Source organism: Anas acuta, chromosome 7, assembly GCF_963932015.1.
Source record: "Anas acuta chromosome 7, bAnaAcu1.1, whole genome shotgun sequence".
In the NCBI taxonomy this organism is placed as follows: Eukaryota; Metazoa; Chordata; class Aves; order Anseriformes; family Anatidae; genus Anas; species Anas acuta.
Genome location: NC_088985.1, coordinates 34,447,483 through 34,519,571, shown reverse-complemented (window position 1 = coordinate 34,519,571; position 72,089 = coordinate 34,447,483). Strand labels below are relative to the sequence as shown.

The 72,089-nt window shown below is 40.7% G+C and overlaps 1 protein-coding gene across 2 annotated transcripts; it reads left to right on the top strand.

Annotated features, from left to right (window-relative positions):
* The first annotated feature begins 17,590 nt into the window (after window positions 1–17,590).
* On the top strand, window positions 17,591–62,849 carry CHST15 (carbohydrate sulfotransferase 15). Of its 2 annotated transcripts, none has more exons than XM_068689087.1 (8): window positions 17,591–17,761; window positions 44,752–45,821; window positions 46,603–46,942; window positions 50,712–50,858; window positions 54,684–54,840; window positions 57,962–58,118; window positions 60,774–60,921; window positions 62,219–62,849. In XM_068689087.1, exons 2-8 carry the CDS (start codon window positions 45,279–45,281, stop codon window positions 62,407–62,409), a joined length of 1,683 nt encoding a protein of 560 aa, XP_068545188.1. In that variant the 5' UTR covers window positions 17,591–17,761; window positions 44,752–45,278; the 3' UTR covers window positions 62,410–62,849. The 2 variants fall into 2 exon arrangements, with proteins under 2 accessions (XP_068545188.1, XP_068545189.1); XM_068689088.1 differs by lacking the exon at window positions 17,591–17,761 and adding an exon at window positions 21,734–21,782.
* The last annotated feature ends 9,240 nt before the right edge of the window (window positions 62,850–72,089 follow it).

The following is a 72,089-nucleotide window of genomic DNA, read 5'->3' as shown; positions in this document are numbered from 1 at the left end:
CAAAACAACACATCATTACATGCCTACAGACTTTTCTGTGCAGGAGGATGTGGTAATGCCAACTCTGCTCATTAAAATATCTATTGATTTATTTAACAGATATACTAAAAGCACTGGCTATAACAGAGCATCTACAGATTCCTTGGCAGACAGTGCTCCCAAGCATTTACCTTCCTTGGCACCAGAAGGCATGTTCAGAAACTTCCTATGTTCAAGATTTTATGATCACAAAACCCTCTGCAGATATCTCTGAGTGATGAACTGCTTGCATGTATCTGCTGTACAAAGGCATGCTTTTAAATGCAGTGATAAGCTGGAGAACTGTCCAAGCCATACACTGCATAGCCAGGAGCCCCACTTAGAAGATATTTTTGCTTTATTGGAGATTTCTCCTTGGCCTTCTGATGTGTACAAGAAAGTAATTCTCCTGGTTGGGAAAATAGGTAGTTCTTTGGCAGTTCACCCTATGTGTAGCTTTCCAAATTTTAGATTAGAGTGTAACTAAGCATTCGCTTGAAATGAAAAGTCTCATCTGGGCTCACACTTCATCAAAAAAAAGGAGCTAGTCCAATGGGATTTTTAATTTCAACTCCACCTGTAATTTTATCTGCAAATCTAAAACTCATGAGTAATGAAATGGGAAAATCATAAAATGCCTACAGCTTTTCAAGCTTCAGCCTGTGATTTTCCAGCACCATCTGACTTTTGTTTATTCTCACATCACTTTTCGTGAGAGCTACTTGAACCCTCAAAGAATTTCCAGAAGTGTCAGAAAAAGTCTCGTGCTTGAGTGAGGGTTCATATTGAAGGAGACACAGGGGCAAGAGCTCTAATGGAAACTTCAAATCTGAGACACCTCCTACAAGTATCACCTCCAACTGGACTTTCCCTGTAGCTTCTGTCCCTCCACCACTTGAATGCAGGCTGCAGCCAACTGGAGAACCTGAAATGAAGACTACAGCCAGTTTATATGATAGAGCTATTACATTTCTCATCATTCTGTATAAAGTTAGTCCTCTTCAGTTAAACAGATTCTCTTCTTGTCTTGGTCATCATCTTTGTAGTTAGCTATGGTATTTTATAACAATGATCATCTAGGGTTGAAGTCAGGCAATAGCTTTTAGAAGGAGAAAGTTTATCTCCTATTGGATCACTGTAAAAGAACAAATAAGCACCCAGGCATGCAAGGCCAAATGTTCAGAAAGGAACTGTTTGTTTGAAAGCTTGCCCTTTTTCTCCTGCTTGGTCAGTTTGTCTAAGGGAAGTACTTTTCCTTGCCAGACTTGCCTTAGCCACCCCTGAAATTCTGCACAGAAGTCACAGACCAGCAGTTTGGATTCCCTGTCAGGAAGTGCTCATAGACAATTTTTGAAGAGCTGGAATGCCAGCCATAAACATGAATTATCTGTAGGTCTCGTGGACTTGGATGGGAGCTGATCTGGGTGTTTTGGCTACAGACACTCAAGGCCATTTCTTGGCAGTGTTACAGGAACAATATTTATACAAGGATGAAGCACGACTTTGTCAAAGCATTTGCACAAATTAAAAACTTTGTTTTTCTTTGCTCTTATTTATAATAGTACTCTAAAACAAAACAAAACAAAACAAAGCCACAACAACCCATAGTTGTTTTCCCAATGAAGGAATTTTAATTGGTTTTCATGGCAGGACTCGGTGACACTGTAGGTCCTTTCTCATGAGCACTGGGCCTGCGTTTCCTTCTTCTTCAGGCCCAGGGGAAGTAACCTGTTGCAATTTTTATCAGAGGAAAAGCAGCACTAAAGAGAGGTCAATCCTGAGACCTAGAATGCTTCATTGCTTTGCTCTAGCTACTTAGACAGCTTCCTTTTCATCTCCGTGTTAGTGCAGTCCTTTGTACAATTTTTCAGAGCCATGGCTGAAGATACTCCATGGATAGACACCAAAGATAAGCTCTTTGGCATCACCCTCTCAGTGGCTAGGTCAACTCACTGAAGATCTTACTCAAATATTTATACAGCTCTGATGGGCAGGATGTGAATATATCCGAGTGTAATTAAGTAGTGTGGTTCTAGTCCAGCCTTTTCACCACTACAGGAGCCTGCTGCAATAGCTATTCATTTAATCTTTCCTCTTGAATATTGAAATAGAAATGCTTTTAAATGCTTAGGCATCACCTCTTGTGAAATGTGGGAATGAGGAGGAAGAGGAAAAAATGTTTTCCTCTTATTGAGAATTCTGTACCGGTAGCAAGAAACAGAGGCTTTAATATAGGGAATTTATGCTGAGCAATCTGTCTTAGCTGAGCTGTAGAACAAGCTGTTTTTCACCCATAATATGAAACAAATTCATTTTTGGCTTCAGGCTGCTTCTTGAATGCATGATAATGCAGACAAGGATTTCTTGAATTTTAACTTCAACTTTAAAAGAAAAAGGAAATGTCTGTATTTAAAATCTGTGGTCACATATGGACCCCGGTAAGGTCTGTTGTTGTTGAATACTTTGCTGGCAGCTGCTCAATACCTGGGAGATACACTCTATGCACCGAAGAACAGAAGAATAACAATGAACTGCTAAGTTAACTCTCATGATTGTGCTAGAAATGAGCACAAGAGAGAGATATTACATAGCTCTCTGAAATGAATGATCTCAAAGATCTCTCACTCTGAGAAATGGATTTGTATACCTGCATAGACTCATAATGGGTGAAAATAAGATTTTGTTTTCAGATGTCTTGGTAGCTGATTAGAGCTATTTAGAAAATAGCAGTTTCATTTTGTAGGCAAACGTTGGAATTCCGTTATTTCTTCTCACTTCAAACTGGAATAAAAAGTTAACATTTTCTGATGGAAACTAGTAAGTGTACTAAAAATTGATATGTCATATTGGCTTGCTGCTGCAAAACTGCAGTTCTCCATGCCTGTCTTAGCAAGGGCTGTAACTGCTGCATTACACACAGCTGTAACTGTGTCCTGCAGCTTGCTTTTCTCATACATTAACAGCATTTTAAGAGAATTTTCCATGAATACTGTTGAGTCTGCTGGTATTTAAAGCCCTTGTGCCATGGTATCCCGTGCAAGAACAAGCTGTTTGGTAAAGCAGGCAGATGTTCCTTGTTTCTGCCCCAGCAGTGTCTGTGGGATATGATATGCAGTCAGCTTCATGCTGATGTTTTATTAGTGAAAAAGCATATTTCTAGGAGCCTCGGGTGTCTACTTTCTAATCCCAGCCTCATTCCCTTGTTCAAAAGACAGCTCTCTCTGCATTTGCAAGCAAGTGATCTCACCGCTTAAATTCTACCTTGCTCTTGCAATGAAGCAGTAGCAGAAATGGTGAGAAATGTTAGGGAATAATGTCTGATAAAGACAAGGGTGAAACAGGTCCCAGAAAGCCCATTTTGCTTCGGAGCCCTTTTACGTGAAAAGCTTCATGCATTTGTTCTTGCTGACAGAGTTAGAAATGTATGAGGCTGTCAAAAACAAACTCAGAAGCAATGTTATGTCTGTCACCATGTTGGTGGAGTTTAGATATGACTGAGAAAAAGAATTTGTTTCCTTGGTAGCAGAAAATTGCTTATTTTACAAGGTGCCATGGAGAGTGTTATCTACTTGGGATTTATGGAGTAGAGGCTTTAATAATGCATTTCAGCAGGAAAGGAATATTTGTTTTATGACACACTTTCCAGTGTGGTGGTTGGCTTTTAGACATACTGTGTCTTGAAAATTGATAATGCACGTATCAGAGAGCTGGGAAGTCACTTGCCACAAGGGCAGGCAGGATTCATGGAGCCAGAGCTCAAACTGACTGGGTAGATCCCAAAGCTTAGGGCGCCCTGGTTGGTGGACATCCTGGTGGGACAACATCAGAAGTGGAGCACGAGCACATGCATCAAATGCAGTTCATTATTTTGGACAGCATCTCCTGGTGTGGAAATGCCATTAGCAAGAGTGGTGGTGTTTAAGCCATTAAAAGATATTCTTGTATGGTAATATCAGGATCTGGTCCTGTGGAACATTGCTTGTTGACATCTGAAAATAATGATGAGATAGCAAAAGACTGAACCAAATTCAACGAGGATAAGAACAGGGCTACTGCTTTCTTATTAAAGTCAGAAGATTGGAAAACATGATATAATTTACAGTTATTTGGCATGCAGCAGCTCTGTCAGCTGAGTGGAACTGACACACCAGGCTGGGCAGGGAGGAAGGCACATCGCGTGACAAACAGCTAACAGGAGGATAATATCAAGTAGGTGCTGAGAGTTATTTGTTGCTTAATGAAGAGCCTCTTGAGGTTGAAAATTTACAGTCCTTTCACAGTTCAATTTTGTCAGAGTACAGAATAAAAATAACCATTGACTAGACCGTGGAGATGTTTCAATGCACAGAGGAAGTAGAGCAGACCTTGCAGACCCAAGGCACAAAATTATATTGACAAGGGAAGGCAGACCCAGAGAACGAGCCAGCAAAGGCCAGCTAGGGCATAAAATGGGGTGGTAATTAGGCCACTAATTAGATTCTTAAGGAAGGAAGAATGTTTTTCAGTAGAAAAAGGAAGAAAAAATTTCCCAGCACACTGTCAGTCAGGCATGCCATTTTCCCCTGGACCAATCTGCCTCATGATTTCTACCACAAGCCAAGTGTTGGTGGAGATGAGAAGAGGTCTGAGAAGCTGGCACTGAGGTGTGTGGACTTTGTGCCAGCAATAGGCACATATTCACTGCAGAAAATATGAAGTTCAGATCAAAAACTGCTGTGACTCCTCCACCCTCCTTGAGGGAAGGGGCCTGGTCAAACTGTCAGAAACAAAACTAGGTTTTGGTGAGCAAGGGCTATGGATGGAGGTGTTCAAGGTAGGAATTCCCCTTGGCAAGCCAGAATGCAATGCTATCTTGTAGGTGATCTCAGTGAGGTAAATTACAAATGCTGAGAATGTTCCCTGTAGAAAAGCAGGTCTCCAGTGAGTTCAAGAAGCTGAATTTATGTCCTACAAACACCTGAACTTGATTTTCTGAGATAGTAGGAGTCCCTGCAGAATCACACAATATTTGACCTGTGCTTGGAGTCATCCTGACCCCCTTCCACTTGGTCAAGTTTATAAATCACACTCATTTCATTATATTTTTCATTTTCTAAGCTGGGAGATCAATAGTCTAGTCACACACAAATATAATCCAAATCCTCTCTCCATACTATTTTAGTTCTTATCACAAAAATGGCTCACTCTGAAAAGAACTTTTACAAAAGATTGTTGATTCTGCCAGAACGGATGAAAGCTAAATCTGTAATATGAAGAGAAGAGAGAATTCAAATAGTAAGGAAAAAGTGAAGGCACCTGGGACACAAAATAAATGTGTCATTTTAGCTGTGGCTCTTTCACCTCTGTTTTATTGTGTTCATGTTCTTATTATATGAAATAACATTTCAGATTTAAAATAAGCATAATACCTGAAATGGCAGAAGGACAAGAAAAGCTATTCAGAACCTTAAAAGTAAAGTTAATATTATTTAGAAAATACGTAGTGGAGCAGTGTTTTCAAGGTACATATGCAAATGGTGTGGGTGGCGGTGCTGGAAATGCAGTTATGATCAACCGGTTGGGCTGAGCCTCTCCCTGTGTCTGGGACCATCTCATCATGTCCCATATCAAGTGCAACCTTAGGAGTGTTTACCATCCCATCTCCTCCCAGCTCTATATCCCACCCACGGGGTGTCACTGGGGTTTGCTCGTCTCAGGGCAGGAAGCGGCAGAAAGGAGTATTTTGGTGAACACTTGCCAAAATACCCTCTGTGAACAATGGGAGCAATGATATTATGGATGTCCACTGGAAAGCGGAGACAACCTTCAACTCCATGGAAAAAGGTTCCCTACAGAAAAGTTGAAGACTGATCAGTGGAGCTTGTTTCTTCCTGACAATTTGGCTACTTTGGTCAGAGACTGTATCCAAATACTCTAAGATCATATTAAGGCCAATTAGGGCCACTAATACTTGTCCTCATGCCTTTTTTTTTTCTTTCTTTTTTTTTTTTTTTTTTCCTAGTATAAGAGCCCTTTTCTGGCCTTTTCTGGGAAACTCTGATAGAGAGAGGTGGCATCTGGAGCAGCTAATAACCAAGCTGCATCCCCCAGCTGCATCTCCCAGTTGCAGCGTGTGTAAGATGGTGTTGGCCCAAAAAGTTGACCAGAGGTCACGTTTTCTTCTTGTCTAGAGCAGAAAGCACCAGGAGCTGTGGCTCAGCCGGTGGCCGGTTGGAGAGGAAACCAACTCACCGCGTGTCCCGCAGCAGCAGCTGCCGAGACCGACAGCAGCCCGGCGGTGGGAAGTCTCCAGCCGTGCTGTGGGGACATGGTGTGCGCTCGCTTCTTTGGACAGCCCCAGCGGAAAGGACAGGACGGCTCTTTGTGTTGCTTTGTGTTGGCAACACCGCGCTTTTGTGTGGCTGCAGGCTCTGGAGGCTGGGTAAACAGCTGAGCACACAGCTAGCCACTTCTGAAAAAAAAAAAAACAAACAAACAGGGATAAACCCAGATTCTGCTGCAAAAGTGGAAATGAGGAAGAGGAGCGCCTGATCTTGGCAGGACGTGCCCAGGGCACTGCTCCAGCCGTGGGTGGAACTCCCCATCTCCGACAGCCCGGTGCGAGCAGGCAGCATCCTGCTGCAGCCCCGGAGGAAGCCCTCGCTATGACAACAGGAAAGGGCTGACAAACATGAACTGTTGGAGAGGAAAGCAAATATTGCAACTCGGGACGGAAATGGCGATATTTCAATCAATGCTGTCACATCAGCGACGGATCGGTGTTGTTTCCTTGAAAGAAGTGAAAGATAGAGCGGAGCGGAGAGTTTTATCTTGCAGCACAACTCCCTCCTTCAAGAAATGTGCACAGAGTGCAGAGCGAGTTCGCAATGCCCTGGTGACTGCAGAGTGCCCCGCGAAGTTCAGCGTCAATACTTCTCGGCTACTTGCAGGTTGTAATTGACAGTGGCAGTTTAATTAAACAAAAACAGCAAGGCACTTTCTTGCTAAAAGGGCAGGCCATAATCATTTTCTAGAAATGGACTCCTAGAGCTTTCGCTGAGGATAAGCACTTGCAGCACTTGCAAATTCTGATAAGTGAGTTCAAGCCTTCATTGTTACCTTGCCTTTTTTTATACTGCAAAATTGTTGGGAGGAATAAAAAGATCCAGAAATATTTATTACTCTACCTAGGGGTTTCATTGCTTTCTACTTTGCGGTGCTTTGTCATATTACCAGTAGTCACTGTGCACACATTTAATAAATACTTAGTGTTACAAAGATAACACTCTCATCACTTTAATGACTTTGCACTAGTGCAAATGCAAATGAATATTAATAAAGTTAGCTGTAACCATGGCACAGTAAAAAATGATTATTTTCTTTTACAGATCAGCATAGTCTGTTTTACTAAAAATATCTGCTCAGCCCCAGTTCTTCCCCGAGGTGGTTCTGCTGCCTATCAGCACTGCTGTGACTGAATGAAGACACCATATGTGCATTTCTCTGCCAGCAGGTATATGGGTCTTCGGGGGTTCTGCAGGAATCCCAGCATACGGGTCAGACTGACATTTCTTTTTTGATCCAGAAGAGAAATAACAATGGTTCTACAGCAGCCAACGGTGCTAAAGCAGCCTTTCTAGACGGTTCTGCATCGTCTCACCCAAGCAGCTTTCCATATCCTTTCTGATTGTTCTTCCCTACTGTTTGCATGCCAGCAGAGCTGCCTGACCTACCTGAGCTGCTGCCAGGACATGGCACAGCAGCTTCATCACGGCTTGGCCAGGGCTGCACACGATTTTGGTCTTGCACTGTAAGATAAAGAAAAGCCGGGGTCATGTCTGGGGACAGCCTCACACCCAGGGAGCCGCGAGCTTCCAGGAAGGCTCAGACATCCTGTCTGCGGGTGATCTGTGAGGGCACAGCCAGTTCAGGCGGCGTGGGATGTGTCCGACCGGCCGCACGTCTCCGGCCCAGCTGCACAAGGCACGAGCAGTTGGTCTGGCATGGCCCAGAGGCACTGGGCTGGCTCTAAAGGGTCTGTTCATTTGATCTCTGTTACTGCAGGAGACACATCTATGATTTTTAGAGGTCTCCATGCTTGGTATGAATCACTGTAAGCTGTGGACAAGGGGAAAAAAATCCTGCAGTTGCAACCTACCAGAAAATAAATCTTTGTGGAAGCAAATGTATTGTAGCACTCATTTATTAAATGAGTAAAATGAGAGTTTGCTCCTTCTTACATTACGCAATTTCAATTTTATTTTTTATTTTTTAATAGTCACCACCAAATGATCAAATACAGAGATTTTTGCATCCCTCCATATTTCCCAAACCTTTTTCTTTGTTCATATGAAGGTTGAATTTGAGATTGAGAGCACATGGAACTGAGAACCAAATTTTTTTTTTTTTTTTTTAATTTTTCTCCAGTATATGCTGTGCTGACCTAAAAACAGCTATAGAAGCAATTAATACCAAGTAGTAGTATCTTCCACAACAGAGAGAATAATCTATTCTGAACAAAGAGCTCTCAAGCACATGGTGCTTTCTTAGTCTAAAATGAGAGTTAAGCCAAAGTGCTGAAAGTGCAGTCAGAAGGAATAAAGATATTGCAATTTTTCAAATACTAAGAATGAATATCTTAAATTCAAAAACCAAGAGCTTATGTAAGCTTAAGCCTTGCGATTTTTATGTCTACAAAATTGATAATTCTAAGTTATTGTCCTTACTACACAGAACTCTCACATTGCTCATTTGCTTTTATGGTCGGTGGATGTTTTTACACACTAAGGCATAAATTTAATAGAATAAACAGTAGTGTAAAATACTACAAATAGCAACTGTACAGCAGCCAAGCATTGGATCTCATAGTGAACTTAACTTTAGAGTTTTCTGGTTGAACAGATGGCAAATGTCAAGCATGATGTTGCATTAATGTAGCTTCCTTCAGTGCAGTCTTTTGATGGAGGGAAGCTTGAGGTCAGATTCTGAGAAAATCTGCATTGACTGTGCCACTACATTATCCAAAACACTCACTGTGATAATAATACCTTGACAAAGACCATATTCACGTGGATATGCAACTCATCTCAGATATTTGGGCTTGGCTTTCCAGTTTGGTGTAGTGTGTCTGGGATTTACAATGGGATGGAGAATATCAGCAAACTGCTGGTGCCAGATGTTATGAGAGATTCAAAATGAAGGAGACTTGATTGAACTTGTTCGCCTAGAATAATATAGTTCTCTATTTTCACTCATAGATATAAAGAAATTAGTAAGAAAATGTGGTGTATCATTGTGGGCTCTTGTACTAATTTAATGACCTCTGAAGCATTTAATGAATAGTGCAAGAGTTTTACCTAGCTCTCAACATAGCCTTGTTTTGGCACCATTATGACGGTGTTACTAGCCTTGGGTATAAAGGAAATGTAGTTGTATTTTACAGGACAATGTAGGTTCCAGAATGTTCGTTCACCTCTCTACATTGGCATTACTAATCTGTCTTTCTGCACCACTCTGATTTACCACAGTCCATAAAATGCACACTAAGACCTCTCACTACTATTTATGTCACTGTCATTTTTCTTTATTTTGTCCTGCTGTTATGCTTTCAAGCAGTCAGAAGCTGGCAGCCACTGTCTTAAGGATAAAAATGAATTGACTAAATTAATAATGGCCACAGGGTACTGAGACAACCAGAGGTGTGGAGAAAGGTGGCCAGGTTCCCAAACAGTGTTATTAAATATAGCAATATAACCTTGGTGAGTCAATACAGCATCAATTGCCCACAACTAACACAATAATTTTACCATCCAGAAACACTCCAGGGAAATAAACATATCTCAAGATTGCCAGGAAAGCCAAATCATTAATGAACAGAATGATGATGAAATGCAGAAAGTCTTGGTTCTTGAGCAAAGCACATTAGTTTCGGGGACATGAAGCTCATTTGTAATGTGAATTTAATTCATATAATCAACACAAAGACTCTGAACAGCAAAGAGGAGATTTTCTGAAATGAAGATTGATTTCTTTGCCAGTACTTTTATGTGAAACACGCTCACAAATTGTATTTCTGTGGCCAGGAGTGGATATTTAGATGCCTAAATATCCATTTGTGTATACCAATGGGCAGTTTGCCTCTGCAACTAGAAGAACAGCAGTAGAGTTGCAGGTTTTCCAAGTCTGAGTTCCCCAGTGGTGTTTCTCGACTCTCACTTTGAATAGAACTGGCTCGGCTTTTCTGCCCTCAATATTTCTGGATATGATTCAGAGGACATTGAAGTGCTCCATAGCACTGGTCCTAGCTCTTTGTAGAGGAGTGAGACTGTCCCTCAGTCTCATCTGCTGTGTAGTTATGCTTGACATTAATATTTCACTGCTCACTAGAAGTTCTCAAAGCTCTTTTCAAACCTAATTAAGGTTCACGTTACATTTAAGAATGAGGCAGATATCCTAATGACAGGAAAAATGAGGACAAGAGAAGAAAAGTGACTTATTCAATATCACACAGTTGCAGTCTTGAGACTGAAACACAAAGATCTCGATTCTTGGTAGTTTGCTCTAACCACTAATGAATAATAATGACTGACCATATTGAAAATTAATAGCACTTTCACCGTGCTTAGCACGTTTAAAGTGCTGTTGAAATACTAATTCATTCACCCTCGCTGATCACTGGGGGGTATGCAAGAGTTTCTTCCTGCAACTTGATCAGCTTTGCACTCGTGGAAAACCACTGAATTAATCAGATTGCTCACCAGTGGAAAGCAGAGCATGGAGATGATTGCAGGATGAGGAGTGAGAGAGGATGCTCACACTCTCTGGCTTTGTGTGTAAAACTGAAGTGTCTGATGTAGGGGTGCTTGAGCTGAGAACTTACCTCTCTTAGCATCAGCAGAGAGAAGCAGGCTCCATTAGAAGGCATTCAAAGCATCTGAGTTAGAAGCTATTTCTCTGTGCTGAGCCTCTGGAGAGCCTAACATTAGAGGTCTCAAGCTAGACATGTGAATCCTCTCCCTTAAGTGCTTATTATTATTCCCATTTTGCAGGTGGGTGAACTGGAAAAGACAGGACTGTGCTAAATTAGGTGAGATGCCTGCAGAGGAAAGGCTCCCTCCCTGCCCCCTCCCGTAAAACCCCTGGAAGTGTGTATGTGAAAAGGAATGCAAAGATGAATAAATCTCTGGAGAATATGTTTAGGCTGTAAAATACAGAGACAGTATCAAGATATCTGAAAGTGCTCTTAGAATATACGGTGAGTCACGGGCATGGCACTGTGTATTAAATGGTCAACGCTTATTCAACAAAAGTAATTTCTCATGCGAGACCACAGGAGTCACAGAAATTGGCTTTGCACCAAAGTGCCTGATTCAGCAAGATATTACCAGTGTGCAGAAGCTCTGCTGCTATGCTTCAGCTTTTAGGCACTGGGAGACAAGAAGTAACCAGTGTGAGGAGAAACCAAGAGACTCCTTACAGATCTGAGCACGGCAGTGTTTTAACTATGTGAATAGAAACTTATCGCTGAAAAATATGTAATAAGAATAGATAATATATGTATGAAATTCAGCCCTCCCATGCTATTTCTTTAGCTTGTATGAGGCAGATTGAATTTTACTTCTCTGTCTTCTGCCACCTTTAGCATTCCTCTTGAAGTCAGAATTCAGTTGCAACTACGGCAGACATTAAAAATGATAACATAAGAAAGTGTTTACCAGTTCTACCGCCGCAGGTGTACTGGAAGAAGGACTACAAATTGAAATGACTCCATAACAAAGTCTCACATGGAGTAAAAAAATAAAATAAAATAAAATAAAAAAAAAACAGGCGAGGGGAAGGGAGAAGGAAAAAAGGAATATTCATTTTTTTCCCTGAAATTAACATAAAGAATAGCACTTGAAGAAAACATTTATCAGTATGTCAGCAAGGAGGTATGTGATTTATCTTTGTAATAATGGTTTTTGTAACTTAGAAGGTAAAGAGTTGATCCAGCTTGTTATTTTTCATATGACATCTAGGAAGTCAAATGATTTTATTTGTGTTTCTAAAACGAAAGCTAATCTAGCATAAGTGTGCCTGGCAATGCATCACCCCACAGCTGGACAAGGTCAGGGCCCATCGTCTGGTCCTGAGGGAAGGAAGCCTGGCAAGAGCCATCGTTGCACAACTGAACTCTCTTCTCCTAAAAGAGGGCTGATCTCATGCGTTGACCTCATCAGTGACTTCATGCCTATGGGAACAGCCCCTGACCTTGTTGTTCCCTGAAGCAGGCACCCTCAGGGAATGCTAGCTCCCGAGGCTAAAAGCAGAGCCTGCAAAAGCTTGAGTGCAAGTCTGGCTTCAGATTTTGGCCCCTCTACCCTCAGAGTGGCTGGGTAACAACTCCTTAAAAGGTTAAAGGGACCCCTGGAGAACCTCTTGGATCCTCTCTTATACAGGTATGGGGTTTTCTCCTCATACGTAGGATTTCTGTTTCAACAAAAGGCCAGTCCATACAGCAAACATTCACCCCATGTACTTTATATTAACAAACCAGCATTGGTAATTGAAATATTTACACATAATGGCTGAAAGAAACATCCCTTCCCTTCCCTTCCCTTCCCTTCCCTTCCCTTCCCTTCCCTTCCCTTCCCTTCCCTTCCCTTCCCTTCCCTTCCCTTCCCTTCCCTTCCCTTCCCTTCCCTTCCCTTCCCTTCCCTTCCCTTCCCTTCCCTTCCCTTCCCTTCCCTTCCCTTCCCTTCCCTTCCCTTCCCTTCCCTTCCCTTCCCTTCCCTTCCCTTCCCTTCCCTTCCCTTCCCTTCCCTTCCCTTCCCTTCCCTTCCCTTCCCTTCCCTTCCCTTCCCTTCCCTTCCCTTCCCTTCCCTTCCCTTCCCTTCCCTTCCCTTCCCTTCCCTTCCCTTCCCTTCCCTTCCCTTCCCTTCCCTTCCCTTCCCTTCCCTGTTAGAGCGCATTCTTGATCTTCTTTATCAGATAAAGGAAGAAGAATAAATGACATGAAAAGAGAAACCCTGTGCAGGGGAGTGCACACAAAATGTCCCAGTGACCTACAACCCCTTACCACAGGCACAGCGTTGAAATAAGTGACCATACAGCATATATCCAGAAAAGTGACTTTTTAAATGTATGACACAGAGGGGTGAAGATTGCTCAGTAGCAGAAATTAAACACCTCCGAGGGCAACACTCTTCCATCCTTTTTCAGAGGAGCAGAGCTGCCATTAACTTCAGAGGCAGCAGTGTGTCCTTTGAACCAGGAGCTACATGCAACTGGTGCCAGAGAAGCCACCGGAGAGTTTTAGTAGAGATCTGCGGTGTCTTGGAGCATCTTTCCCCGTATAGTCTGGCTTAATTTCCCGAAGTTAATTCCAAAGTTAATATAATCAAAGCTCATGATGTGTTACAGATTGCCAAAGATTTTTTTTCTCTGCGTTAATACAAATAATTCAAATAAGAGACTGAACCAACCTAACGCCAAGCCCCTTGGTTGCTGGCTCGCGTGGTTGTTCCACAGCTGCAAAGAGCCCTTGGTTGGTGTTGAGAGAGTTATTGGAGGAGCAGTGTGAAACCCCCTGGCCATCAGCACACGTGAGCTATTTCTGCTGCCAATCTGAACCCATCTTCATTTGTCTTTTAACTCATAACTCCTCATTCGGATTCCTTTAGGGAATCACAGAGCTGTGCATGCACCAGGCTGAAAAGCGGTGCCTGCCCTAGGAGTTAAACACACGTATTTCCAAAAGCAGCAGGCTTCAGTCAGCTCCGAGCCTCCTTGTTGCATGTGGTGCCACGAAAGCATTATGGTAATTCTGAGCACTGAACCATTTAAAATCTATTTTAATTGATTCCTGGCTATTTTGCGATTCCAGCATATTGTTAAATGGGTGGTAGATAAAAGTAGCAGGAGGTAACATCTTCTTTTGTATTGCTGCAGGGAGAGCATGCCTAAAATACAGCATTAAATTCTGGGTACCTCATTGCCAGAGAGATGCAGACAAATTGGAAGGAATTCATAGAAGAGCAATAAAAATGATTAAGGGTCTGAAGAGACTGAGTTATGAGCGAAGATTAAAGGGACTTAATATGTATCACTTGGCTAAATGATGACTAAGAGGGAAATGATACCCTTCAACAAGTACTTGGAGGGCATAAATATCACAAATAAAAAGGAATAATTTAGGGTGCTGAAGGACATACAGCTTGGGATAAAAGGATGGTGTTAGGCAAAGGGAAACTGGCTCTGAGTACACATCATTAAATCTAACAGACCATTTGTGGGAAAACGAATTCTGACACATTTATCTAATCCTGTTTCAGTATCAATTATTGCCTGTTCTTGGAAAAATCCCGTTGTCTTCAATTAAAGACTGAGAAAGGACTCCCAGATGCAATCCAGGGATTTATGAGCCAAGAAGCAGTGGCAAGTTGGGGAAAGTGTAAAAAAAATAAATGTTCGGAGTTATTTGAAGGTTGATATACCCTTTCCCCAGCACCAAAGGATGTATAAAGACATGAAATCAGTGATCTGAATTTTAAGAATGTGTCTGTTGCCAGGATACCACGGGGAAAATAAAAGTAATAATGCATTTCTTTACAACGTACACATTCCATTAATTCCAGCGAGAACTGTACCAACACTTTAATGGGAAAACAGTCCACGAAGAAGAATAAATCCTTCTCTAATTTTCTACTAGCACCAACTTAGAGCTCCGAACCTGGCCTCAGAGCTGGAAGAAGTGCTGGAAGAGTCTCCACAAGCCTGACAGCGCTGCAGCCCTAACCCCAGTCTGTCTTAGAAAGCAGCCGTGCATTCAACAGGACTGAATGTCTGCGTGAAATTAGGTTTTGCCGTGCCTCTGCCCAGCAAAGCGGATCAGCGGCATAGCAGTGTAATGCCTAAAAGTGCTACACACGCTGTATATAGCACCTTGTGGTTTTTTGGACTTACTGCATGGAAAGTCCCTGGAACCATTCAGAGGTCCCCACGCAGGACATGATTTGCTTCCAGCTCCCCCTTTGCTTCCCTGTGCTGAACCTGCTGCTTCGGAGGGACTGAGCTTTTCTGTTTGCTCCTCGCAGCTCACAGCACAAGGGGGACAGAAGCTCTTTGGGGACGTTATTCTCTTTTCCAGTCATATCCAAAATCATGGTTCTGGTGAGATAAGATTTAATCTGAGAGCATTAGTTTATGCTGGTACCCTGTGGAAAAATCCCTTGAGAAAGCTTTTGGAAAGCTGGGCCTGGGTCATGGGAAAAGGACACCCCAAAAGCAGGAGGAGTGGAAGCAAAGGTCTCCAGGGTTGTTGTGGGGAATGGACTTCTTCCTCCAGTGTTTGAGGGTGGGAGAGAGTGAACGCCAAGCAGACACATCAGCATTTCTGCCCTCGTTGTGAGAATAGCCTCAAGATGCTGATGCTGTAGCAGGCGCACAGAGGAAGAGCAGTCCATTTCCCCGGATTAGCATCCCATTACAGCTGTGCTCTCAGGACACAATCTGATTTGTTTATCCCGGAGTTAACTCTGGCTGTAAATGTGCTGTTCTGCTCCTGTCAAACCCAGCCACTAGACCTCTTCAGCAGGGGTCTGCCCCAAACAGTGATCAGTAGCAATAAAGCAGGACTCTCATGCATTAAAAAATCACCTTCTGTATTCATGCATCTGTGCTCCCAGGTTTCTTTTTTCTTTTTTTTTTTTCTTTTCACTTGATGACTTGATAAGCCTGTTTAGAGCTTACAAATATGTTCAAACATGTTTTAAAAGCAAGATGATCCTTTCTATGTTGCAGAGTGAACAGAAATCGTATCTACAGAGGTGGGGGTGAGAAGCTTTTTTTTTTTCTGAAAGACAATATAGTCAGGGAAAAATTTCCTATGATTTCTGTATTTAATTCCTTCATTTCTTCCCTCTTTAAACATCTTGAATCATGAGAATTAAATCCCAACCTTAGTTTTGAAGATTATTTGTTTTGACTGCTTTTTTTTTTTTTCTTTTTTTTTTTTTTTTTCTGACTGTAATTGTCCACAATAACACAATTCATTGCTGGAGAGTGATTTAATATATCAAAACATTTTGGATTTCCCTCCCCGTCTCACTGGGTAATGTTGAAGACAGTTTGCAAGTGCCTGTGAGATGAGAAGGCAGAAACTTTATGGACTGTCTGGAAGCTACTGCTTGTGGATACTGCATGAAGATATTTGCTCCAGCTGATGGTTGGTGGGGAGTGGGGTGAGCAGCTCATTCCCCAGGGAATGAAGATCTTGTTTTCATGACAGTTTCTTTGATTCTTTTTCTTAAATATGTAGAAAGGAAGGAAGGGATTATAATTATGCAGAAATCTGGCTAAGCGTAATTGCTATTCAGAGCATCCCATGAGGCCTAAAAAGGCTTTGGAGGGCAGCATATTTAACCCAGAGCAGAAACACTGAATATGTGTGAATATTTCAGAAGTCCCAGGTTTCACCCAGTCAGCTGTTTTATTCCGAGAGGATTTTAAGGTGAGAAATTGGTGAGGTTCAGACAGGACCTTAGCTGAGGCTCTCTGATCCATCCAGAGCTCACATACACTACGATGTAGGAAACTTGTGGATGCGTGTTTTTAAGTCAGTCTCTGAGTTATCTGTATGTGATCTTGCAGGTGTATTTGAATTCTGTTTGGCTCCCGGTCACAGCTGTAGTTTGGAAGCTGTTTTGCATTCTACTTTTAAGTTATATATGGTTTCACTTCAAAAGGGATTCCCATGATTTTTTCTTTGAGATGCTGCCGAAAGCTATAACTAAAGTTGGATTTAGGAAGGGAAAATCTTCTAAAACCCAGCATTTTCATACTTAGCTCGTGCTTTGTTACCTCGACATGTTAGCAATGAAGTCTCTGAGCACTACCCACGCAGACTGAAACCCGACAGTGGCTTCCCTTAGTGGTAAGAAAGGGGTACAGAGAGCTTTCCTCCTGCGGTGTGCTAACACCCAGACCTTGGCGAGGGCAGGCACAGCTGCACAACTTCAGATAAGGCGAGCCCTGCGAGCGTGGCACCCAGCTCTGCCGTGGCACCGCAGGAGCGAGCAGATGTTGTGCGGATGGTTTACCAAAGCAGACTGCACGTTCAGATAAACACATCTACTTATGTCTACACGGTGGGGTCCTCTTGTCGGAGGATGAACCGTGCGCTATCGGAGCGGTGGATTTTGCCTTCCTAGCCAGCGTTTGTGCTCTTGCTGTTACAAACCTGAAGCTGGGCTGCGGGACCCGCTCGGGATCCTCGGGTCTCGCTCCTCCTGCCCCCACTCCGCGGTTGGGGCCGCCGCCTTCCTCGGTGGGACACCCTTGCTGCCGGTGGGACAGGCGGGATCCCCGCAGCATCCCCCGGGAGAGGCCTTGCCGGGAGCTCCCAGCGAGCCGAGGCTGCAGCCGATGCTGCGCCGCTCCCGGCGGGGGCGATGCCCAGCGGGACCCGGAGCCGGCTGGCTGCGGGTGTGTGCGGTGCTTTTGGGGGTGTGTGCGGTGCTCCTGGGGGGGTGTGCGCTGGGGGGGCACAGCCGGAGCCCCCCCCCCCACCCCAGCGGAGCCGAGCACGCCTCCTCCCGGGCTGCGCAGCGCGGCCGGGGAGCGGCGCGGGGCTGCTCCCTCCCTCCCTTCCCCTTCCTCCCCTTCCTCCTCCTCCTCCTTCTCCTCCTCCTCCTCCTCCTCCTTCCCCCCGCAGGGGCGCGGATGGGAGGACGAGCAGAGCGGCGGGCGCGCCTCCCGGCGCGGTGCGGAGCGGTGCGGAGCCGAGGTAAGGCTGAGCCCAGCTGAGCCAGGCTGAGCCAGGCTGAGCCGGCTCCGGGGGGGGGGCTCCCCGACCGCCTGCTCCCCAAGTTTGGAGGCGGCAGCACTTTGCGGGAAGTTGGGCGGCACCGCGGGGCTTCCACGGGGACACCTCGGGTTGCTCCGCTTTGCTCCGAGGGGAAGGCTGGCGAGCCCCCATCCTCCCGGGGATATCTGGGGGGACACGAGGGGCTGCACCCCCGGGGCTCGGCCGGTGGGGAGAGGTGTCCCCCCTAAGCGTGTCCCCGCGGTGACAAAGAGAGCGCCGCTCGCTGTCACCCCGCAGGGAGCTGCGCCCTGGAGAGGGAGCAGGCGCCCGGCGAGCGGCTCGCCCGGAGAGCTGCACCCAATTCCCGCACCGCATCCTCCCTAGAATTAAGCCCCGGAGGGATGTTGCCACTCACCGCTGCTTATTTTTCGGTGAAAAGGGGCATTTCTTCAACGCGAGCCGTTGGCTGGTAAAAATAGCTTCGTGGCATGCGTTTGCTGAGAATGCAGTCAAGGTTGGGTGGCGGGTTATTATGGTTAGGCTCTTAAGCAACAGTCCCCTCGCTGAACTTTGGTGGTGTCGTACATGGTGAGTTGGTGGCTTTTTGTTGTCGTTGTTCCTTCCTGTGCTGCCTCGTTGTGATACTACAGCCGTACCCTGCGGTGAAGTCCCTTACTTGGTCACAGCCAGTTTTGTAGGTTAATGGGATAGACGGCAACATTGCTAGGGTGCTGCATCTCAACACCCACCAAACTTTCCAATATGGAAATGTATTTCTGTCTTATTCCACGGTTTTGGGCCTAAAGACGTCTTTGTATTGATTTGCTTGCATATGACATAATAAATGTTTCACTTCTTGAATTGTGTTGGCCGGAAAAAACACTCAGAAAACGTTCTCATCTGAAGAATAAACATGTGCCTTTTGCGTTTAGTGACCAAGGAAAGAGCAGAGCAGTTAGCTGAGCAGATTACAGGTTAAACCCCAAAGTTTGCTGGAGCTAGTTGTGAAGGGTAAATATTTGTAAGGTTTGAATGAAAATTGTCTGTGCTCATTTGTGTAAAAAACTGCTTTATTGAACAGCATCATACTTGATACTAACTGGGGACTACTAGGTCTCTGCCAAAAATGGAAGCTTACCTTAGTGAGAGGTCACAGCATCTATAGGATTTATATGTATTCTATAGGATTTATACATATATACTTATATTTATGCTATTTATATAAAGTGATGTAAGTATTTGATATATAATGAAACACACACGTATATACATACTCACTCATAAACAGTAAATAGTAATGAAATAGATATCTTAAGGTTTTCTTTGTGACTGATCAAAATGTTGTCACACATCTCTTGGCCTGAGAGCTTCTCTGCTGCTGGTGCCATTTCACTCTTGGGCATTGAGTCAAAGTATTCATCTGGCTCTTCTTATGCCAAAAGGAAGAAAATCAATTTGAATGCAGAAAAGAAGAAACTACTTCTATGAAGATTTAGTAGTGAAACTAATCTTTTTTATTTTTATTTTTTTCCTTTCAATGGCATTTATATCCTATGTCTGTAAGTGCAGTCAACATGCAGTTCTGAAATCAATAACAAAATAGTTTCATGGTTCAAATTTTGTAACAGGAAGACTAATCTCAAATTCAGAGTGCTTTATTTGAGGTTTTGGAACAGGAACATGATGAAACAGCGGAGATTTGCATGACAAAACACTTAATTCCACTAATGCAGTGGAAGACAGTAATGGATTTTATCTTCTTTGCTAAACAAAAAGTAGTTATCTGGAAACTACAAATGAGCAGGTTGAAACAGACTCTCATATTTGGGTTATTTCATGTAGCTGAAGTGGAAGGATAAGTTATATAATCCACTAGCAGTATTAGCAAGGATGGGATTATAAAGGCATAATCAAAGAGAGGTAAATGAGATACTGCTTATATTTTAACACTATATTAACAGCACAGCCATTGTGCTATTTTTGTCCAGAAGTAGTATAAGTTTGGAGTTGAATTATTTCTTACCTTTTTTTTTTTTTTTTTTCAAAATATTGCTATATAGTTACTGTCTAGAATTGATGTATTTGTTAGAAGGATACTGGTAACTATAAAATTAGTCTGATGTACACAGCAAATTTTTATGGTGAGAAAAACAATGAAAGTAGCTAGAAATCATAGGCCCTCTGGCCAAACTAAATACACTTGTGCAAAAATAATCATGAACTGTGACGAAGAATTTTAATAATAGAGATTGACAAGTCATTCTTTTGCTATTTAACCTCTGTGCTAAAGTCCTTTGAGTGCCTGCAAACACCTCATAACAGTCTTGAAACTTGAAGTGTCACCGAAAGTGGTTTTTTTCTTTTTGTGGCCTGATAACGTGCAACCTGTGGCAGGAGCTCTATGAGAACTGGGACTCTCAGTGAACAGAGATGATGTTTGTAGCCCAGGTGATTTCAGTGGGCATTGTATGTGTTCTTAAACATGGGCTGTGTACTAAAATCTCTCTCTAAGTGTTTATTTATACTTAAGGTCAAGTTGCTAGGTGGATGACAGCAAACTTCCAAAGTTCATGGGGCTATTGTTAAACATGATGCTACACTTCCCATCACCCAATAGGGATCTTTTTCTCTAAATTCCTCTGCTGCCTGGTGAGGGGATCCTTCACATTATTAAATACTTTTCCATGACTGAGTACTTCCCCACATGCTCAAAGGAGCAAAATTTTACGAAACTGTAGTTCAGCATTGTGTTACCTTTCCATTCTGTGTTTTAAAAGTTGTTCAGATGCTCATTGTCCAAAAAAAAAGATGTTCGTCATCTCTTTCTCTAAAGACAAACAAGCAGCAGCAGGCTGATTTGGTCTAAATTACAACAATTTAGGAAGTTGGAACATCCAGCTGTGCTCTTTCAGTACAGATACATCATTCAGGTGAAGAGAAACATGACTTAAATAGGTACCAATATACTCCCTCTGCCTCCGAAGTCTTAATTACTCTTGCAGTTACTATGTCCTTAAAGGCTGTATATCCTGCCATTAAAAACTGCAAGGAAATGTGCTGTTAAATCATTCAGCACTGCTCTGGAAACTCAGGTGATGTGAATTGCTGTTTCCAACATCTTGGAGAGTTTTTAGGAGCCTCCCCTAGCTTGAGCTGAGTCCCTTAATTGCTTTCTTGAGGTTTCAGCTCCTCCCTTGTCCCACCTATTTTTCTCTTTACCTTGCACAGGGAGGGATAACTGAGTTTCCACCACACTCCTTGGCTGGACTTATGTTACTCAGCTGGAAGAACCCGAAGTGCAGTGGAAAAACAAGGTAGATTTCCAATAAGAGAGCATTTTTTTTTTAGTGCCTTTCCCCACAAATTAGTTTTTCTTATTTATTTATGTTTCTAGCAGAGTGCACTGTTTTTCTTACTGAAGAACTGCAGAGCCAGATTTGAGTCTAAATACAGCTATTCACATGAGGGGATGGGATCTGTGAGCTCCTACAAGCTCTTATCTCAGAGCAGCCTGAATTACACTGATCTTTCCACTGTTACTGCAATTTCACTAAAATTGACTGGCTATGTACAACATTGTTGACCCACTCTCTTAAAGATACGTTGGGCTGTATGTGCATCTAACAGAAAGCGTGTTGTACAGTCGGTCACACTGGCTGTTTGTCTGTACGACCTTTTCATTTGTGTTTCCCTGTCCGAAGGACGTGATTACAATTCTGCCCCGGTTGCTCGGTTTGATTTTTACATGCGAGGGAGACAGGAAAGCTACCGAGGAGCTGGAGTGCAGCAGACGCGCTGCAAAGGGAGCTCTGTAATCCTTTGATTACACAGCTGTGCCCGACATGCCACTAAACAGCACTTTAGGGGCAAGCAGTTAATGTAGCTTTTCCATGGAATATTTATTAATTTATGTTACACCTGGCTTCCAGCAGCTGTTGGACGTGGCTTGCAAGCACTGGTTTTAAGGAGCGTGGAACCCCCCCGAAGAGGATACAACCAGGTGAAGTGCTTGATGCCTAGTGAGAAGAAACAAAATAAACCCAAGTCCAATTGGGTAGTGGTGGCTGATGGCAATGATGGGGCAGCTGTGACTGTGATGAGAGATGAGACGCGATGGTGGATGTGAACAGGAGCCCGTGGTAGGCGCTGGCTGAATGACCTCTCTGTGTCCTCCCATGGCAGGGCACTGAGGTTGTGGACTTGCCAACGCCAACTCACAGCCCTGCTGCTTCCCATTCCCAGATCCAGCTTCTCAATGTTCCCACAGTGGCTTGAACTACCTGAAATGTGTGTGCTCCAAGTCTCTGAAGTGGAATGTCTGCTGGTTTCCTAGTGAGCTTGCCAGAACTCAGGTAGTACCCATAAGCTAACCCGGCTCCATCAGCATTTTTGGAACTCCTGTTGCAGCAGCCCTTCCTTGCTTGGGTTGCAGAAAGTGGCTAAGGTCACCACAGTGGCATAGAGTGTGGGAGGAAGTTGGCTGCCAAGGTGTCTGCTCTCTTTGTAATGGCTTTCCTTTGAAATGAACTCATTCGTGTGTTGAAACATGGTTTTGGGTAGTAGGGAAATGACAAAGGCCTTGGAATTTCACCCTAAGATGGAAGTGAAGCTAGAAAGGCATCATATCTAATAGGATGTCCACAGTTTCATTAAAAACAAGGCTCTTGCCCTTCCCCAGACTGAAATTCCTCCACAGAGATTGCTTTTGGCAGCCCTGACACAAGTGCAACTTTGGGCTTTCAATCTAACCCCTACAGGCAATCTCAAATGCAGGAGCCAGTGTCATGTCCTAGATTACAGACCCCTAAACCGTGCATTTTGAGTGTAATTCCTGCTGTTTTTTTTTATACAGAAATAAGTCCATTTTGAGGCTTTACTTGATAGGATTGAAGAATAGGTAGTACTGAATCATGAGATCCCTAAAATTTAGTTATAAATGTTCTTTTTTTATACCAAGAACTACTAAATTCACACTTTTTAATTTATAACTTAATGTGCTATTATTTAGACTCATCAAATATGCATGTCACTTTATATATACTTGGGTTTTATAATGCCAACTTTCTATCGAGTGTAGCTGTTCCTTACTGTGAAGTGCACAGTGTACAAAGCAGATCTGTACCTAAACAGCAAAATATTAAAACTGACTGCTTTTCATTTGCTTCATGTCTTCCAGGATGGAGAAATGTGCCTCATAAGGAGATATTTTTCTTGTATAAAACATCAGTGTTCAGTGTGGGTGAAGGTACCTTGCTATCTTACCATAAAATTAGAAAAGCTGATGAGATTGAAAAAGACTTCTGCATTATTATTTTCCAGTATGAATTCAAGCAAAGTTTAAATCTGCCTAGTTTAAGTCGGGCATGTCAACTTCTCATGGAATATCAGGAAGTGCTTTCCTTTCATATAATGGCAGTCCTAGCGCTACAGATGACTTTTAACTGGGAAGAACTATGATATCAAACCAAAAGAGAAAAGAAAAATGAAAGGTTTCTAGAAGTACAAAGAAAACAAAATAAGCCTGCTTTGAAAAATGGCAAACTTCTGTAAGATACATCGGAAAAATAATGAAGATTTATATGCAATATAAATATATGGGATGGAAGGTGCCTGATAAACTGTAGTGTCAAATGGGTGCTACAAAAGTGAGCAGCACAATAGGTGTCAGTTTGAAATGCTGGATAACTTCAGATGAAGATGACAATGTCCTTATGTGCCATATGTGTCCAGTTAAAATTCAGGTCTTGGAGCTATATGGAAAAAAGTGCTTAATTAAAGTGCTTTAGGTCTGGCATGAAATTAGCTGTGAGATACCAAGAAATGGGAGAGACATTTTGAAAAAAGTAATAGAAATCAGGACCCTGGAAGGTTTTGCACATGATTTGAAGAAAATGTGAGCTCATTGTAGTACCTAAGATTGGATATAATGGCCTATGGATACTAGAATTTATTAATTAATTTATTAATCCAAAAAAGGAGGAGGAGTATGTTTGGTACAGCCAGGAGATTTAACTTTAAAAAGCTGGAAATAAATCAAGAAGGATGGGTTATTAGGTTATTTAACAGGTTTATCATGCAGTGAGATGGGTTTGCCTGTGAGCCCAGCTCTTCCTTTGGAAGCTTCATCCCTTGAAAATTCTATATCTGATTTTTATCTAATACTGCTTTCCAAGCTCTTGTATTTTGGCTACTTGTTAGATCAGAAATTTGTCTTCTAACTGAGCTGTGTAGATATTAAATAGATAATGTTAAGTAGACATTGTTAATGTTAAATAATTTAAACTGAAATCTGAAATTTTTAGGACTTCCCAGGAACATTGAAAGCTCAGTAGTTCATAGACCTGTTTCACAGCGTGATGCCAAATGTTGTGCTCTTCTTCCTTTTGTGATTCTGATTAGTGCATTTGTAGGGTTACTGCTGTAGAGTTTGTCCTTCTGGCTTGATTGCCAAGGCCTGAGAAAATTGCCTGGATCCATTCCTCTAAGGGATTTTGTATGCTATTACATTAAGTATGGAAGAGGGGCAGGTTGCATGTGTACATCAGGTCTGATGGCAGGTCAGCTTCATGAAGGCATATGGGTTCGTGCTGTGCAGTTGTGCTCCAGGATTAGGGTTTCTTCACTTGTTTTGTGGCTCTCTGGATTTCTAGATCATAGTTTTGCATCCATTGCAAGTGCAAAGGTCAGATAAGTGACTGAATTTTGCTGTGTGAAAGCTCCACTGTGTGAAGGGTTACCAATAACAGTTACCACATTTGTTAGTTACTACATTACTGCTAAACTTGTGGTCTCTTCATTAAAAAGACAGAAACATGTTCTTGAACATTTTGGCATTGAGTATTGAGCTTTAGGCTGTGAGCAACTTGTTGGACTCATTCATAAAGTAAATAATTTAGATGAAAAAAAAAATCATAAATTATAGTGCTATAAAAACAGTATCTCAGGTTGAGGATTAACTTGCCTGAGGAACAGATAAGGATAAATCATAATGAAACCAGTATTGCTCTTGACATTCAGTATTAAAATTACTTTGCAAAGCTATTTATGCCAGCTTTAAAACAGTTTCAACAAGAAATGAGATGTGAGAGGTGAACAGAAGGGAACAGTGGAACCTAAGCTCATCTCTCTCATTATAGGAAGGAGGAAAAATTGATTTGTTTAACATTGGGCTATTTAAATACTGAAGCATTTAACTCTTCAGAGTAGGTTTTAAAACACTGCTAAGGAAAACAGTCAAATTAAAAATACACAACATAGTAAAATGCAATTTATATTGGTAACCAGGGAAATCCCACGTGGATTTCTCTTCCATTGGGCTAGGTCAGGAGCAGCTCAGCTCTGGGTTTTCACTGATGTAAGGGGGACAAGAATTTGGCACCTCAAACATGGGCACAGAAAATGTTCTCCAGTTGTTCTGGAGAATTTCGTCATTGACTATGTGTGTGTAAGGAGTCATGTCCCAGCTGTGCACCCTTTTCTGCAAGGCAGGGAGCCTTGCTGGGAGGCTGCATCAAGGAGTGTATCGGCCAGACAAGCTTTTGCCTTGCGTCCTCACTAGAAGGCAACACCACCCTCTGCTTCCCCACGTCATAGGTGGGAAAACTCCATCTCGTTGGACACATCATTGTGCTTGCACAAGGACAGAGCATGCAGCTGAGTTGTCCCATTGGATGCAATCTGTCTCTTGCTGATGACTGGAGGTGCTCACTGTTTACATGCCATACCTGGTCTAGCAGCAGAATCATAGAATCCTAGAACCATTATGTTTGGGAGAGACCTCCAAGATCATCTGGTCCAACCATCTCCCTACCACCAACATCACCCACTAAACCATGTCCCCAAGCACCACGTCCAACCTTTCCTTGAACACCCCCAGGGACGGTGATGCCACCACCTCCCTGGGCAACCCATCCCGATACCTGACTGCTCGGTGTCCCCGTGTGTCTTCTCCTGGTCCTGCCCTGCAGAGCAAGTGGCCTGGGACACACAGAGACTTTCATTGTGCTCTTCCTGAATGTTGAAGGGGTTTGGGGTGTTCTCTGGTGCCTTTAACATTGCCACATCATGACAGGGAGGAGCTTTTAGTTTAAGTCTCCACTGCCTTGTGTTACTTTTTTTTAAACAGATTTCAGTAACTCTTTGGGTAAAAGGCACTTCATAAGATGGCATCAAGTCATTTGCTGCTTATTTCTGCATTCAGCTTTAAGGATTTAGTATTCTTGTTGTTTGATATCATGGTTACAACATTGCAATAACTCATTTTGGTTTAATATTGCAGAATGCATAAAAAGCTTCTGCTGAGATTTAATAGCTTTGTCTTTTAATGGTACCCATTAAGTGGGTGTAATCTCTCCAGTTGTCTAGGTTTTCATCTCACTATACTAGTACACTGGATAATAAATGAGAAAAGCTGTAAAAAAATGTACTGTGAAAATACAAGTAACCGTGTAAATATCAACAAGTTTTTTTTTTTTTTGTTGGACTATTATAATTCTAGATATTTTGTCAATATTATTTTCTAAGGCTTTTCACTATTACAAAATAAAGTGAAACTTTATGACAATATATAGTTGTGCATTAAAAATATGTGCTTGCTACTAAAACAAGATTCTCCCAAACATAATCACTAAAAATGATACATTGCAGTATCTTAACTTTGTGTATCTTTAAAGATAACGAATAATTCTGAAACAGCAAATATCATTAAGTTACATTTAACAACAAATTTCAGGGTTTCAAATTAGGTAGTATAAATGCTGCACTCGTTCCAAACAGCAGTTCTCAGGATGAACTTCTGGCTTCATTGAAGTCAGTGAAAACTCTTCCTGCTGACTTAAGCATGCCAGGATTTAAAAAAAAATATATAAAATGAAATAAATTGAAATGGGATTTTAAGAAGTTTTCTTCTTAATGAGTTGCTGGAGTCATTCTGATGTAGTTTTATGTTCTTTAGTTCAGCTGGGGAATTCTAAGGTGAAGATGATGTCTGGTGGGGAAGAGAGCGTATGAAAAGAAAATGTTTCCAGTTGAAATAACATAGCACTGGTTGTGTTATCCCATAGAATAAGAATACCCTGAGTTGGAATGGACCCCCAGGGATCATTGAGTCCAGCTCCTGGCTCCATACAGGCCTACCCAAAAATCAGACCAGGTGTCTGAGAGCGTTGTCCAAATGCTCCTTGGACTTCAGCAGGGTCAGTGCCGTGACCACTGCCCTGGGCAGCCTGTCCCAGTGCCTGACCACCTCTGGGTGCAGAGCCTTTTTCTAACACCCAGTCTGAACTGCCCCTGTCACAGCTTCATGTCAGAGGTCCCCATTTTTGGAGACCCACTTTGGTGCTAATGAAAGCTGAGTGTGCAGGTGGACATTCCTGTTACAGATATTTTGTCTTCTAAAGTGATGGAAACCCCCAAAGCCTAACTGTTAGAGTATTGCATTGTTGCATTGTGTGGATAGGAGTTTGGGCAGGTGTTTTTTTATTTTTTATTTTTTTTTTATACATTTTTTTCTTCATCAAGTATGGTGTTCTGTTCAGGAATAGCTTTAGGGACATATTTAGTGTTGTCCTTCTGGCACCAAGGATTTTTAAGTAGCGATTGAATAGGAGGAAGGAATTAATGTGATTTAGTGTTGTCAAACTGAAAATGAAGTTCCTCCTAACACATCCTTCGAAGAACACTCAATGGCTCTGGATTTAGCCTGCCATCCGCTTTATTTCCTTGCGATATTTTTGAACTTCCTCTGCTGATAAATATTTAGAGTCTGTTTATATTTCATCTGATTTTTTGCTAGATAGTGCTTACAGACTCTTTCTGTAAACACTTATTACTGAAGAAATTGGTATCACAAGTCTTGAAATTGCAGTGATGGCAATTTTGTAATTTTAACTGTAGCTGACCATATATTTGTTAATTATCCAAGAGAGGCTTATTGCTTTATAAAAGGGAACTTCATTTCTGGCTGCAGAAGCTAGAAAGGTAGCTGTAATTGCTTTGCCTGGAGTGCAGGTTTAGTTGCAGAGGACTTGGATGGATTAGATGTGACCAACACTGAGGATCAAGAAGGGATGAAAAGAGGAAAGACTTTCATGTTTGTTAAAGTTTTCGTCACCAGGATCTTGTTAAACTGAGAATAAAAATCATAGCTTTTTTTTTTTTTTTTTTTTTTTTAAAAAAAAAGTTAAAATCTAATGAAAAAGCCAAACCTATGTTAATTTATTCAAGCCCTTGAAGGATTTCCTTCTCAAAATTGTGTGCAGTCTCTCCTTACAGCATGGCTCTGTGATTTTAACTGGGATCTCCTGGCTATATCTTAGTGCTGTTTTGCCATGCCTTGCTAATTCCTTTTTGGAGTAATGTTTTTTTCCTGATGTGAATATGACAACCCCACTTTAATTAGCTAACAGCAGTTGCCAGGGATCACAATGCCTGAGAGTCTCAGAAGTGTCTGTGTCAAAATAAATAAATAAAACATCTAAAAAGCTTTACAGCTTTACTAAGAAGCAATAAACTTAATTGAAATGGTTAACAGCATTGAAATGACTTGCCTACTTATATTACAGCATGTAGCCACCAGATGTCACTTATTTTGTGCACTGTGCTAGGAGAAATATGCCCTTGTATGTAAAATACTTTAAAAAAAAAAAAAAAAAAAAGGCAACTTGCTCTGAATGGGTTTGTTTCTGTTTGTATTCCTAATTGGCATGTTCCTTCCTTTATAAATATTTTCATCTTAAAATAGATTGTATAGACTTGTTTCTCACAGACAAGATAGACTTGCATTTTATATGAGCCTTAAATGTCAGCAGTGACATTTCGAGATTCACTCTTTAAAAGTATAATTAATAGTCTTACTAAATTTTCCGAAGGATGAATGTACATTTCTGTACAAAGGACAGTCTTTTTATTATGAACTGTACGATCATTAAAGATACTTTAACCTGTGATTTACATATATATTCATCTCCAGCCAAGTTAAAAGCAGTGGGATGAGTGAAAAACTCTTGCAGCACTGAAATCATGGTGGAAGGAAGTGCAGGCAGGAGAAGGACCACTTCTAAAAGTAGAAAACAGCATCCATTTACAGAACTCCTCCATTCACCTTCAGGTTTTAAAGTCTTAAAAACAAAGTGTAAATATAGATAGGCACATGGGGATATCTCTCTGAACTGGAAAAGGAACACTTAGTACCCACTGTAAAACTCCTTCTCCAGAATTCAATGAGCACAAGCTGTCTTGATGAGCAAAACATAATGGCTAACTGCTCAGCAGTAAGAGCAAGCACAGAGCTCATGATCAGGGTTGTGGTGTCTAGCAGTGTTTCTTCTCTCCGTCATCAGAGATGCTCAATTGACTGATGCACACTTTTTGGTCTGTATGCAAAAGAAACACTGTTAGAAAATGGAAATTGACTTTTCTGTAGTTGAGACAGAAAGACTGAGTTGCGTTGGTGTCATAGTAGCTCTGTGGGTCTTATGGGAGGCAGAGTATAGGGAACTGTTTTTACTTCCTTTTTCTGTGCTTGAGCAAAACCTGAGGCAAAACATTGCTTAACTGCTAGAAATGGTGCTGACTAATAAATGGAGCACATTGGAGTTTTAGCAGTTAATACGAAACCGATCGTATGAATTGAGGGTCTTAACTGAGCTTTGTTTATGAGCCTGAGAGTTTCAGTTCCTCACTCCAGGTCCCTCAGCAACATTTCTGAAAATGCCACCTGGGGCTGCTGCTGTGGCAGGGGCTGGCTCGGCGCTGCTGAGGACCCCATTGCACAACTTCTCCGTTATCTTCCAGAAATGAGCTGCTCCGCCCTGTGAGCTCGTGGAGAGGCTGACGTTTGTCTGGTTTAATGAAGTTACTGGGGGGAATTGAGATTCAGTGCTGCCTGTCTTAGGTTGTTTCTGTAGAGACTGGATTGCCAATGGCATTCCATCCTTTGCAACACATATCTGAATTTTGGCCAAAGTCCATCAATCCCCATGTCACGGAATTTGAGATGGTGAGTTAGGCCTGGGTTGTTCTTGGGCTTCTACCATTTTATGTCCTGTGGTAGCACAGGTAACACATCAGTATGCACATCACTTTGTCAGCCACAGACTGCAAAGCACTCTGACATCTGCCACTGGGAGTTACTCCAAGAAAAGGAATGGTGTCCATGCCCTGAGGGGCTGATCCCCATGGACCTTTACAAACCTCTTGGTACCTTTGAACGCACTATAGCAACCTCCCAAGTCTGCTGCATGGACTTGGTGTTTGCAACAGAGACTAATGTCTTTGCTCATTTAATATTTTTATTTTTTTCATGTTGGACAGAAACCTCTATGTAAAAGATTAATAAAATAATTCACGTGTCTTATTTAAATGTTCATGTTTGGACAATAACGTATTGTCTGTTCTACGTCAGTCTTGCTGGACTAGCTTAGCCCTGTGCAAGCGTTCTTTATGAGGAAAAAGTAAGGATAACTTCAAAGCCCAGTTTTCACATGTAAAGGAAGAAAAAACATAATTGTATGGCTTTATTCTGATTTGTTTTTATTACTGAAGTCTAATTTCAATAATGAGCCATGCAATAAAGAAATTAAAATATATTATCGCTATATTTTATTCACTTATTTATTTCTTCACTTAGTGAGAAGAACCATGAAATTGTCTGTGTTTATAGATTATTTAGAACCTGTGAGGGCACTTACTTTGATTATAAGTGTTTTGGATGCTGAAGGCTTTCTTCAGGATTTAACAAGTGAGAAAGTTGTAAATTTTAAACAGTCAGTAATGAGGCTGTCATTTTTCCTATACCCCTAGGATGGCTGGTTTTCTAGCTTGCCTTATTTCTACATAGTCTGGTGAAGTAAGTGTTGTAAAAGCAGCAGGTGAATGACTTGGAGTGGTTTACACACTAGGCTTCATTTTTGCCGTCTAGAAAGACTTGGTCCGTTAGACCCACCACTAATGATGATACCAAAAGGTGGAAGGTTTTCATGGAGAGAGCACCAAAGCAATTAATAATGAAAAATAATAATCAATCTACCAATTCGGCTGACAACCTCACAGCCTGGATTCACAGAGACCCCCACATGTGGATTACAGGCTGCTGGCTGTCCCGGTGTTGGAGGTGTCTGCTGGAGCCAGGCACAGTGGGAAGAAGGGGTGGCTTTGCTCTTCGGTCCCCACTGCTGCAGGGGCAGTGTCATGGGTCTGTGGTGTCCGAGGCTGCTCCTGCCGCTGCTGCTGAGTCACAATCCTGGGGCTGTGATGAAAGACGTGGCATTTAGTGGCACTAGATTACGTGTTGCTGGCTTTGGATGTGGGTGTGGAGTGATCTTTGCAGAAGACAATGATTGATATGGCCTTCTGCAGCACACGCTGTGTTTTGTTAACAGCATTCTTGAGGGTGGAAAGCATTAAAGGAAACTGAGCACAGACTGAATTGTACAATGCTGTATTTTTGAAACCATAAAAACACTTCTGATACCCTTAAAAAAAAAAAAAAGGGTATGAATGACTCAATAACGTTATTTAAAGAGCAGGTATGGAGCCCATTTTTCCCATTTCTCTGGACTTGAGGCATTGACCCACGTGCCGTCTCTGGGGCTGCAGTCTGATCCATCAGCTGTACCTTGTGCTCCCACTGACAAGTGCACCATAGCTGAAGTGTATTTCTACACCGTTATCTGCATAACACTTATGTATTCTATTTATCCTTGTTTTATAGTAATTAGATGTCACTTTTGAGAAATTAACTCTGCTTTCATAGAATTCTTGTGCTGTCACTTACTGACAATGTTTTAGTTTCTTTCATGGTGATGTTATTTACATAATGTAGTAGTGCTTAGAAACCATAAATGGGCTTGGAAGCTATCTCTTCTAGTCCTAAGACACTCTAATAAGCTCTTATTTTGGTGTAGCCTCTGCAGCAGCCATATATTAAGGAATTCATTGTTTACTTCACATTAGAATATCTGCTCCAAATGCATCTGTATGCTCTTGATGCCATTTGAGTCTCCTGGGTGTCTGAAGGTCTTGAATGCATTAACAGCCTGAATCAAGTTATTGCATTAAGCTCATGAAATTAAAGAACCATATCCTTGACTCTAGGTAGAGTAAACACTAGTGTAAAAAGAGAAACCGAACAGATGGAAATGCATTTCAATACTTGGGAGGTATTTTTTGCTGGAGATGGTTTTAATTAGATATGTTAATTTGGCTAAAGTTGGGGTTTATAGTTCCTCACGAAGCATTTAGTGGTGTGTATTCTAGAGGTGCTTCAAGGTCTTTATGGAGTTTTATAATGTCAATACCCTATTTTTTTTTTTTTTCCATCACTAGAAACTAAGTTTTTTTGGGTTCTCATTAACAGTCATGAATCTGTTTTTTGAAAAGCTGAATGCCAACTGTAGTTGTTTGGATTGGTGTTGCTTTAGATTTATCTTTGAATTGCTTCAGTAAATGATTCATTTCAAGAAGTGGAAAAAGCATTCCAGAACTTCTGTGGGTCTGATTTCAGCTGGGATCTTCTAAAGATTCTCTGTCTTCTGTTTTTAGAAAATGTTGCAGGAAAGAGGGGGGGCATATGCCAGGTTCTTGGTACATTCATCATTATGCAGAGTTCCTCCCCTCAGTTTCTTTCCGTTGACAATCAGTAAAGTAAGTTCTCAGATTTGTATCTTGTTTGTTTGTGATCTACAGTCTGGCTAAGTGCAACATAAAGAATTCAAAGATGCCTGTGGTTGTGTTATTTCCAAGTGGAAAGCAAGTACACTGAAACCAAACACAGGCAAAATTTATAGGAATACATGGCCAAGTCCAGGGAGCCAGTGACCCAGTGGATGAGGAACAGACTTATATTACTCTGCTTTATGTCTATCTGGATACTACAGCATTTACTTACTGGGAATTGGTCGGTCCCATACACAGCATGACTTTATCTTTGCTGTTTCGGTTACAAACTAGGGGTTTTGTGCAGTTACTGGGCTAGAGTTTACTGGGTTATGAAAACTGCATCAAGAGCTGGGATTTTTCTGGGAGGATGGTGAAAAAATGAAACGTTTTCCTTCTTTTAAAACTAAAAATCAGCAAATGAAAATATTTGAATTGCTTCTTAAGTTTACGGTATAAGTAATAATCTAAAGATATGAGAGGATGATAACAAGTGTTTAAGCCATTATCAAATTGCATTAGGTTTCACATCAAGCATGTGCTATGCCTACAAAGATAAGTGTTACTATCAGCAGAAAACAGAGTGTAGTGATGCAGTCATGTCTTCAGAAAGATGGTATCTTGTAAGCTGGTTAGTAAAAATTTGTTTCACTTTTGTGTCATTAAAGAGCATGTGATATGGGTGAGCAGTGTAGGCTAAGCCCGTGAAATGCTTATGAATGGCTTTAGAAGACTTTGGAAATGAATATTGCTTGAGTAAATAATAAAAGTAAAAGTAAATAAATACTAAAGAGTTTATTCTTACATATGATACAGTAAGTTACGGATTAATTAGCTGTAGCCAGAAGTTACCTGTACAAACATTAGCTAGTGATACCAGGTTATGCTTAGAGATTATTTAATTAGCAATTACTTGATAATACTTAGGCTTAGTGAGGTTCTGCTCTTGGACTGTGAGCTCTGAATTGACTTTGCTTTGGAAAAAGTATGTACCTTCTTGGTGCTTTAATAGGCTGAGATCTATCTGTTGTGTTGTCGCTTAAAGAATGCAAGTTGTTGAATGTTTATGAAATTTATTGATATTCTTTTTTTTTTTTTGGAAACAAAGTCACAGGTGTGACTTGGTTTAAATTAATAATATTTGTTGACTAATTTTTGTTTGAATTTACAAGACGCTTTAATGACAAACTCAGTTTGTCTCTTCAGGATGCAGCTGTGTATGTTTCCTTTCACCCACTCAGTACTAGATGAAAGATGAAATGCCCTATTCATGAAGAAATACTTACACAGTAGTTATGTACAGATGAGATATGTTTTTCCATCCATTTTAATGTATGTCTCATGGAGAAGGTACCATATATGAGTCATAATGGTAAATTTCAGATGACAGGGTTAAGATAACAAAGCTTACTGAGAAAATTTAGTTTGGAGGTGGAGGAAAATCCCTTTCCAGTCATTAAAAATCAGAGGAAAGACTGCTAGCATATAGCCTGAAATTGTCAGAACAACGCTGTATTTAAAGCAATGTTAAGTATCACATCAACAAATTCCTTTAGGAAAGACTGCTTATTTATTGAAGTGTGAGGTGTGAACAAATGAATTCTAGTGGATACCATCTTGTTGTATCATTGCAAACAGAAATATTTTAGCAAACCATAAGATAAACAGGCACTGGAGGCATTATATTATGCATATTCTATTTATTCCATATAATAATATTCATCCCTCAAAAGCATCCTTAAATTAGCAGCTGATCTCTCACAACCCACGAGATTTAGCAATTCATACTGTATACCATTTGCAAAGTGGCAGAAAGTATTAGATTTCAGATGGTGGGAAGAATGTTTCTCACTTTAAATCAACTTGAGGTAGCAGCTGCTAAAATCAAGCAAAATCAAGCGTGTAAAAAGAACAAGATGGTAATCAGAGTAACATAGCTGTGAATGCCCACTACTTTGCAGCATGTCGAGGCTGAAAATGCTTGGCAAGACTGTTGGAAATACTCTCAGAACATTTTTCTTCCATGTGTTGGTTCTGGCCCAGTGATCAATACAAGAGACAAAGACCCATGCTGAAAATAACTCTTCATCACTGAAAGATCTCTTCCTGCAGAGTCAGCTGTGCTACACTCACCCTGCATCTCCTTCTTTAGTGAGAGTTAGCTGGCACTCTGAATAGGAAGGTTTATTTGTCTTCAACCCAGTGAAGCTTTGGTGTTCATCTCACCTTAGTGGTGTGCAGATGCCTAAATCTGAAGCAAGTCACTCAAAGCTCACGTTGCAGCCAAGGTAAACAAATAGGCTGTCCAAGGACATGGGTCATATTTAGACTGCTTCCTCTGGATGATTTCTCTCCAGTGTCCAATGTGATCATATTGTGTGTAGATCTCTGGCATCTACTTTTCTTCTGATGAATTTCATCTCTTCTGACTTCCGCTTTTTTTGAAGTGGATCCTTATGCATGAGTTTCAGCCCAAGGGCATGTTTGCCATCTTTTTTTTTTTTTTGAGGAAAACAGAACTGGGTAATTGCCAAATGGATACTCAATAATAATCTTCCACCCAATATAATATATAAAGCTGCTAGATTAAATTTAGATTGGTTAAACCCACCTAGGAAGGTGAATTCTTCAAGAATGTGCAATACAAATATGTTATTTTTACAAGAGCTTTGAGAACATATTTTTTACTTGCTTCACTATATTAATTGTATTCTTGTTTATAAGTACAGTCTGGTAAACGGCATGAGACTGTTGTACTATAATCTATATTTATATTTTTATATCTCTGCTCTTGTATTTGACTTGTTAAACCCTGAAAAGAAATAGCAGTTTTTAGTTGACATAGGTACACATTTACACTATGATCTGAGGACAAGAAGAGGCCTACCAATCAGCTCCTAATAAAGTAATAGAAAACAAAGGGGAAATCACGTTTTCTTGTCTCAGGAATGAAAACGATTGGGAAATGGTGTCCTCTTTCCAGGTTCTCTTTGTTGTTGTTTCTGTGTATTGATACTGTAGGATCAGCACTTGGCCAAGGTACAAGTGTGTGAACACAACAGGAGAGCTGTGCTGTCTTCTCAGGCTCTTGCTCTGTGCTGTCTGACTGCCTCGAGAGCTGGACAACCTTGCAGTCTGCTTCTGTTAATGCAAGAAAGTGCTCGAGCCAAGCTCAACTTGCTGAACTTTCTCCCCCTCCACTGTTAATGGCTTGGTAGCACTCACTACTGCAGTATCGGTTAGGGTTAGGGTACCTGCTGCATCAGGACTATTTGCTGTCCTGATGTGAGCTTGGAGAGGACCCGTGGTCTCTACATCCCTTTGATCTCCATGGCTCTTGGCTGTGAGTTTAGGGACGTGTGTGATGGGCAGGCTACTTTGCTGATGAGCACATGGAGAATTTCTCTGTGTTCAGATAAGGTGATGGAAACAAGCATGGTGTCCTCACCAAACCCAGTTTTGCATGATGGGAAAAGCTGTATCTCCACTGAGCAATTGCTCCAGAAGAACCATTTGAGTAAATTACTGCAGTGTCAGCCCAGAAACTCAACCAAGGAAGCAGGCTTGGAAGCCTGAAATGAAAGTGGGATGGGCAGCTGTCAGAAAGAAGTGCACAATGAAAAATAGCCTGCCTTTGATAAGTGAACTCTGTCAATACTGGAGCAATTCTTTGCCTCCAGAGTTTTCTAAAGATAAGTACTTATTTGTTTTTTGATTACAGCCTGCCTGCGGGGCATGTGGGAGCTGTTTTCCCACCTGACAATCCCTCAACCCCCTGCATTTTGTTGATTAAAAAACTACTTGGATTGGAAGAGCTCCATCATAGATTCAGCCTGCACGTTACGTGTTTCCCTGTTGCATTAGTGTTTTTAACAGGAGGAAGGTTACCAATTTGCAGAGTGATAGTGTGGTTTATTGCTTGAAAGTGCATATAGGAGAGAATTTTCATTATTGTAAAGTATTGTGATATCCTGTGTTGAAAATGAAACTTCAACATCTGTTTGTTCCTATTAAATACATAATAAAATAATTTATGACAAGGCCAGACTAATTGCTTCCACTGTACCTGACACTGTATTTCAGGTGGTCCTTTTATCTTTACCAGGAGCTCTTTGTTTCTTTTGCTTCATAACAAAAGAAAATAAATATAGCAAATTCAACCTGAAGAATTCTCAGTGACATTAAATCACCGAACGCGTGATTTAACCTTCTATGTCTGTTTTGATCACATTGTTGATGCTGGATATCTTTCTGGAGATTTAAGAGTGCTTTTTTTTTTTTTTTTTTTTTTTTTTTTTTTTTTTTTTAGCAGGGGATAAAAGTTAACTGCCATTAACATCAATATTTTATATCTGTTCTGGCTCTTAGTGATTCGGTTGTTTTCAATGAGGAGCTGACTGTTTTGTTAGCCATTAAATAGATGTGATTTCTGCTTGTACCACAACTTTCAAATCTGGTTCCAGATTTGTGGGAAAGGAATCTGTGAGCCACACAGAATGGACGCATCAATTTATCTCTGTTTTTGTGGGATGACCTCAATGACTGGGTAGGATACATCAGGAGATTGCTCCCAGTAACTATGTGAGTAATAATAATAATAATAAAATAAAGATACTGAACTTTGACCCTGCATAATCTGGCTAAAAATGGCTTTTCTGTGAGAAGACATGCACTAGTGTAATTTAGGTAAAGGTGAAGTTTTTCTACAGTGTGATTTTTTTTTTTTTTTTTTTTAGTGTTCGGTATAAATCTGTGAGTATTTCTCTAGCAAGCCACTATGTGAAACGAATAGAAATTAAGTGAAGCAAAAAGATGAATTACTTGAGATGTTGCACACCATAGTCAACAAGCTTTGATCAAGAGTTGAGAAGCTAGTTGAGTACTGGAGGCAAAATTCTGCTCTGTTACCCTTATCAATATGTGAGAACAAGATTTTGTTCCATAGTTGGAGACGAGGAATGTCTTAAATACATGGGTGTGAGCTCCATCCTGATGCAAGTTGAAGGATTCACTATGCTTGGGATGCCTGGTGTCACAGGTCAGGTGGCTGGCAGTGGTGGTTTTTCTTTCAGGGCTTTTGGAACTACTTTTCTGGAGAAGTCATTTCAGTAATGATGCCCCAGTTCCCTAAGCTTCACTTCTGCTCTTATCTCTGACATAAATCTTGCACTGGAATTGCTTTGGAAAATGACGTTGTGTGGATCTGAGGAAGGTATCACCATGGAGGAATTACTGGCATCCCCTATGTTAAATGCAGAAGAACCAGCCCATTGCCTTCTGAACCTTTATGCTAGTTTAGATCTGACTGTGTGACCATGATATGCTTTGGCATTTATCAGTAAGATGGAGGCTGGCTGTCTTTGGACTGTTTTATTTTCCTGTCTGGACATTTTGTTCTGCACTTAATGTGGAGAAATGACGGGTCTGATTCCAGAACAATTTAAGTCAGGTGAAATGCAAAGATAAAAACAACTCAGAAATGATTACATTTTTATTGATTTTTTTTTCCCACTAAAAAATAAGTCTAAAAATGGGCAGGCTTAACTAGTATTTTCACATTTTCAAGGTAAAATAAATAATAGCACATCAGAACACGCCAACATGGCAGCAAGGAGCTATGCCTAGATCATTTCTAGGAACACACATGGACTTCAGACATAACAGGTTCCTGGGGAAGGCATTGACCTGCTGCAGCTGGTCCAGGACAATCTGCTGCTCACTTTCCCACCTCCCCTCCTTTTTCCTTGCTTCTGATAATCTGTTTATTCAGGCAGTGTTCATGCCCTAATTAAGTGGTGATTTAAGCTCAGTAACTATTTCCCGAGCTCTGCAGGACAAATAAGAGTAGGTCCTTATTTGATTGAAAATACTGCTGTTAATCTGATTTTAGGGGAGTTTGCTGATTTTTGCAAATAGAGGCTGTCCCATTCTTTCATTTTCTCTGGAAGTACATTGATGAGTAAGGAGTAGAGTGTGTTTGGATTAGATCTTGAGAAAGAAACCAGCTGTGTTAGGGAATGAGCCACAGTTAATATTTGGGCAAGACTGGTGATTCAGGAGGTTTGCTTTTGGCTTTAAATGGCTTCAGATATGGGTTCTTAAAAGAATATTGAACGCTTGAAAAGTGTTCAGCTGTTGTTCAGCAGGTTGAGTGTATAACCATGGGTTATGACCACATATTCTAGCTTTTAAAATGAAACTGTTTCTCAAGTGATTGCCTTACAAATATTTGTGGTGGCTTAATATCACTTCTTGGGAGTTGGACCTATTTTTTTTTTCTTCTTCTTTTTTTTTTTTTTTTTTATTAGCATTTTTAAGCAAGTAGAAGAGCTATACTTCAGTCTGTGACAGGTTTCTGAGCTTTGTAATGAGTCCCGTGGCTTTTCTAAACTGTTGCAATAGCATTTTTATTGTATTTATTTTCACTTATTTATTTATCTTGCAAGGAGGTTGCAGAGAGCAATGATTCTCATTTTTTTTGGCAGCTCTTTGATTTCTTTGAGGTGAATATATGTGAATTCAGGCAAAGTTTATTTCCTAAAGTGCTAATGTGAGCAGCCAAATGAGTACAATAAGAAGGATAGAGCAAATATACAATTATTCCTTTCTTTTCATGAATAGTTTTTTTTTTTTTTTTGTATGTCCAGTTTTTATGACTTCTACTGTTTTGTTTATTGAACCAGTACTGCCTGTACTGCCTACTCACTAACAGGATGAACTTCCTCATGTTGTTTGAACAAATACCTTGGCTTGCTCTGAAAACACGGTGTTCGAAAGCAAACCCTTTGTGAAGTCTGCAATCTCGTTCAGTCCTTATCCTTTCCAGTAAGGATAGAACAGGGAAGCAACAGAGCAAGAACATGAACTTCTCTTGTGCTTCTGTGTATTAATAGTTCTAGGTTTTGGCTTTTATTGAAAACTAAGATTCGTAGTGAAAAAAAAATGCCCTTCTTTCTCAGGTGCAATAAACACATCAGCAGACAAAACCTTAATGTGATGCCAGACATGGGTGGCAACAGGAAAATGGACAGAGAAAAAAAAAGACAAAGTCATTTTGTGAGACTGGAGAGACTGTCTGTAGGAACTATATCTAAGAGACATGCTTTGGCTGGGCTTCACCACTTCTACCCTGAGAGTCTGTGGATTATTTTGCAACTTATCCTAGACATCCACATTTTCAGGCTGTGACCTTCCCAACAGGACAACCTTCCTGGGTCAGATTTTCAAATAGCACATATATCTCTGTCCCTGTCTCCTGTCTCTGGTCATGACCAGTAATAAATGCCTGGTGAAAGAGTGTAAAGCAGGTATTTATAGATTTCTTACAGCCCCATATTTCTACCTTGTGGGAATTGGCGAAAGCAACCACTGATAGATTTATTCTCCATTAATTGTCTGATGTCTTTTAAATGCATTCAAACTTTTGGCCCTGATGAGTTCCACATTTTAATTATATTGTGTGAAGAGAGGAAACGAAATGATGTAGCTCCATTGACATCAAACAGAGAAACACTGTTATACATCAAGCTGGGAAGCATGTTACTGGTCTACTTGAAGTGTGTTTATAATAGGTTCACAGCATGCCCCTCTTTCATGTGGTAGCAGGAAAAGCCAAGCATGTCTAAAAGTAACAAGGCTAGTATGAAATTTAGACTTAAGTGTACTAGCAAAAGTTCACTTTGTCTTCATTTTAAAGAATTATGAAAAAAGGAAAGCACATTAAAAATTGAAGCTTGTGACCTGAAAAATAGAAGTCATATGCTGAGACGTCCAGAAGATGTGTGTGCATCTGTAAAATCTATTCCATCTGGTTTATCTTATTCATCGAGGAGGAGAATTTTAGTTATACGGCTGAGCATATGAAAGTAATTTATTTTCATAGTCATTTTGATTACAGTATTCCCTTATAGTTCTTTAAGAGAAAGGAGAAGGATTATATTAAATCTTTAGTTAAAAGAAATAAAACAAATATTCAATTATCTAGATATGAATGAAAATATGTGAGCAATGAAAAAAAATCTTGCATGTTTTATTCTTTGTGGGATTTATCTTTTTAGCTGTCCTTAGAACAATAAATAAGGCATAGCGGGTACTCCATTTTCAGTAGGTTTCTTGCTAAGCTGTAGTGGGCAGCTCTGCCTTGTGCTGATTTTGATGTACCTGTAGGTGTACCTGCCAGTACTCTGGTCTTCTGCAGCCTGCACAGGGCAGGCAGGAGCCCTCTGGCCATTCAGCCAAAACTGCCAATACTGGGCAGTTTTATGTAAAGTGGGAGTTGCACAGGGAAACTACCAATGAAAAAGTCAATTTTTAACAGGCAAAAAACCTTATTTGCTTATTAAATCCTCTGTTGTCTGTAAATACATTTGTTAGGTTAAGTCTTCCTCAGCTGAAATCTGTACTGTAGGTCCTGTCGGCTTCAGTGGGAGTTTGCTCAAATCTGAGGTAGCTATTTGCAGTTTTTGTTTTGTTTTGTTTTTGTTTTCCCTCCTCATTCTGATGAGTCATCTCTTATGTCCATTCTTATGTCCCCGTTTCCTACTTAGGAGATTGCCCAAACCCCTCATTTTTATGAGGAGGATTACTTTTGGCCAAGGTGCTTGAAAAGGTTTATGTTGATTCCTGCTTTGTAAGCTGGTATATATTTATGTACAGCAGAAAAATATTGCATAGACATGATCATAAATAATTCACCATTCATTTCAACAAGAGGAAATTACATGCTACATTATTCAAGAATGTACAAAGATACTGCTTGTTGTGTAAAGAGAGTAATATTCTGCCAGTGAGCCGACAGCAGTTTTGCAACTAAAATAAAAAGGCATAAATGGTTTATTACCAACTCAAGTCTCACAGCTTTTCTTCTGTCTGCAATTCACATTCTTCTGCTGTCAGTGTTGAAATACAAAAAAGGTAAAGTATATCTGTGATTATGACTGCTGGAAATGCTGACTGGAAGAAACAATGAAGAGATACTTTAGATTGCTTGATTTTGTGGGATGGATGAGGAAAACATGGGCTCCTTGCACTGGGGAAGATCCTGGCCTTCTGGGTGTGTATTCTTGATTGCACAGTGAAAGACTGGAGAAAGTATTTAATTAAAACTTCTTGGTAAAGAGAAGGGAGTGGCTGTAGGGAATTATATCCTGGCTTTTACATGTTTATTGCTGTAGGTTGTTGTTTTTTTTTAAAAATCTTTCATATTGCATGACCATGACAGTAGGAAATCATATAAAATGGTACGTCTGCAACTAACAGTTATTAAAAATAAAAATAAAAATCAAAACACAACAAACAAAAAAAGCCCTCCCTCTATTCTGTTAGCTGAGTAATATATCATATTGCTCAGTGGTAGATCTTCAAAGAGATCATCTAACAAAACAACTTGTTGTAGTGCATATGCATAAGCTGGCAGAATTATGGTTGCTTGTGGAACTTTAAATTTTTTCTCCTGACTGGTGTGATTAAGATCTCAGTTTTACTGGGGCCTAAGCATATTAGCATATTTCTTTTTTTTTTTTTTTTTTTTCTTCCTTCCCTTGTATCACCTTCCCAATAAAGCATTTTCCTCAGCTTTCAAAAGTGCAGTTAGTAAGATTTTTCCTTGAGTTAGTAATATGTATACTGCAGTTTCATGAGAAGTGTCTGTACCCATTAAGAGTTCAATAAATTTTGGTCCATTTTATTAACATGCAAATGGACATAAAATAGGACTCAGAAGCTTATGCAGTGTTTCTAAGATCCTATGATCTGAATCCATCAATGTATCTCTGATAGCTCTTTTAAAAAGTTTGAGAATTAATGTCAAATACACAAGTTTTGAATTGATTCTGCAAGAGCGTCTGGGATAAATTTGTTCAATTCATAACACTGTGAAAGTTTCAGGTGCCTGTTAGAAGAGTACTGGAAAATAAAATGGATTTCTCTTTTAGTAGTGCACAGTTACTGGTCCCTCTGAAAATACATAGCATGGAGCTGGAGAGCAGAGGGCTGGGAGGAGACCGAGATACTTGTTGGGTATCGTTGGGTTCGCGGTGGAAGGTCTGCAAAAATATATATAAGTAGCACCTAATATGCTTAATTTTACTGATGCTGTAGAGTTCCTTCTGGTTACCCAGATCTTTTTATAACTACCACTGTAACTTGCTGCCTGTTCTTTGTGCATCTTTCTATAAAGGTGCATCTTTCAGCTCCCTCTTTTTTTTCAGGGCCCTTGTTTCCATCCCACCTTCTTGCAGTCTTTTCTGGGGGAAGGAACTCTCTTGGAAACTCTGTTCTAGCCCCAATGGATGATAACCAACTCTGCCCTTCCTGAGTCTCCTCTTGACTCCATTTCTTTCCCAGTGAAAATCTTTGCTCACGTGCCTTATTACCTTGCATTTTGACTTGCAAAGTGGAAACTTTTTCACTTGTTATCATAACCTTCCTTTCTCATCCTCCCTTTTGACTGTCCATGTCATTTGGAGAACTGCTGAGCTCTTCTTACTTTAAATCTTGGATCTTTCTCTCCCCATTATGGTGCTGTTGAGGAAGTGGAGGTGTTGGGGGGAAGTGGATCGCTGCTCTCACAGAGTTCATGTGAGGATGGACAAGGAGTATCACAGAGACAGAACCTTACAACACCTTAATTCCCAGGGACTAAAGGGAAGTTGTGTCTTTTCTGGGTGACAGAAGCCAAAATAAAAGTTGACCTTCAGAGGCATAACTGCTTCTTTATTTTTCAGCGTCTTTTTATTTTCCTTCTCATTCTGTCCAAGCTTACTGCTTTGTTTCTGACTTTTCAAAATAGTTTTAAAATATTTCCTGTCATAGAATGGCTTGGGTTGGAAGGGACCTTAAAAATCATCCAACTCCAACCCCCCTGCCCATAGGCAGGGATGCCACCCACTAGATCAGGTTGGCCAAGGCCCCATCCAGCCTGGCCTTGAACACCTCCAGGGATGGGCCATCCACAGCTTCTCTGGGCAGCCTGTTCCATTCCCCCTTGTCCTATCATTATCTATCTATCTATAAGTATTATCTAGTATATTGAAGCACAGGTATTATCTGTGAATTTTGTATTTGTTAATCTCTGTTTTGAGAAACTGGATTTGTTTTTGACTTTAAAATGTGAGTAGTTCCAGGAAGTTATTTAATAAGCCACAAAAACAAGGTCTAGAGGAACTATGCATAAATATGCTGTAATTCAGACCATCCTTTTGAAAGCTGATGACTTGTTTGTGAATTTGTACATCTCTGCTCTAAATTCTGTCTGGAAAGCCAGGCATGAATGCTGTCAAAGGTAGACACAAATACATCTATCCACCTCTAGTCACTTTTTGGCTATGAGCAACTGTGCTAATGAAGTGGTTAGAAGAGGATAGCACGTGTCCTGTGCAGCTGGGTCCTTTATCCTGCATGGATGTGGAGGCCTCTGTGAGACCCATGAGTGCTGAAGTCCTTGGAGCAAGGAGGCATCCACTCATGTGGTCATTTCTGCACAACCTCTCCTGTGCTGAAGTGCAACTATTTAAGAGGATTTTCTGGATCAGGGCCTTGTCTTGAAATTGCAGTACTGATTGTACGTTTCATTTAACTAACACATCTTGCCGTTTTTATTGAGTGATATCTTGTCAAAATGTATTTGACAGGTAATGCTGAAAGCATGTTAGTGCCTTCGCAGTGCGTCACTGGTGGTTGCTCTTGTCCCAGAACCACTTGTTCCAGAAGACAAAGATCCTGATAGGAGTTTTTGCTTATGTCTGTTATTTAATCTCTTAAATTTATCGAATGTGGTAAACTTGTGGCTTTTTTATTTGTTGTTCTTCTGTCTTCCCCATGTGCTTGAAAGCATACTGTTGTCTTATCTCGACATTGTCCTCTTACCTGGGTTCCTGCCCCACTTCAGGAAAGTTAATTTAAGGTCTCTGTGCACAGAAAGAGGGTGAACATTTAAACCTGTGTTACTGGCTACTGTCCAAAAATGCTTTCAGACTTAAAGAGCAGATTAAAAGCTGTTATAGAGGTTAGTGAGCAGGTGATGTAGGTAGAGTAGTGTTACCTGTGTCAACAACTGCTTGCTGATGTGAGCAGGTGGGTGACTGCAAAGAAATGGCAACTCACCGCAGGCTTGAAGCCAAGCGTTTCCTGGGTTTAATATCATGAGTGCTGCAATTAATATACTTAGCAAACAGAAAGCATCTTTCAAACGGTAGTGTGAAATTACTTGTGATGGATTGCAGTTTTGCTATGACCTTGAATGAAGGTGAATGTAGATATTACTCAGTTTGCTCTTGTGTGTGTGTCAACACATATGCTTTTTTTTTTTCCTTTAGGTTGCACAATGCACATCTTTGAGAACATCTCTGGGACAATGAAGCTTCCAGGAACAGAAGTCTGGTTTGGAACCTGCTTGTTTTAAGAATATCTGGGAATTTCTATGCATATTTGCTTATTCCAACGTAAATCAGAAGACAATGAATTCTTTTTATTTTTTGCATGTTTTCACACTAAGTAACAACTTTTCTTCTTTCCCGTTCTGTTCAATGGGAAAAACTTGAGCCAGTTGTGTAGCTGATTTTTATTTTGCCGCATTCCTCATCCTGAGCCAAATTCTTGGAAAACACGTCTACAATACATCTATTTTTGTAGTTGGATTTTTCCCCCCCTGTATATTTCATATTTCACTTTTGGAGTCCTTTTAACTGTTCTGGTTTGAACCTGTCCTTTTGTGTCACTGAGAATTCATAGAATCACTCAAGGAATTAAATAATTTCAGACTTGCAGAAGATGACTCATATGCTTCAGAAACATTTTTGTGGCTGTGCTTGGCTCATTAATACAGGAGTCTAACAGTACTAATATGAAGCATTGCATTAATTGTTGCATACATTTATTACCAAATGACTTGCACAGACAGTGTTTCAGATGCCGTGGACCTAGCCATAATAACCAGAAGTGTCCCGTTTGCAAAGGAGAAAATAAAAACCATTTGTACACTGATAGCAAGCAGATGAAGTTGCTTGCAGTTTTGGAAGTAAGGACTGATCACAGTGAAAGCTGGAATGGATTTTTCTGCTTGAAGAAGGGGAAGCTATGCAGCTTAATATTTGGGTTGATTATAATGACTCTAGTGATGGCATCCTACGTACTGACTGGAGCCAAACATGGCCTGTTGTTAATACCGTCTCCCTTCCATTACGGAGCTTTTACTAGCAATCCAAGCTTAATGGACAATGAAAGCCTTAGTGACATGAAAGACCATTACCAGTCTTCTAAAATTAATATTTCATATGTAAAGGATTATCCAAGTATTAAATTAATTATTGACACTATTACTTCAAAGATAGAGTTTATAACAAGACAGCGCCCTGATTTAGAAGAGCTGAGGAAACAAGAGCCACATGTAAGTATGAGTTAAAGCGTGTCTGAAATTAGTGCATGCTGGTTTATTTCAAGAATATGGGGTCAATCTTTTGCTGAGATAAAAACAGTGCAGATGTTCTGATGTTCGTATTGTGATTTATACCACCTGGGGTCTCCTTATTTATACCAGTTGAAGAGCTGATGTTATAGATCAAGTCCTTCAGAGTCACAGGCAAAATGGATGGGCTATATAAATGGTCTTGACACCTGGAACAAAAAATCAGGCAGTCTTCCGGCAGCTGTACGCTCTCATTGACTTGAGAACCTTGTCTCACCCAAAATCATTCTGACTTAGTCAGATTTGCCAGTCACCTAAAGTGATAAATAAGAAGGGAGACTTTCTAACTACATGTGTGCGTTCCTGAAAAAGTGGTTATTGCAAACCTTGTATTTCAGAATTAACAACTGGAAGTTAATTTGTATATTACAACTTTGACTTTAAAAATTAATTCCTGGGGTGGTGGGGGATGTGGGATATTATTAATCTGCCTTCTGGTCTTAAATTCAAAGGATTTTTAAATGTGCTTCTCTCCTAGTCCACCTGTTTGCACTGGATTTTTTTCTAGTGCCATAAGAAATAAGTTAAGTCAATTTCTTATTTTAAATACTTTTTTTTTTTTTTTTTAATACATATAAAACAAGGCAGGGGGCAGGGGATGTTAATGCTAATGTTTCTATTGTGTTCTATCATTGTGCTAAGTTAAAAAAATATAACCCACTTTTTTTTGCCTTGACTGAAATTATTGTTCTTTATGTTGCAGATGTTTTCAGTAATTCCTAATAAATTCCTTCCAAATAGCAAGAATCCTTGTTGGTATGAAGAGTACAGAGGAAACACAACCACAGATCCTTATACAACCAACTCCTATGCACTGTATTCAAAGCGTTTTCGAACCATATTTGATTACCTCAGGAAGGTATTTTGGAACCACTTATACCATTACAAAGACAAACACTACCGGCTGCGTTGCCTCCCCCACTTCTACATCATTGGCCAGCCCAAGTGTGGGACAACAGATTTGTACGATAGGCTCAGGCTGCACCCCGATGTTCGGTTCTCAGCTATCAAAGAGCCACACTGGTGGACAAGAAAGCGGTTTGGTGAGTAAACGTGCCTTCTGACATTCAAGAGAGTGGTCTATGAAGCTCTGATGTTACTTGTATGTATTGGGGGTGAATTATATGGATTTGGTCCATATTGGTTTACCTTGAAACGACCAAAGGTGATGGATGCTCAATAGGTTCTAGCCTGCTTCTGTTTAAAAATGTGTTGGATTAAACCTTTCAAGACGATGGACATTTAATTTGGTTTCATTGCAGTAGATTGGAAAAATATAGATAAATATAAAATCACTGGATAAAACCAACTTATATTTTGTAAAGCCTAGAAAAAATACAGGTTGTGATAAGAGGTTTAAAGAACAGCGGTAATAATTTTACCACGCAAAATTTTTCTGTGAAGCATGAATAAATGATGGGACGTTATTTGATACATGAGTGTCTTCTGTCCTTGTGATTCAGTAAATGCAACTGTGTATTATAGTGGCAGCTTCACTAGTGTTACAGCTCTAGTCAAATGCTCTGTGTGAGACAGCTCTCTCCCACGGAGGAACATGGATGTATTCCTGATGCTCTTTTCCTGAGTGACATCAATATTTTAGGAAATGGTTCTTCATCTCTGAAGGCAGAATGGAATAGCTGAGGTGGTGGTTGCTTCTTCAAAGGGTGTCTAAGAACCACAGGCCTCGATGAATTCTTTTATCCAACGGAAGTGTTTATATCTTTCTTGTTCTCTCCTCTGTGGGTACCAAGGCAGGTCAGTCTTGTGGTTAAAGACCGAATGAGACTCAGAAAGTCCAAGTTCAGTTCTTGACTTTACTGTGTGCTTAGTGCTTTCACTAAATGCAGGTGTGTATAGTACTTGCTTTATTTCACCCAGGCTTTGTGTTTTCTCACTGCAATAGTGGTTGGGTCTAGCTGTGAAAATCTAGGATGCTGATATCAAATTTCACAGGCTTTTCAGTGGTATTATTGTTTCCAAGAAGATGCTGGTTATTTTACAGTGATGTTATCTTTCCTCCCGTATGTGATTTGCTGTGCTTTAACGCAGCCAATGCCTTTGGAGCAAGGAAAAACCTAGCACTGTGGGGTAGATCATTTGTTGAAGCCTTTGCATCACTACTTCCCTGTGGTGCTTCTCCTGAGCTTCTTTGAAATCGGAAACTCTCTCCCCTAATGAACTGCCATGGCTATCATTAGGCTTCTTTCTGAGGAACTGGGACTCCTGCAGTGCTGCTTCTGTGCTTTATTTTGGGGTTGTACCTTCAATTCTTTCCCATACACATGGTGTTACCATTTTCATCTCCCCTCTTTTTGCCTCGAAGCCCTGAAAAACCCTTGAGCTCCTGTAGATGGAGGCTTTGATCATTGCTGTTTGGTGAGAAGAGGGCTCAGTCATAGATCTGGGATTCTTAATTTCTTATATAGAAATAGCTTAGCTGTTGTCTTGGGGTTTATGTTTTCTTCCTTTGAAAGTGCCGTGAAAAAGTGGCTCATACCAAACCCACAGTGGTGTTTCATATATAGTGCACCATAAAGCTAGCACAGAAGCAGTGAGCCTGGCTTTCTTTGTCTCAAGTACAATTAACCCTCTTCAATGTATTGTAGACATTTTATAAATGTTTCTTATAAATTAAAATGTAAAGCAATAAGATGAAAATACAGTTTTGCTCTTGAGATAATTGTCTCGAGTGTTGGAGACATGGGAGGTACCGATGTGAATGAAGGAGCTGGGCTAGTTGCAAAGTCAAAGCAAAGAAGCATCGTGGTGCCTCCTGAAGTCCCCTGAGAAGGAGTTCATTCATCACAGTCAGTGGCTGACTGAAAATGAATGATAAGATTTGCCTCATGACCTCCAGGTGGAAAGTCAGATCAATGAGGAAAGTGGATTTGAGACTTGGACACCTTCCAGTGTGAATGCCGTGCTGCTTGTCTCTGGGTGTCTAGATGCAGGGATCATCAGCAAAACCGTCTGTGGAAGATTGTCTTCCAGGAGAGTGCTGGCAGGAAAGGCAGAAGCAAACTCTCAATTGATACACTAAGCTAAAATCCTTGATGCTAAACACGTATCTACACTTAGTGTAGTCTTAACAGCAATGTTTGCAATTCATGGTGGAGGAGGCTGTGCACTCAATCTCACTAAAGCCAAGACAGTTGCTCAGAAATGGACCAACTGATACCAAATGGTCCAACTGACCAAATGAACAGGCAACCATAAGAAGTCATTTTGGAATGAATGTAATTTGTGAACAAGGATGAAGTCCAGTCTCAGTGCTGGCACTCACAAACCTTCCACATGCATGACCTTGTGGTCAGTCACTGGGGGACCTGCAGCAGTTCCACAAAGAGAACTTTTTTTCCATAATTACTTTTTTTTGTTTGTTTGTTTTCAAAGCTGAAGAATGATGAAAGTTTGCAGAGCTTGGCATCTTATGGAAGGAAGATCTATAGAGATGACCTTCCAGCCGTTTCAGGCTGTTTGCCATTCAGAAAGACTAAATTTTAATCTTTTCTGCCCCCAAAGTACTTTAGATAATGGTTGCTATTTGGCAAAATGAAAAATGAAAAGGAGGAAAAAAAAAAGCTAGTAGTAGGCTAATAAATGAAATTGAGACAGCCCTCTTTAAAAGCCAGCTTGTGCATATGACTTCTGTGCTGCTGGCTATTATCTTGTTTAGTTTGTAAAACTTATCTGGAGAAGAAAGCCTCTTTGTTCTATGGCATTCTCTGATTCAGGGATTTTTACAAGACAGACTAGTTTCAGCTGAAGCTAAACAACCCTCCTGGGAAGGTCCCTTTTCACAAATCACCACTTTCCCGTTCTGCTGGGATGGTTGATGCTCTACAGGACTTTGTCCCAGCTTGACTGTCTCTCTTTCCTGGCTCTTAGCCACAGCTGCTGCTCCCATGAGTGGGGTGGCAACAAATCAAGGCAGTCTGTAACACCATGCATTCTAGAGCCTTTTTCCCCCCTTTAAAAACAAATCAAAATACACTGCTGATTTTTTTTTTCCAGCTTTGTTAAATCCTACTTTTCTAAAGGGGAAAATCAGAGGAAATAGGCAAAAGGACCCTCTTGTTGAGCTTTTCTCTCACATAAATGATAATTACCTGCCTTGCAGGAACAGAAAATGAGAGCCAAGGAGTCCTGCTCTATGCCCTTAGTTTTGTTCCCACTCGGTTGTTTTCCTTGACCTCTGTCTGGCTGAGAAATGTGGCTCACAATGCTGAGAAATGCAGGGAGAAGGCTGATGATGTTAAATGTGCCCTGCAGCATATGGAGGGATAGGAAAAAAAGCTACTATCATGGAGACTTACTTTCTTACTTCTGAAAGATAAAGACATGAATAATTTCCCTGTTTTCTGATTTTTATAAATGCACATCAATTTACATATCTGGCATCAGAGTCTGTTCTTAGTCTCAGTACAGTAAATCTAGTTGGAGTCTGTATTAATCCAGTTTATACCAGTGAAAATGAAAGCAGAATTTTGTCTTTTATATTCATTCATTCTAAATGCGAAATTTTGAAGAAAATAAATGCAAGCTATTCATGCAGAAACTATAAAACAGAATACTTTAGATATTCCTATCACTGAATTTATGGCTTAATCATATAATATCTCGAATCTCAGCTACTCCATTATTGGCACTTTTAGTTGAATGTTACATTTCATGGCTCTAATTTTGTGCCAATGTTAGCTGGCTCAGACCCAGCAATGTCAATGAAGCTGTCCTGATGTAGACCAGCAGTTAATCTTGCCTTGCTATTATTATTATTTTTTTAAACTTCTCTCTTTTCACTGTTTTTAGGAATCATTCGTCTGAGGGATGGATTTCATGACCGCTACCCAGTAGAAGATTACCTTGATCTGTTTGACTTAGCAGCACATCAAATTCAGGGCGTACTGCAGAGTGAAGCAGCAAAAGAGCACAGCAAGACAAATAACATCATAATTGGTAGGGCAAATACAGCTTCTGAAATGTGTTTTTATCTCTGGATTTGTAGCATCTGTACTGTAGGCATGAAAAGGGCATTTTCTCAGGGGTGACTGGTTCACTGCATGGGGCCACTGATGCTTGTTTCCCCTGCTGTGCATGGATAGTGCAGAAGTTCTTATCTTGAGAAGATGCCTGAGAAAGCAATAAATGCCTGATGAACATCAGCATTTAATTAAATAATAAAATAAAAAGAAAGTGAGGGAACTTGGTTACTCCATCAAACACTGTTTTCATGTCGTTTTCATTACAAAGGGTTTGCCTGTATCCACAGGATTGTAGCTTCAGGTTCAAATGCTGCAATGATGTGAGTTTCTTCCCAGGCATAGCAAACAAATTGTGGTATTACTACACTGTAGAAACGACACTGTAGAAATCCTGTAGCTGACTGGAGACAGTTTTCATTATAGTTACACAAGAGGCTCTTCTCAAGTACCGTCATAAGACACACATAGGAAGAAAGAGCACCATGTTTTGTGTCATCATCCTTATGTAGCCACCCTGGCTTCAGCTGGGCTACAGCAGTAGCCTATGGTGGACTGAAATAAACATGATTAAACCCCTGAGCTGCTTTGTTAGCAGCAAAGATAACACTCGTTCAAGAGCAGGAGTACACAGAGTCAAGCTGAAACTATCTTGCACTGTATTATTTTTCAGGTGCGGAAATGAGAGGCATAGTACAGGATCCAATTTGAAGACAATTTTATGGTTCCAGTTGATATTAAATCACTCAATTAGTATTAAAAATAGAAATATCCGGTTTAGAAAAGCTGTTGTGTTGCACATTATGGAAACCTATGATCAAGTCCAGGCTCCATGGAAGGATGCCTGAATTGCTTTCCATGGTGCATGGTGGTCAGTAGACTATGCTCATCCACCATGGTACAAATGGATTGCAGTGCCTGTGAAGAACATCAGTGGAAATTCTTAGATTCTGTTTTTGCTTTCTGCTGGAAGCAGAAAACCGAGGGGAAGAGAGCTTTACCAATCTTACTCTGTCATCTCCAAATCTTCCAGGGAAACCAGACACCACCATGAAAATATTAGTTGGGCAAGAGTCAGTTCCTTGTTGAAAAGAGACTTTTGAAGTAAGCTGAAGTTATTATCCTATAGAAATTACAGACAAGGGATTTGCTGCCTGCTCATGGAGAGAATACCCTCAGAATCCTCTTTCATTTAATTTTAACCAAAAATAAATTAACCTATTGTTGGCTTGATGGAATGGTGACATTGTGTTACGTTTCTTAAGCCAGAGACTTGGCTATACTCACATTTGTTCAATACTTCCTTAGCTTTTAAGTCTACCATTTGATTGATTAAATATTCAGTGCTGAGCAAAATTTGCAAGACTGGGTCTTTAGAAATGTTGCCATAAAGGACATCTGCAGATTTTCCTCCTACTTACAATAGTATCTCCTGTCCTTTCATGGGTGAATTGTTTATACTAATTAAATACACTAATCTAATTGGCTATGTACATCTTTGATTACTTACCTCCTGTTACAGCTTTTTCTAGAGTTCAGTTTGTGTTTCTTTTTCCTGTAGTCTCATTTCTTGTTTCATTAAGGTTCTGTTCACTTTTCTTATTAAGTTTACAGGAAAAGTCCTGAATGATTATGCTCATTAACTTTTTTTTTATTACCTTGGTGAAACAAAACAAAGCTAGCTACAATAGAATGAATCTGTATGAATGTCAGGTTTGCTTAGAATCCTGCGTTTTCCTATTTCAGGTTATTAGAAAGAAAAATCTAATTAAACCTGTAAACATTTCAGTAGTTCATCATGCTATGTTATTTTGAAAACGTAAACTTAATTGGGTATTATACTTAGTGGGCAATAATTCCATTTTTCCAAATAAAATTGTCTGCTTAGAGAAGATTAAAGTGGACAATGCTGAACTAGCTTGAGGCAGCTTGAGCAGGACTTGTTTATCTACAATCATTAATATCATTAATTCACAAGAATGTCTTTTGAAAGCACAATATGATTATAATCCATTAATGACTGAATATAAAAGTTATACATTTATTCTTTGAGAAGCTTAGTAATTCATATGTTCTTTAAGTCCTAAAGAAAAAATAATATATTTTTAGTTGCACTGCAGTAATTTCATAGAATTACTACAGCAGTGATTAATTTATCTCATGTTTGGAATGGCTGACTCTCTTTGCAGATATTAAGTCTGTATTATAACTCAGAAAAGAGCACTATCAAATTATCAGAAGTTTTTTGGGCTGCTTCAGGAAATTAAAATTATAATTGGCAGGGACCAGAATCTTTTTTTGTTTTGTTTTGTTTTTGTTTTTTAATTCTTAATGGCCATCTTGTTTTGAGAAGGCTTGCCTTCTGGAACCCAAGCTACATGTAGCGGGGACTATTTGCATTACAGCAGCACCTCAAGCCCTCGTTAAGGCTTTAGCATGATTTGATGGTGTGCCGTTGGTCTTCCCTTGCTCCTGCACTGCCTTCACATTTTGGTGGTGGCAGCTGATCCAGCTGAAGTGATTTTTGTGGAGTATTTTGATCTGTGGCATTAAGACAATCTGCCCACTTATGTCTAAATACGCTGATTTTGTTTAGTTCTAATAGCACGTGTGTATGCAGGTGTTCTTAGGTTTAGTCACCCTATGTGAGCTACTTAGGGAAATCCAATAGAGAGCATCAAATAAAATCAGAAGTCCGTGGAGCACAGGTGTATGAAGGAAGATCAGAAGAACCGTATTGAGAGAGGAAGAGGTAGTGTATAAAAGAGTATGGAGTTGAAGAGCTTACACTGTAGCAAGAAATATGGGAAATTGTGCCCTCTTCTGCTAGCACTGGAATAGCTGTGTGATGCTTCTGTGGCCCAGTTATCTCAGCGCTTATCCCATATTTAGTCTTTTGTGCTTGTGCTTTAACCATCACAGGAGCCAGGCTAAGTGAGTTTTAATTGACAAGTCAAAGCCTACCGATGATTAGGCAGTGCCTTGGCTGATTAATTTAGAATGAAAAAGCAGAGCTGTCGTGGACACCCAGCTTAAACCAATGGACCTGATCCCCTCCTTTTGAAATGAGGCAAAATGAACATGACAGAAGATTAATGTGTTTTCTAACAACTCCCAGACTTTATTAATGAATCACATTATATTAAGCTAGAGTTTGGAGCAAATAACTATTTCATGTTGTGTTTTGGCAATCTTTTATAATCTTTATTGGTCTTTCCCAAGAGAGAAAACAAAAACGGAAAATCATGTGCAGGTCTACAAGCCTGCAACATTATTATTATTTTTTTCATCTCATTCCTTCTGATTCAAAAAATCTCTTTAACTAGCTCTCATTAGGCTGTCAAAGGGTGGAAGTTTCCAAAAGGCTTCTATATCATATATGCTTTATTAAGCAGCAGTGTGCCACATAAATGCCACTATTAGTTAAAAAGACAGGGAAGACTGAGCAATTCAAAACATCATATCAGATCATATATTTAGCAGCTGAAGCATCATATACCTTGTTCTCGCGGAGGTGGTACCTATTGTGTTTCTCACTGTAGAAATGCCTTACATGTAAGAGTATGCCTCTTCAGAATCTAAGTATGTAAGAACTTGACGTTTAATGAAATGTCTTTAGTAATACTTACATTTCACTTGTTCTATAATAATTGCGGTTACATATTAAAAAAAAAAAAAAAAGGCAGTGTGGACATTAATAGTTCATGTGTAATTCTTTTGAATGGTCTACACCAGCTATTGGATTTCCACGCTGACACAAAGAATAAAACAAGTTACTAGCAGAGATGCTTTTCATTTTCAGGGGAGGCCAGTGCCTCGACGATGTGGGACAACAACGCATGGATTTTCTTTTATGACAACAGTACCGAAGGAGAACCTCCTTTCTTAATCCAGGATTTTATCCATGCCTTCCAACCAAATGCCAAACTTATCATCATGCTGAGAGATCCTGTTGAAAGGTGAGCAAAGATTGCATTGCACAAGCACGCAAGAACATTTTCTTACTATAACAACTTGATTCAGTCTTGCTCTGGGGCACAAATAGATGCTCGTGTCGTATTTGGTCAGATTTTTTTTTTTTCATGTTAAAAATGGTTGGTGCAGCGCTCATAAAGCTTCCTAATGCAACCTTAGCTAGCAGAACTAACAGATACTTAGGAGTTTACCCTTTGTCTTCCTGACTTGCCTGCAAAGGAAGGTCTCTACTTTTCCAAAGCATGAGCTGCTTTTGATAGGTTTTCCACAGTTTTAGCCACAAATGTCCTTCTTTCCATTTGCATTTCACTCTTTCTCTTAGTTTTGTTCGAGACTTCTAGGGGATTTCTTTCCACTGTCCTCTGAAGGAGGAGGATAATGGAGGTGTGTGGGTGAAGGAGACAAAGGCAGAGTCCTTTTCAGATACCTATTCAGGTTACATGGGGCTAGGTCAGAGCTCAAGGGCAGAGCCACAGGAGCACCCAGGAAATGGGAGAGCAGAATGCAGATGTTGATGGGGACCTACTCATGAGGTGCAGAGCTGTGTGAGCTTCCCATGTCAGCAAATACAGTTCTCAACCTTTAACAGCTTCTAACCTCGGGATTTAACAGATGGTAATTTTATGAGAAAGAGCTGGCCGAAGTGGATTCCTCATGTAAATTACAACAAGTTCCCTGATTGCTTTAACCACCCTCTGTAATGTGGGTGTAGCTCTTTGCCAGCTGTAATGGGAGTGAGATGAAAAGTGAGCTTCTCCTCCCTTACTGTATGTGTGGTAAATTGGTTTCTTGTTTGTGATGCCCTTGTAGCTCACAGCTCCTCTGAATGGAGGAAGGAGCACTGGGGGACAGTTGCCTTACAGTAGCCAGGAGGGTGAGAGGGTGCAGGTCCTGCACAAAGTCTGAGAGCAACTGCCCAGAGGCCCCTGAAAATGGGGTGTGTTTGAAAGACATCAAGGTTGGTGATGGTGGGTATTGATGGTGTCCTTATTTCATTGTAATGGATGGGGATTGAGGGTAATGACTTCAAGTAGCTTGAACAGCTGAAATCCTAATCAGCAAAGGTTTTATTACCACACAGATGTCCCCAGAATTAAAAACAGATGGGAAGAAATATAGAAAATCTCAGCTGCCCTGCAGAGAGAGAGAGCTTGTCTTCAAGATCATAGTTTTCCATAAGATGTCAGCAAGTCTTTAAAAGTATGGGTTTATTTTAATGCATGATTAGAAATACTAAGCGCTCCTATTAAGCCTTTTAAACAAACAGCAGCCAGCCCATGCTGTACGTGATGCCTGCTGGCTGATTTCCTCAGGCAGGAACCTTTCCACCTCCAGGAGCAGCTGGTCGTGCCCTACCCAGGATGAGCCTTGTTCATGTTGTTTGCTCGCTGTTAAGTGATACTCTGCACAGGCACACACTTTTTTTGCAAACAGTTGACGCTGCTGTGTGTCTAATGTAGCTGAAGCTGGCTGGCTCTGCCCCATAGCTTTGCTTCATCTCATCCTTGCTCCCTTTGGTGGGTCCAGCAGAAGGACCCCAGAAGAAGAGTACAGGTGGTCATGGTCCTCAAGCACAATTGGATATCACTGTCCTCAAGTACTGGTTAGTCTGGTCCATGTCTGGTACCCTTTCCTGTGCTCTGAGATGGAGCTTTTTCACTTAAATATATATATTTATATATCTATTGTCTCCAAATTGTTCATAAAACAGGACTGAGATGAATTCTTCTTAACTTTCATAGTAATTTTTCCAAAATGAAAAACAAGCCCCCAGTAATATATTTAATTTTATTTTTTAAAAGTTTATCAGCATTAAATTAACAACTGTGGGACATAACTGATACAAACACTGTGCTGAGATTTTTATTTTTAAGCAGTTTTCAAAGCACCTAGATCAAATACACTTACAATGGGCAGTGCATAGTATGGCAGAATATTGTTAAATTAGTAAATTGAGCAACCTTGGCAAATTCTCTGCTTTCACTACAAAGAGCAAGGGAAGGACACAGCAGCTGGGTCTGTGTGCTGCCTGTGCAGCTGGGTCTCCTGTGGACATGGGAAGTGATGCCAGGCAGCAGCACGTCAGCATTTGCCAGACTGGAAAGAACTGGGCAAAAGTAATGATTTTCAGTCTTTCTTAATGGATGATGCATCGGTTACTGTTGCCTCATTTTCTATACTTTGCTGTGATTTCTATTTTAAAGGGTGTAAAAAGTGAATTAAAAACAGTCTGCAACGTATGCATCCCTTCTCTTCCTTTTCAAATGAACAGAGCATTTCTGTCTGTCGTATGGGAATTAAAATCTTGCTCTTGCAAAACACTAACATAAATAATGAGTGCAGAGGGGCTATTCCTGTGCTTAAGTGCTTTGCTGGATTAGGGCCTAAACTTTCCAAATTAAATGATGAATTTTAAAGTACCTGTGGCAACCTAGGGAATTAAAAATATAAAGCGAGTGCAATAGGAAAGACTACCACAACAATAAAATGAGTCTTTTTTTTTTTTTTTTAAGAGGCTGAAAGATACCTCATGTTGGGAGATGGTGCCATGGAGTTGTAATATGGGTACTATGAGAATACTGGGAAAGCAAATCCCTCTCAAGTGTTACCAAGGCCAGCTTAGTAATCAGAGAAAAATTGTTTCTAAGTCTTCTTATTCTTCTGTTGGGTTTGGTTTCAACTGTGAGCTGTTGAGATGAGGACTGTTTCTATCCATGGCAGTGTGGAGCACCTTGTACAGAGGGGTACCAATATCTGCCCAGACCAGTTCTACCTTTTATAGATAACACAAATTTAAAGTATGTACATTCAAAAAATTTGCCTTTATGAGAAAATATTGGCTCATGCAATTACTAGGGTCTAGAATCTCACAAGATACTGACCTAGCAAGTGGGGAAGATTTTGAGCAGCTCCATGGAGTAGCTGTCATTCTGAGCCAAAGCCCATCAAATTGAATAGAAAATGTGTCATGGCTGAACAGGGCTGCTGGGGCAATGTTACACACACGTGCCACTGCTCTCAATTCACGTAAGTGATTGCCATTGTCATGTAAATAGATCTTCTTTCATTTCCTCTGTCATTTACTTGCACGTATTTCATCCACAGATTGTACTCTGATTATCTGTACTTTGCAAGTGCTAATAAATCTGCAGAAGATTTTCATGAAAAAGTGGCAGAATCACTGCAGCTGTTTGAGAATTGCATGCTGGATTACTCACTGAGAGCCTGCGTCTACAACAACACCCTCAACAATGCCATGCCCGTACGTATTGCCAATAACATCGGATTCCTCGCTTGGATAATGACACACTGTGTCAAGGCTGTTAAAGTGCCAAAATGCTGTGCCTATAAACATCAAGAAATAAAACTTTCTTCCTTTTCATTTGTAAAGCGGATGACATAAATATATATGTAAGCATGTAAAAGCTGATGTACTGGCTCAGCTGTCTCCTCAGTCTGTTCCCTGATGAATGCCAACAGCAATAATACAGTCTTTCTATTGTGCAGGCGTATGGAGAGCACATTTAGGGAAGATTACAGTTTAATGTGTAAGCTTTTTGCAGATCTCTCCAAAAAGTAGCTCTGGCAAGGATCTTTGTGGTAGGAAATTGCCTCAAAATCAGAATAAATCATGTATTCTTTCACAAGAGAAGTCTACCAATAACTAGATAAATCCTCCTTTTATAAATTGTGCACATTTAAAAATGATAAAAAGAAATACAGAAACTGCTGGCAGAGGATTGATATTACAGGCTCAGTATTCCAAAATTCACATTTTTAGTGTAGAACTGGCTTTGAATTTTCCTTGAGAGGGACATGAAAGCCTATGCAGAATAATACCGAGGAGACTGACTTAAAGTATCAAGTCTGGTCAATTTGCCATTCAATCCTGTTTTATTTGCTAAGGCTTTAACAGCCTCAGAGGGAATACTCCCCTCCTTTGTCCCCAGGGTGAAGTTATTGTTTCTTTCAGTCAATAAAATGACCATAAATGAGTTCATCACACAGGCCTGAGCCCCACAGCAGCAGGGAAAATGGGATATTCCTCTTCCTTATCTTGGCAGTAGTGTGAAGCCATAAGGCTTGGATGGTAGCCTCCAGGACCTCCACGGACATGAGTTGCTGCCAGGTGGTGCTAAAATACTTCCCAGGCATCTGCTTGCATAAACGGATTTCTTCCAGTGTTGAGAGAGAAAGGCAGGGAGAGAACCAGAAGGAGAGATTTTTTTCCTCTCTATTCTTCCTTAGGGTGCAGAAACACTCTTCATTTGTTGTCTTAGGCAGCCCTCAGAAGACACTAACCCAAGCAGATGTTCATAAGAAAACACAGATGCTAACTGTGTTCCTCTGGACTTCTCCAGCCCCTTGTTCAGACAAGCTGATAATCTCTGTTATGTGCATTGTTTCCTATAGATTGAAAAAGTTGGGGTCATTTTCCCCTGTGAGCTTATTAGATTGCCAGTTGTGTTTTGCTATTAGTTAGTACATTCCTGAAAGAAGAGAGATGAGTGTCATAGATGTCACTGGTGCTGGATGCCAACCTGTAAGGAATGGGGCATTTGTCAGCTTATCCGTGTGGAGAATCAGTGAAAAACAGAGAAATCTAGAGAAAGGCAAGCTGAGCCAAGGGAATCAAACCAAGCCCACAGATGTGGATGTTATGGAAGGGAGAATAGCTTTTGAAACCCCACTGGTGCCCTTTGATGTGCAGGATGAATCTTATGGAAGTGCACTGAATCTTATGGAAGAAGATGACATGTTTTGGAAGAAGTCAGTAAAATGTGCTATATAGGGTAGGAAATCAAGGTTCCTGAAGAAAACTGAAAAGTAATGGGACAGATTAAAACTCCTGTTTCTGGTGAAAAGTTTTAAAGAAAGATTCTAGGCCTGTCTGGGGAAAGCACAGCACTGCACTGCCAACACGTACCGTGCAGCTGAGAATGGAGTTTCACTCACCTTTATCAGAAGAAAAAAGTGAAACCCAGTGCTGAGTTATGTGTTTCCCCAGAGTGCAGTGAAACCGGATACTAGCTAAGATAATCACATTTTTAATCAAATAAGAGCTCAAATTCTTGTACAGCACGTATGTAAAGAAGTCTACTAAATATGGAGGCTTATTGTAAAAAGCAGCCAAAGGCACACCCGAATCTCACATCATGATAACAGTCACTTAGCAATAATCCAAAAATTGGCTTATTTGGGGGGAATTTAGGTAGTTTAGGTACATGAGTCCGAGTAAGAAACGAAAGAGCCTTGTTATCTGTCTTCAGTACTGTGGTAATGAGACTAAAGTTGTTAAGTCTCTTTTATGAAAGCCACTTATGACTTGGGATTCATGTTTCTGTCTTTTGAGCCTGAGCAGTTTTAGAAAATTATAAGCACAGTCAGAGGCTGGACTTTTTTATTGCAACTTATCTAAAATTTAGGAGGTTGGAGGGAAACAGGTCAGGACAGGATTTTCCCACCCATCCTCCTCCTCTCTGGTTTGCACAACCTGATGCTTTCAGCGTGTGCTCAGCCGACACACCACGAACGCTGACGAGCAGCCACTGCTGCAGCCTAGATCTAGATCTGGAGATCACAATCAGAGGCCACTGAGCTTCTAGGAGGCAACGCTGTTACGCAGAGGTGCGGCTGATTCAGCAAATGCTGCAGGAAGGAGTGCGTGGTCAGGTCCTTCATAAAATGTTTCCACTCGTAGATAGGCCATTTGCAAAGATTTACATAAGCTTCACTGAAAGCAAGAGTAAGATTAATTTTTTTTTCATATGTTTTCTTTTCATAGTCCTTCCAGAGAACATATTTGGGATTTTTGCCCAGAAGACATATGTGAATATTGGTTTGTTTTTGCTCAAAGTGATGTAAATTAATTAGATTTTCATACTTTTTTATTTTTTAATTTTTTTTGTGCTTATAGGTAAGGTTGCAGGTTGGGCTTTATGTTGTCTATCTTTTGGACTGGCTGACTGTTTTTGACAAGGATCAGATACTTGTTCTCCGCTTAGAGGATCATGCATCAAATGTGAAATACACCATGCACATGGTGTTCCAGTTTCTGGATCTCGGTAGGTGTCCTCTGGCTGTTCTGAGATAAGTACAAAAAATCATTATTATCCTTCTTAGGTCATTTTTGCGATATTAGCAGACAAAACAAAAGCATGTGAATCAGTCTTGAAGGATTCATTAATCTTGTAGCCTTGAGTCAAGCAAAATTAGAATTCCCAAATTCCCATAGAACGGTTGGTGTTAGAAGAATTTAATAAAAGTATATTAAAAAAAAAATAATATATTAAAACCTTTCACATTGTAGGGATATATCTTATCAGACAGAAGCCGGTCCTGCTTCTGAAGGCAGTCAGGGCTTGTTTGTCATGGGCTTACATAGGTGCAAGAGCTATCCCACGCGATTTAAACAGCTTCAAGTGTTACCAGGTTGTGAATGCTGTTGCCAGCTAAAACTGATCCAGCATCTAAATGTGGGTATGTTGAAAGGTTGTGTTTTTAGCTGGGGAGAAGGCAAAAACTGTGTTTTTGCTGTGTTGACTGAGACATCTGTTGCTAATCCTTGGAGAAATGCTGGCAGACAAACTGTTGCCCAATGTTGATTTGACAGTAGCGAGAGGATGAAAATGTGGCTGCAAAATAGTCTGACTGGTCCAAACGCTGGTCTAGATGATGAGAAAGTTTGAATGTGGCAGATTGAACAGATGAAGAGCTTGGCATCTTCTTCTTGAAGATGGTTTATGCTGGAAAAGTCTGTGGGTGCTTATCTTTCTGAAGTACGTTGTCAAGGGCTAAGATTTACGCCTGCAATATCTGTGTTACGTGTATATATATCCATATATATCACTATACCTGGGCATCACTTTGATCCCACTGACAACCTCAGAAACAGGCAAAAAAAAAAAAAAAAAGGGGGGGGGGGGGGACGGGGGGGGACCTTGTGCAACCCATGAGTGAGTCTAATGGAGTTTCTACTAGGGAGTAGGCAACTCACATCATTAAATGAAATAACAGTAAAAGAAAAAAAAAAAAAAAAAAAGAATTTTGATTCCAAAATGCACAGGGAGCATATTCAGTGTCAGCGTTATTTTCTGAAAACAAATCTTTTCCTCTAGAAGTGACTTACGGTGTTTGTTGTACAGATGATTAATTAATATGAGAGAAAAACATATTTCCATATTTACCAAAAATGATTCATTTCACTAATCTAAACCTGTATTCAATATTCTGAAACACTGTCTGTGCTAACACAAATTCCATTTGTCTTCACTTGGCAAACCTTCCAACTTATTCATTTTTCTTCTTTAGCATGGGTATTTTGGGGGAAGAATGCTAAGATAATATTCTATTTTTCCACAGGACCTCTAAGTGAGAAACAAGAAGCTCTGATTACAAAGAGTCCTGCATCAAACACTAGACGACCTGAAGACAGAAGCCTGGGACCTATGCTACCAACAACAAAGGCAATTTTAAGAGATTTCTACAGGCCTTTTAATACAAAACTGGCACAAGTTCTTTTTGATGATGCTTTTTTATGGAAAAGGACATAATATGTAAATTTAGTGCCACAAATACAGTGCTTAAAGGAGTTTTTATTTTTTTAAATTCTATTTTTGTGCGTGGATATTTACATTTTTCCCATTCCAAAGAGAAGCCGATTGATGAGATGAGACTCTCACCTTCAGTCAGCACACTTCATGACAGTTATATCACATTTTCCTTGTGAGAATGTAAAGCATCTTGCTTATGAGTTTCTTGCAACTTCTTTTGCCCCAGCAGAAGTGTAGGATGGAAAAGCACTAGGCGATGTCTTACACTCTCGGCTGGGATGTAGAAGTTTAACCTTCTCTAAGATGCTGCAACATGGAATTAGCATCAATTTCTTACAATTACACTTATAATCTCATTTTCAATATATATTATTCATTCATTTTTTCAAACTATCAGTGTCATGTAGTCATTAAATTTTTTAAGTGAATTCAACCAAAAATTTTGTTTCTTTTTGTCAGCATGTTCACAAATAGTCTTCTCTCACACTAAGGTTTCTATGTCTCCTTAATTCTGAAAGTAACTTTAATAGGTAATTGCATTTACATAAATTTCAAAGTCTAATTTATGTCTTCAGTATAAATAGGCTTTCCTAGCCCCAAAACCAAAAGAAATTTTATATTCACATAAGAATGGATGACGGAAATTTAAACAACAGTCCACATTCAATGTTTAGTGTAACAAATCCATTTGCCTTCCACATTTTGTTCATGTAAACACAAACATGTATCACCTATTCATATCATTCACATTTTCCTAGGAAACCACTATCAGGCTTGATGTAAAGTCAATGCTGGCCATAGAGAGCTTTTATGGAGTTTTCTCTTTGGTCCTACACAAGTGCTCTACTCCATTGCAAAAAGTATGCATTTTTAAATCACTGCAAAATCTGGTCATTAAATGAATTAATGGACAGGATACACCATGTCATGCATCGTTATGGAAAGGATATGTTAAATAATGAACTAGTTGCACACTGTGTACATCTAGTTAAAAAAAGGCTTGAAAATAAAGACTTGAGGAAAAGCTATTATAAGGATGGTGGAGAAACTTTGGATTCAGTTTGGAGTCTGGAATGCCTAAAATAAGAACTTTAGGTAAGCTGTTCTGGACAACCAGAACTGTTTAGCTCTGGTTCAGAAATGTTTATAGATCAAAACTTCTTAGGGGAGTGAGAATGTGTTTTTTTTATCAGTCTAAAAAAAAGTATTATGGCAACATGAATCAGAAAGTCAGAATCAATTCACCACTAAAATTTTCACTCTATATTTTATTTATACTACACATTTCAGCTAGCTGTTCTCTGAATTAGAATAAACGCCACATGGCCAGTAAAACTTTATGGAAATTTTATTAAACATAACTGCTATGGACACACATTTCTGTATTTCTGTTTAGTTGCCAGCTACAACCATGATCTGATACTATCTTAACCAACCCTAAATGCTAATGAGTGTCATTTTCATTTAGTGTGAACATCAATTCCCTGAACAAATCATATGCACTAGTTTGGGCATGGTGCTGAACATTAATTTCACCAATGGCCAGGGAGATTCTCTATGTCCATTGCCTACTTGTACAATGTAAATTAGAACGTGCTTCAAGGTCAAAATTCCTGCCCTAGGTTGAATCAGCCCCAGCACACTGCTAGATCACAATCTTAACTAGTTATGGCTCACAGGAAGGAGAAAGGTTGAGGGTTCCCTGTGCAAAGGAGGACAGTGACTTCCAAAAGTGAAGTTTCCAATGAGGTTGCTTTTATGTCTTCATCTCTTTCATAAGCTCCAGAACATGATCTCATGATTTAAGGAACCACCTTACAACACTGTGTTATTGAAAGGCTAAATATTAAAAAGTAGAAAATTAAAGAGGGCATCTCTTGGGAGGTTTAGGGGGCAGGGAGGGAGGTGGTGGTGGTAAGGATTTTGTTGTCTGGTACAGACTGGAAAAAAATATTGAACTGGTGACTCAGAATAAAATAAAATAGCATTTGATCTTCCTGAGTAATGGCAGGTGTCAGACCCCTTTTCAGTACCACTGCCGTTCAGTGGCTTCACTCTGGCCTCACAGCAAATCTCTACACGTGACAAGGCTCATCCAAAAATTTTCCAGTCTCTTTACCTTCCTGTTGACAGTTCTAGACGTGAAAGAATATGATATTCTTGTTGTTATGCACTGTAACCTTGACGTGTCCTACATCCCAAGAGCAGTAATTTGCCAAGAATTTAAACTTACTATCAGGACAATATGTTTTCGTGTTTGCCAAAGTGTAGCAGTGGCTCTTTGCACAGAGCTCAGAAAATGTGTGCTTCATTCCCTATTTACTCTTATCTCTGCTGAACTAAAGTAATCAGGCGAGGATGCAGCTTTCCTGAGCCCAAAGGCACTGAGGAAAGGGTCGTTTCCAAATGTTCTTGCTGCTACTGCAGAAGAATGCGAAATGTGCTTTCTGTAAGACCTTGCATGCTCGGGCCAAGCACGTTGGCTGGCTGGAAGACGCACAGTGAAAACAAAGGCTCTCCTGCTAAGAAAAACAGGCACTGATTTACAAAGAAAATGATACGCTGTTATCTGCTGAGTCCAGAGCACAGGCTTGTGTGCCTCAGCTAAACAAACTGAAAACAAGCAGCGGGGTTGTCACGGATCTGAATACAACTTTCTGCTAAGAAATTAATCCATCTTCCAACCAACGCTCTTTTATTATAGACGAGGCACAAATGTGGTGCAAAAAGGTAATAGATACCTCCCAGTAGATAGCCCTGCCACAGGCAAGCCCAACCAGACTTTTCTGAGCAGTAGTTTTCCAACAGAAACGCTTGTGTTGCAGTACCATCTTGTGGCTAACGTGTGCCATAGGTTGTGGGTTTGACTTTTTTTTTTTTTTTTTTATTGAAAAAGGAAAAGGCAGGTTAAAAAAAAAAATCCAGTTCTTTTCGTATGTCCACAGGGCATCAAATGCCCAGATTTTCTGGCTCCATTTATTGTAGCAGTGCTTCTAAGTATTAATACATGCATATCATTGCCAATAATACACTTTCCAGACTGCTGTCCTGAGAATCTTGGCTTACAGAGGTACTGCTACAGACTTTGATCCACACCTCTCTCTGGACCAGCTCTCTGGCACGGCCTCTGTCAAGGGAAGGATGTCAGCAGCAGCAGAGGCTTGAGAGATTTCGGCAGTGTCATGCTGGGGACCCCTGCTTTTAAGTCACGGCTCCCGTGGAAACTCTGCCTGCTCTCCGTGCTGCCTCCATCAACTGAAAGGCCCTTAAAATGATTGCCAGAGTGGCAGGGGCTTAATGGAGTTCGAGGCTGAAATCTGCCGTTGAAAATTAGAGTCCTGCTGTGTACACACTAAGCCCCAATTAGCAGAAAATAATGTTTTAAAGAGGCACAAACGGCAATCAACATATCGCATTTCACAGGAAGGAAATGCTTCCTGTCCCTCACCCTCACAGCTTCTGAGCATCCACTTGCTGAGCAAAAAAAATGCCTGTATAGGGCAGTGAGCTGGTTAATGCCTCTGGGGCTGGGGCACTAACAGCACTGCCTGGCACAGGATGCTCACACCAGAGCAGAGGGACCATGGGGACAGCGGGGGTCGCCAGCCCCTCCTGTTCCCCAGGTTCATCCATCTGCTGTGCATGATCTAGAGGAAGAATGCTGAAAATATAACCCTAAGAGCTTTAAAATTGGCATTTAGTCACAGAAGTAGTAGTTGCTGGGGTAACAACTCATTGCATGGCAGTGGTGGCATTGCAAGTACATGTAGCATCTTCCCCAAGGAAAATACAGGCAAGCTATCATTAAGCCATTCACGATTAAAACGGAGTGCAGACTAATTCACAGTTATTTCCTCCGTCTGGCTGTAGCGCACACACTTAGAAAATGATCTCTTCTTCTACTTTAATAATGAATGGGAATGAGCAAAGAGAAGGGTTGAGCTTGCACTCAGAGCATTGCAGTAGAAGGAAAAACTCATCCTGGGAGCAGCTCCTAAAACTTTCTTTATTTCAGGCTACAGGGGCCTAAACCACAGATGACTTGCAAATAATGTGAGCTTTAGCTTTTGATAAATCTAAAAACAGCACATCCCAATTATCAAATATTTTACATTTTATATTTTAAATTTCCCAGAGGCCAAAGGCCTTATTCACCAGTGATGCTCACAGCACAGCCAACCAAGCTGGGTCTTTTCCCCCAGTTTTTGAACCAAGGGCCAAAGGATGTGACACAACAGTTGCAGGAAGGTATAGGAGGGGGAGACATAGGAAAGAAGGCTTGCAGTTGAGTCAAATGAAATCCTGGAGTGGTGAGAGAAATCGATTGTGCAAAATTGCACTGAAGAAAATAAAACCAAGCAAGGTAGCCAAAAAAATAGAAGAAATTGGACAGAGAAATAAGCAGAAAGAGGAGAGACATGCAGCTGTCAGATGGAAAGGAAGAATTGATTTTTTGATCAGCTGAAAAGGCTTAGGACAAGAAAATAATGATATAACTCAGGGAAACCATGTTGCCTTGGCTGGAAAGGTATCAGCTGAGCTCACCAGGGACTGGGCTTTTTGTTTCGTGTTGTACTGGGAGATTTCACCTCCAGGTAAGGAGGGGTGGGATGGGATCTGCAGAAAGGCTCTCACCTGCCTCTGTCTGACTCGTAAAACAGCCACTCACTGCATTAATGCTTTGGAAGGAGCAAACTATATTAAAGGGAATAAAACAACTATATTATTACGGGGAAAGGGCCAACATAAAAACGGGAGCTATATGACTGGGCTAAAAAGTCTGAAAGAGGGGCTAAATGCTGCATTTATAGCTAAGAAGAGGAAAGTGTTGGCATTAGGAGATTTTTTATTTTTATTTTTTTCTGTAATTTTCCCCTGATTGTTTCACTAAGGTGCACAGTGGTACCGATCTGTACCCCGATCTGTACCCGCAGCATCTCTGGGGCTTGGGGAGGGGGGTGGTCCCCCGGCACTGCTTTTTGGGGGCTATGGGAGCAGCAAGGAGCGGTGAGGCAGGCAGGACACCGCAAGAGGGCAGGGCATAGCTGGAAATTCAGCCGGCATGCCTGGGACAGCTGCGGCTCACAGCCTGCAGAAAGGGTTTAGCGGAGATTTCCCTACAATTGCACCGAGGGGCAGAGGGAAGGCGGCTCTCAACGCCACAAAACACAGATGCATGCCTAACTCAACATAAATCGTATGTAACAGAGCTCACCATAACCCAGCATAACACAAAGAGCACCTGGAGAATTAGGCAAAGGAAAAAAAAGGTGCACAGCTGGGCCATTTCCACCCTGGAGTGTATTAACTGAGCGTGCCATTGATGCTGGTCATATCGTGGCATCAGCATTGCAATCCCCTTTCACCCTCCTGCGGGAGCCAGCCAGCACTGGGGTACCCAGCACATCTTCCAGGCTGCTCTGATCCGTGCTGCCCAACACAAACCCCTTCTCAGAGCTCAACACGACCGATAAGGATTTTAAAGGTAATAAACAAAAATCCTCTTTCTTATTGTGATGGGCAAACCTAAGCCCAGATTCTGTGAATTTATTATTTTGGTGCATTATTTACATACCCTACAGGAAAACATATCAGGAAAAAGAGCGATGAAAATTCTTCACCACTAAGATATAGTTTTGTGGCAGTTGCACGCTAAACTGTCAGTTCAGTGTTTATTGAATCATTTAAAAATATTTTTAAATGCTGTGTTGCCTTACGTTAATATTACCAAACTGAGGGGAGCTGAAATATCCTCTGCCACAGCAGTACTACCAAAACATTGAAAAAGTTTCTTAAACTGAAAAAAACCACCTGGATTTAAGTAACACCTCTTAAACAGGGACACATGAGCCAATCCCTGAATCCCCGTGCAGCAGTGCTGCGTCATCTGGCCCAAGGTAAATCCTATAACACTTGTTCCCAACCCAAATCCACAGGAGTATGATGTGTGGCTTGATTCAACAGTTGTTTCTTGAGCTCGATGGCAAACCAAGCATATTTCTTTGCAGCAGGTGGTGCTGCAGAGCAGACCTGTTCTTGTATCTGTGGCTGAGCTTTTTAAAAACTGTATTTGGAAAGTACTGAATATATACATTTACATTAAGCTGATTTTCAATAGTTTTCCATTCTCCTCTGTGTGTTACAGAAGTCTGTATTATTCGGTGAACAAGCCAGTGGGTACGTGTTGCTGTGTAATTAAAGGCTGGGGGGCTGAGGCAGCGCAGCATGAGCTAACACAGGTATTTGAGACAGAACAATTCGGCAAGCAATCAAAATCCTAAGCTTTTGAGGCCAGAAGGTTCAAAGCACTTGGACTAGGCTACATGTACTAGCATGAGCATGATAAAACCTCAGGAGGCAGAAGCCGTAGGTGTCTGGCACTGCAGGAGGCAGGCTTTGCTGCAGTTAAACTCCTGGCAGAGCCAGGGGATTGGGAATTTTAGCACCATGAAGTCCAGGAACTGAAGTGCTGGAGGACTGGAGGACTCGGGATGGTGAGAGACGAAAGGTTCCAGGGGCAGTCCCAAGGGGGTGGTGGAGAAACTGGGGCTGGTGCCAGCCTGATTTGGTCCTTTGACTGTAAGGGGAGCTAAACAGTGAGAAATACTCATTGGTCACTGCTCTCGTGGAAGGGATCTAAGAATTTTTACACATTAATTATTTAAAATTTGAAGTGCACTTGCCTGTGGGTGCTTAAAAACTGTTTCTGCTCTTAGGATCACTTTTCTGAAGAGTTCACATTGTTCACATTTTCTTTATTTTCATGAATTCTATACTGCACCAAGGATTGGCTCCAGGTAATAAAATACCCAGCTCAGGGTTGTAGTCACCAAACCTATAGGAAGATTGTCTTACAGCTAATGCACCTACATGGGACTCAGACAATTTTAATGACTGTGTCTGCCTGTGGATGTGCAGGCTACCACACATAGCTCCAGATGGGATGGACAAAAGACAGACTTGGAGGGCCCTGTGTACAGTCATAGGAAGGAATTCGCCTACTGCTAAGTACCAGCTTGATACTTGCTTAACCACTTACTTTAATAAAACAAGGCAAAGGGGAATATGAGGAACCTAATTGATTACTATCCTGATATTTTTAAATACACAGAGTTTTTTACAAAGCTTTGTGAAGGCAGCAAAAAACTGGTGGTTTCTAAAGCCAAGAACCAAGAAAATATTGGATTATTTATTTATTTAAATAATTTTCTGTCATTAGAACTTGCATGCAGTTAAAACAGATCAACACTGCCTTTCAAAAATAGATGTCTGCCATCTCACTGGGGCTCTGAAAAAAAAAAAAAAAGGTGATTTTCTATATTAATAGTTCAGAAGACCAGAGAGCAATAAAGAGTGCAAAGCTGTGAAACAGTTTCCATAGCAAATACTAAATGCCAGGCTTCTAGATAGTATAGGCAGTGCTGTGATTAACAGCATCAGTTACCAGTACAGAACTTCATGTTCTCTCTGTGACATATTAACATAGATGTAGGAGCTTTGAAAATCAGGTTATGTAGCATTTTAGGAGGTCTGTTGATTGACATGATGTTATGATATCTACCATATGCTTAACAGGAAAAAAAAAAAAATGGAAAAAAAAAACAAAACACATGACCTCATAGTATATTGCTAGTCTGTTCTATTTGCACTACATTTTTGTTTAGCCATCCAGGCCTGGTTCTCCTAACATATTTGTCCTACTTTTCCCCAGAGCAACTGATTTCTAGACACATGTTGCAGATTTTCTGCTCTGCAGCTCACACAAGTCCCCAGAATAAGCCGAGCTGGTTCCTGGTTGTCCTCGACGCATTGTCACACTGGCCCAGTTTTAATGTGCAGATGTAACACAAATAACACAAGCTCAGGTTCACATGTTGAGCTGGTACACAAAACCATAGATGCCACCTGAATAAAACTTCAGTATAATGAATGTCTCCTAAATAAAGTGGAAATTGTCTTTAAACACGTATCATGATTACTGGGGCCAAAGGAGAGAGCGAACACTTGTGACAGCACCAGCACAGCTGCAGGACAGCTAAGCTGGACGCCTGGATGGTGACCGGGAATTGCTACCTCAAAGCACATTTTGATGACAAAATCTTTTCCTGCACTCTGACCCAGCAGGATGAAGGCTAAAGTATAAATAATTTTCCTTTGAATTATAATTTTCCAATTTTTTCTATGTTTAAGAGATGGAAAGTATATACATTGAGATACAAGCCCAGACAAGATAAATATCTTCTCTGAATAAGTCACAAGAGGATACTTAGATGTACATGCAGTTCTGTTCACTGAAGTTTAGAAATCATTTCACAAGCTCCAAAGACAATTTGAATAGGACTGTAAGTGGCAGCAACACCGATTTCCGGTGTCTACAATCTTGTATTTATGATTTATTGAACATAGTTGGGAAAATATGTTTTCAGGTTGTTCCAGCATTGCGTATTGTTTGTGGAGCTGAAGCATTGTGCTTCTCCTCTGTATTGAAGCAATCTGGTTTATATGTAGGAACTCTTCATATTCTTGAGGTGTGCAAGGCAGCCCAAGAGAGGTGCAAAACCGCCTTGCATCCTCCTGTGTGATGGGAACTGCACCCCTCTGAGGGAGATGGAGATGAAAGAAGAGGCATCACTTTCAGGCTGTTCCTCTACCTCAGTCTTTTCTGTGCATTTTTTTTCTTGTTTGCCATGCTTTTGCACCTGCGTGTTTTATGGCAGCCATGTAATAGTCAGCTGGGTTTCAAAGTACTCTTTCAAGAAGCAGCAGATCCAGAGCATGTCTGCCCAAGCAACAGCCTGGACTTATGCACCTCAAGCTGTTTTTTTCCTTCTCTGTTTTCATGCACCACAGATGAACTCCACAGCATAACCATGAGCTTATTTTTTCTCTGGTGGTCCCAGCCTGTATCTCGGCCGTGGGGCTGCCCTGCAAGCTGCAGCCATGCCGTGGAGCAGGGCTCTGTGCAGTGGAAGAACAGCGGGGCTGCTCAGCAAACGCAAGGCAGACCCTGCAGCAAGGGTTATGTCACTTGGTCTTAGGCCAGCAGCAGGGGGGACTGAAGGGCTTAATAGACCGAGGTCCTCACACTGTTGCTCTTCTCTTTGGAGCAAGGGGAAAGTATGCAAAACAAGAGCCAAAACCTGAGGAGAGTAGCTCTCCAGAGCTGTAAGGGATCTAGCATCAAACCTGTGATTTCTTCTCCAAAGTACATTTGCCTGCTGTCTCTCTCTGATTATTGTGTGTCCAGATCAACCCACGGAGAAGCATAGCTTTGTTACTTCAAAAGATTTCTTACTGGCTAGGGATTAAACAAAAATTCAGTCAGAATCACAAGACTATTTCAACTGCAACTGCTTGAACTGCACTCTGAAAATAAAGACCACACAAAATAACATTGCAGACTTTGCAATGAAAAATGAAAAGGTGTAATCCAGTCACAATAAAACAAGTAAAAGGGAAATTCATCTATGTGCTGCCCCTATAGACACAAGCAGAGGCCAAGTGCTGGGATCTGTAGAGCCTGTTCCTACTCTCTCATAGATTTGTGCATACTGGGATTACCTCTGTAATTATGGCTCAGGAAATAATTCTACTGGAAATCTAGTGAAAGGAATAAAATCCACTTAGCTCCCTTATGACTGCAGGTTGGCAAAATGCAGAAGGCAGAGCCAGAGGGTGGA

Bases quoted from the DNA above. Each gene is read 5' to 3' on its own strand.
- CHST15 (XM_068689087.1), top strand. From the start codon at position 45,279: ATGAAGCATTGCATTAATTGTTGCATACATTTATTACCAAATGACTTG. The intron at 45,822-46,602 runs GTAAGTATGAGT...TTTATGTTGCAG, and splicing joins TGAGGAAACAAGAGCCACAT to ATGTTTTCAGTAATTCCTAA. The intron at 50,859-54,683 runs GTAGGGCAAATA...TTTCATTTTCAG, and splicing joins GACAAATAACATCATAATTG to GGGAGGCCAGTGCCTCGACG.